Genomic DNA, 72,089 nt, shown 5'->3' with positions numbered 1-72,089 from the left:
CGGAATGCACACACGGCACGAATGATGGACGTTGGATCCTGACACGTCCGCGATAGAAAGATAGAAAGCAAGAAGAAATGAAACAGAGAGAGAAAGAGAGAAACGGATCCAAATATTCACTGATGAGAAGCAGGTGTTGCATGGAGTCCCCGTCTGATGTGTGCCGTGTTTTCCTCGATGTTTGTGCGCATCTTATATAGTCCACGCAGCACAGTGTGATGGACAGTGGCGCCAGGGTGTCTGAAGTTGGCGTGTGATGGACAGTGGCGCCAGGGTGTCTGAAGTTGGCATGTTGTAACATGCCCTGACAACTAACGAGTTGGGAGCCACTATGTCTGACAAGGGTGCCTGTTTACTACTTTTAAAGGTCAAAATAATTAAGACCTGGCACCGCAATTCTGAACAGCCGCCCCCAACTTTGTGGAACAAAGTTGTGTCCATGATGTCAGGCAGAGGTGTCCTGAGGGAGTGACGGGAGTCTCACCAGGCATGAGACTGGGCGTGTGTAGGTCCGGTCCTTGACCTGCACCTGTGCAGTACGTACCCTGCCATCTGCTCCAGGGATGACAGCAGTGACCTTGCCCACAGGCCACAGGGCACGTGGGAGTTGAGGGTCGACAATCATCACGATGCTGTCAACGATGAGGTCCTCCCGGTCTCGTTGCCACTTGGAGCCGGTTTGAAGAGAGGGCAGGTAGTTCCTGATGAACTTAGCCCAGAATTGGTCCGCAAGGGCCTGGCACTGTCTCCACCTGCGCCTGCTCAGGATGTCGGAGTCGGTGTAGACCACTTGTGGTATGGAGGGGTCGTGCCGCCCCATCAGCAGCATGTTTGGAGTGATGGGATCTGGATCTGCGATGTCTGACGAGGTGTAACCCAAGGGCTTGGAGTTGATGATGCCTTCCACCTCGATCAGCACTGTCCTCAACACCTCCTCAGTGACTGTCTGTGCATCGAGTGTAGTGTGTAGGGCAGCTTTGATGGAACGGATCTCCCGTTCCCAGGAACCACCGAAGTGCGGAGCATGTGGAGGATTGAACTTGAAGTCAATCTGTTGACTGGCTAAGTGGGACTGTAGCTCTGGGCTGAGGGCTTTGAATGTCTCCTGCAGTTCAGACTGACCCCCTCTGAAATTGGTGCCTTGGTCGGAGAGCAGCTCATGTGGCTTCCCTCGGCGTGCGATGAAGCGCCGCAGGGCCATCAAGAAAGCATCAGTGTCCATGCTGGTGAGGAGGTCTAGATGCACTGCATGGATTGTCAGGCACTTGAAAACGATGCCCCACCGTTTCTCAGTGCGTCGGCCGATCTTGATGAGGTACGGCCCGAAACAATCCATTCCAGTGGAATAGAAGGCTGGCTTGTGCAAGCGCAGACTTGATGGTGGCAAGTCAGCCATTCTGGGGATCACTGGTGTGCCTCGCCACTTCTGACACTCTGGACAGCTGTGCTGATGTTTCTTGACAGCCGCTCTCCCACGCACGATCCAGTACCGCCGGCGCAGCTCAGCAAACACTCGCTCTGGTCCTGGGTGCGCCAGGTGGCTGTCGAAGTCTCGGATGATGAGCTGTGTGATGGGGTGCTGAGGGTCAAGCAGGATGGGGTGCAGAGTCTCCTCCTCAACCGTGTCACACCTGCGCAGACGACCTCCGACCCGGATCAGCTGTGTCTCAGCGTCGTACTCCGGGGACAATGTGAGGATCCTGCTGTCAGTGGAGACTGGCTTCCCCGCTGAGAGCAGGGTGAGGTCTTCGGGGAAGGAGTCACTCTGTGCCTTCCTGAGGAGTGCCAGTTCCGCTTGCCTGTAGTCCTCAGCTGTGATGGCGGATGTGGCCGCCCCGTGACGCTTTCTGACTGTGGCCTCCAGCAGCTCTGGATATTGACTGAAGTTCCCTGCATCAGGCAATGCAGGGTCAGAGGTCACGGTGATGTGGCCACAGAACTGGGACTTCCGCAGCTCGGTGGCGTCAGCAGCGATAGTGGGTGAGGGGCCTGGACCAGTCGGCCATGCTGTCTCATCCTGCCACAGGAAGGGAGGTCCGCGACTCCAGCGATGCTCCTGGATGAGCTGTGACAGAGTCAGCCCCCTGGTGATATCATCAGCTGGGTTGTCTGATGAGTGGACGTATCGCCAAGTGCTGTCCTCCGTCAGCTCCTGGATGTCCGCGATCCTGGTCCCGACGAACACCTTGTAGCGGCAGGACTGGGACTGAAGCCAATCTAGGACTGTGGATGAATCAGTCCAGTAGATGATGCTGGTGATGGGCAGGGACAGTTCCCTTTGCAGGACAGAGCCCAACTGGGCACCTGTATGAGCGGCGCAGAGTTCCAGTCGGGGGATGGACTGCTGTCTGACAGGGGCCACCCGGGATCTGGCTGCCAAGAAGGCCACTTGGATGTCGCCAGACTCGTCCACTGTTCGCAGGTAGGCTACAGATCCATACGTGCTCTCTGATGCGTCTGAGAACACGTGAATGGTCTGTGTTGTGGGCCGTGTCCCTGGTCTGGTGTAGCATCGTGGCAGGGTGATGAAGGGGAGGTGCTGGAGTTCACTCTCCCAGGCACGCCAGGACCGTAGAACGTCCTCTGGAAGCTGTGGATCATCCCAGTCCCTCTTCTTGTCCCACAGGCGCTGGACAAGAATCTTGGCCCGAGTGGTGTATGGGATGAGCAATCCTAGAGGGTCATACTGACGTGCAAGGACCCGGTAGATGCTCCGCATGGTGGGCTCAGCATGGTCTGTGGAGCGAAGACGGTAGCTGAGACTGTCTGACATGCAGTGCCACAACAGGCCAAGAGCCCGTTCCTGGGGGTCAGCTGTGTCATGGGAGAGCCAGAGTTCACAGCTCTCGGACCGCATGTCAGGTGGCATGTGCCGAATGAGTGGTGGCATGTTGGTGGCCCACTGGCGTAGCTCGAACCCGCCAGAGGGGAGAAGATGCTGCAAGTTACTGATCAGCTGCCTGGCTTCTAATGTGGAGGGGAAACTTTGCAGCAGATTGTCCACATAGAAGCAGTGCTCGATGGAGTATCGGGTGTCTTCTGTGCTGCTGTGATCCAGGACGTGTTTCTGGAGGGCGAACGTGGCGCAGCAGGGACTGCACGTTGTGCCGAACGGCAGCACTTGCCATTCGTAGACAGTCGGGGCACTGCTACGGTCCAGGTCTCTCCAGATGAAGCGGAGGAAGGGCTTGTCCTCAGGTAGGAGACGGACTTGGTGGAACATCCCCTTTATGTCACTTGACACTGCTACCGGGTGTTGCCTGAAGCGGAGTAGCACACCCAGCAGAGAGGATCCGAGTGTGGGCCCAGGATGGAGCTGCTCATTCAGGTTGCCACCCTGGTATGTGTAAGAGCAGTTGAACACGATGCGGTCCTTCTCGTTGTGCGTGACCATGTGGTGAGGGATGTACCACGCACTGTCTCCCGCCTGGACCACCTCAGGAGTGATTCTGCTCACATAGCCGGCGTCCACCAGCTTCTTCACCTCACGGCTGTACGACTTGGCCTTGAGGGGGTCTTGTGACAGCCGCTTCTCTGTGCCGCGTAGATGGCCCAGTACAGCCTCAAGCGGTGCGTTGAGCTGTGGGCTCCCTGCTTTCCACAGCAGAGGAGTGGCATATCGCTGAACGCCGTCGACTGTCACTCTGACGGTCTTCTCCTCCAGCAACTTGACAGCTGCAGCATCCTGCTTGGACCGGGTGATGATCTTCTCGTTTCGGTACGGCACCACATCCATCTGCCACAGCCTGGTGACGTTCTGCAGCAACTCCACTGATGGTGACGGTGCACTGATGAACAGGCACGCTGAGGTGGAAGACCGATGCTTGACAGCCTTGGCGGGGCCTTGAAGTGTCCACCCAAGGCGTGTCTTCAGGGCAATGGGTCCACCTGGTGGGCCTATGTGCACAGGCTCGATGGGGATGAGGAGGTCTGGGTAGTCAGATCCAATGAGGAGCAGCGGACGGGCCTGAGTAACGGAGTGAAGAGGCAGCCCTCTGAGGTGGCGGTAGGTCCTTTGGAGGGCCTCAACTGGGTGTGAATGAGGGGACAGTCCCAGTTCGGGTGATGTGAAAGCCCGCTGTATCTTGTACCGCTGCTGCGGTTGACTGAGGGATGACACAGAGAAGGACACTGACCTCCCCGGCACCGTTCTGATGTCATGACGGATGGTGCGGAGGGCCAGATTCTCACTCTGTCCTTTGAGGCCAAGCTGCTGCGCTGCTTGGGGGAGGAGCATGGTGCGCTCTGACCCGTCATCGAGGATGGCGTAGGTCTCCATCTTCTTGCCCCCGTGATGAAGGAGCACCTTCACCATCTTCAGCAGCACACAACTACCTCTCCGTGCTGGGTCGAGGTAGTAGGTGGATGGCTGGCTGGGTGAAGACAGTGTCGCAGTCTCCGGCCTGCTTTGTGCATTCACCTCATGCAGTACCTCGAGGTGCAGGCGATTGCACTTCGGGCACCGTGCCTTGAGGTAGCACTGAGCTGCTTGATGGTCGCGTCCACACCTCCAGCACTTCTTCCCGGTCTTGATCCACTGGAGCCTTGGTTCCAGTGACATACTCTTGAACGCAGTGCACTGGTTGAAGTAGTGCTCCGTGCTGTTGCAGAAGGGGCAGTACTTCTTTGGAGGCTCCACCTTGGCGGGTGTACGTGGAGCTGACTTTGATGGCTGCTGAGCTGACTTGGCTGGGGGGTCTACCAGCAGGACCGTGGTGGAGCGTGTGGCTGCCGGCTGCTTGCCTCTGGTGCTCCGCTGCCGCTCTGCTTGGCTCGCTGTTGCCTTTGGCGGGTCGTTGGTCTCGTCCAGCTGCACACCAACCTCGTGCTGTAACCATGCGGCGAAGTCCAGGAGTGTGGGGACAGGCACACGGTCTGGGTCGATGTACCGCCTGAAGGCAGTACGCAGCTCGTGAGGCAGCTTGGGCAGCAACCGAGACACATGTGAACCACACCGTAGCTCAAGCTGTTCCTGGGTCCCCATCTTATCCAGCATCCCCACCAAGGACTGCACCTTCAGGGCGAAGTTCCTGAAGCCTCTCTGGTCACCGCTCCTGACAGGGGGCTCAGCCAGGACCTGGTTGATCTGCCTGAGTGCCAGTTTGCGGGGCTGCCCAAAGAGCTTCGTGAGGGCTGCCATCGTATCACTGTAGGGATAGCTGCTGTGGCAGTAAGCATCCGCTACCAGGACAGCATCCTCTAGCTTCAGGTGGTCCAGCAGGATCTGATATTTGAAGCGCTCTGTCGCGTCGGGTGGTAGGACGTTGTCGAGCGCCAGCTGCATTCTGTTGAACTGCCGTGGGTCGTCCTCGGTGAACGCTGGGATTCGCATCTTGGGCCCGCGGTAGGTCAGCTCCTGAGGGGGAAGAGATGTCAGTCGCTGTGGGACAGGTGACAGCCTGTGATGATCTGGTGCCACTGCCCTCTGACCGGCCGACACCGGTGATGACGTCCGCTGTCTCTGAGCAGACGAAGGGCGCCGTGGGCTGAATGGCGCTGAGTACTGTGGGGTGGCAGGAAAGGGTGAGGATGACGTGAATGAGTGACCCTGTGGCAGATTCATGCTCCTCAGGTGCTCTGTCAGCTCTGCCGTCAGTAGTGTTGGCAGATGGGGAGCTCCTCCGTGTGGCGGTGTGGACGTCGCTGCCTCAGCTCCTGCGATGTGTGGCCGAGGTAGAGGTGACGACTGCTCTGCCACCGGGGCGCGGCGATGTCCACTGGTTGAGTCAGCAGGGCTGTATGTTCTGTCATGCTGCAGTGGTGATGATAAGACTGCTGGGGGGGTTCCAGGCGTGACGGCTGGAACCTGGATGTCCCTCGCTGGAGTGCGTGGAGGTGATGCATAGTGTTGTTGCAACAGGTACTGCACATCCCGCTGCAGCTGCCGATTGTCCTCCCGTATCTGCTGAAGGGCGAGGAGGATAGCTGTTGATGTGTCCAGGGGAGTCTGCCCAGCAGGGGGAGTGTGTGATGGCTCCCGGGGCCTGCTGTCTCCCACGTGGGAAGAATCATCCTGGGTGTGTGCGCCGTCCTGTGGCAGCCGTCGCTGAGCCTGGGTCACCACGTAGTCATCCAGGTGCCTGGGGTGGTGGTGCTCACGGCGAGGACGGGCACTGCCATCATGAGTGGACATCCTGACTGTGTAGAATGCTGTATCCGGCTCGAAGGACCATATAAAAATGGGTGTCCGGTGATGGACAGGGTAAAGGACTGTATAAGAGGGACACTGGATCAGGTATACAGCGAGCTACCCAGGCTGTCCGGTTAGAACAGGAATTAATGGATGTCCACTCACGAGAAACCGTGTAAACCGTGGTTTTACTAGAAAACAGAATAAAATACAAATACAACAAGACATGAGCAATAATATACACACAAGCAATAATGTAAATAATGACAATGATATAAATACAAATACACATCGCATTAAATATATATTAACGCAAATGAATAATAACTATATACAATGTAATACAAATGTAAAACACACAAATGAATACTATATAAGTAAAACAATGTAAAGCCCAATGAATGCTATTTACACCCCATAATAAATAACACAACACACTAGATACTGACTATATACACGATATGTACACAATATGTACAATGTGTACAACGTACACGGAGGATGAGGATAGCTGCCTACAGCAGCTATCATTACCAAGGTGCGTGGTGCAACTGCTTACAGCGAGTCACACCCGCATGAAGACACAGAGTGTGTCGGCTGAATGAAGGGGAGCATGGCTCCTTTAAGCGCTGCTCCGCGCTGTATTGCGCATAGAAGGTTAGAATATGTGGCGCGGTTATGAACTGTACATACCACCACTACACTCCCAACACGGCAATGGCTAATAATGAAATGTGCTCCCGTAACAAACCGTGGTCAAGAAAACAAGCGCTATCATTACATGGCTACTGAACAGAACAGAACAAACACGTAAGAAAATAGACAGACACAGGATGAGAGAATAAGAGAAGAAATACTCGCTAGCCTTACCGCCACATGTAACAGTTACAGATAACGAGTACACACATAACACAGTAGCTACGCAACAATAAACAACTTACATTCAAGGACGCACGGAATGCACACACGGCACGAATGATGGACGTTGGATCCTGACACGTCCGCGATAGAAAGATAGAAAGCAAGAAGAAATGAAACAGAGAGAGAAAGAGAGAAACGGATCCAAATATTCACTGATGAGAAGCAGGTGTTGCATGGAGTCCCCGTCTGATGTGTGCCGTGTTTTCCTCGATGTTTGTGCGCATCTTATATAGTCCACGCAGCACAGTGTGATGGACAGTGGCGCCAGGGTGTCTGAAGTTGGCGTGTGATGGACAGTGGCGCCAGGGTGTCTGAAGTTGGCATGTTGTAACATGCCCTGACAACTAACGAGTTGGGAGCCACTATGTCTGACAAGGGTGCCTGTTTACTACTTTTAAAGGTCAAAATAATTAAGACCTGGCACCGCAATTCTGAACAGGTTAACTGGTGACTCTAAATTGACTGTAGGTGTGAATGTGAGTGTGAATGGTTGTCTGTGTCTATGTGTCAGCCCTGTGATGACCTGGCGACTTGTCCAGGGTGTACCCCGCCTTTCGCCCGTAGTCAACTGGGATAGGCTCCAGCTTGCCTGCGACCCTGTAGAACAGGATAAAGTGGCTACAGATAATGAGATTAGATGAGATGAGATGAGATGAGAAACTGGAAGTTGATCAACTGAGTAAACATTGTCTCATCAAAGTACAAAGTACGCAATATAGCCACAAGCGGCGATGAAGGGCCCGAGCACCTCCACTATACCAAATCTGGCTTGAATCCAACAAATTGCAGAGGATGAGAATGTCAAAACATCATACATGTCAAAATACACAAAACCAAAAATAACTCGCTTCCTGTTGAGTATGGCTAATACAACATACATTATAATTTTGCTCGTCTTGGTGCTCCTCACATACCTACCAAATTTGACATGGATAGGTGAAACTATGTACCAGGCAAAAGTCTCAATGACATGTGGGGTCACTATGGAGTCCCCCAGACACACCTGGAGTCAAGCTTCTATCCCTGAGTCGCGGTGGCCAGGACTGATGTGCGTACCATGTTTTATGAGTTTTTGCCCATGGGAACCACCTCAAAAATGGCCAAGTCTTGAAGAAGAAGAATCCTTCAGTAAACAATCATGGCCTTGAACCTCAGTGCAGCGCCCTCTGGTGGCCACTGGGGGCCATGCCCCTCCAGTGCTCAAGCCCTAAAACTACAGATGACAAAACTGTAAATTTAGTGTTTGTTTGAGCAAAAAGATTACATTTTTCCATGTATTCTTTATTATTCAGATGACACACAGTTCAGATTCTAATCTCAAATGTTATAGATAAACTTGTAATTATATATTCATTATATATATTATTCACTGCCTCCCCAACTGGCTGCCAGTGATGACTTACATATTAATTACTTTATTTGTAACTATTTATTAGGTATACTAGTTTGTACTGTACCTGGCAACCCAAGTCCACCATATACTTGAGGTATTTGTTATATATTGTGATGCCATGTGGCTGTTTTTGTTTTGATTGTTTACGTGCGAATCAGTTTGCTATGGCAATGATCAGCCTGTTGTTTGTGAGCGCATATCTAAAACATACCAGAATAATTTGGATTGTTCACAGTGCATTGCTGGCTATGCCGAACTGTGTACAATATAATGCCGCTCGGGGCGGCACGGTGGTGTAGTGGTTAGCGCTGTCGCCTCACAGCAAGAAGGTCCTGGGTTCGAGCCCCGGGGCCGGCGAGGGCCTTTCTGTGTGGAGTTTGCATGTTCTCCCCGTGTCCGCGTGGGTTTCCTCCGGGTGCTCCGGTTTCCCCCACAGTCCAAAGACATGCAGGTTAGGTTAACTGGTGACTCTAAATTGAGCGTAGGTGTGAATGTGAGTGTGAATGGTTGTCTGTGTCTATGTGTCAGCCCTGTGATGACCTGGCGACTTGTCCAGGGTGTACCCCACCTTTCGCCCGTAGTCAGCTGGGATAGGCTCCAGCTTGCCTGCAACCCTGTAGAAGGATAAAGCGGCTAGAGATAATGAGATGAGATGAGATAATGCCGCTCTTTTGAGTTCCATCTGGAAAGTTTGGCGGATTATACAAACACAGTGAAGTGCAGAAAAGAAGAGGACTGAGTTGACATCTGTGGAGGTTCACACCTTTGTGTTTCGATGTTGAGAGGAGCAGCTGGGATGTCATCTTGCTTGTAGTTCTGTGCTGGTGTGTTTGAAAATTCAGAACTCATCCTGATAGCCACATCTTTTTTTGTTACATCCGGGGACTTGAAACCTGGTGTCAATGAGTTGCTTAAGGGATTATCACAGGAAGGCTTTCGGACAGATGAACCACTCAGACTTGGCCTTTGGCAATGAATCAGGGATCATTTTTCGGATTCTTCGCTTCAGGATATTCCATGGACTCTGAACACAGGCCAGTATATTTTTTGTAACACTGTTGTAATGTTGCCCTTTGTGTGATATTCTTGTTTATTATTATTGTTTTTTTTTTCATGGAAACTTTATTTTTATTTCATAAATCCACAAGCTGTATTCCAGTCTTTTCTGTTGTGTGTATACGAGCCAAAATACGTAACAGAATTTGTGACTTTTTTTTTTTAACCATATTCTAAGTAGGGCGGCACGGTGGTGTAGTGGTTAGCGCTGTCACCTCACAGCAAGAAGGTCCGGGTTCAAGCCCCATGGCCAGCGAGGGCCTTTCTGTGCGGAGTTTGCATGTTCTCCCCGTGTCCGCGTGGGTTTCCTCCGGGTGCTCCGGTTTCCCCCACAGTCCAAAGACATGCAGGTTAGGTTAACTGGTGACTCTAAATTGACTGTAGGTGTGAATGTGAGTGTGAATGGTTGTCTGTGTCTATGTGTCAGCCCTGTGATGACCTGGCAACTTGTCCAGGGTGTACCCCGCCTTTCACCCGTAGTCAGCTGTGATAGGCTCCAGCTTGCCTGCGACCCTGTAGAACAGGATAAAGCGGCTAGAGATAATGAGATGAGATGAGATATTCTGAGCACAGATTGATCTGAGAGTTGAGATTTCAGATCTGGCAGGTAGAGAAATTCTTGCCACCTAGTGGTTAAAACTGGTGTATCATTGGAGCATGAGTTATTTGTATCAGAAATTTGTGAGTTTAAATCCCAGCACTGCCCCCTGTTGGGCCCTGAAGTGTGACCCTTTATTATTTACTTGACCAGTAGATCATGTAGTTGACTATATATTCAAAGGACATCAAGTATATATATATATAAGGTATCAAAGGATCAATTGGGTATAGATTAGAACCAAAAGATCTTTTTTAGCCTAATATGTGATTAGCAATTGGCTGATATTTATATGAATGCTAATACGGTGACCTGAGCAATGTCATGATTGGTGACACCAAAGTGAAGGAGTTCATCGTGGTTATAACCATAAAATTAGCTGATAATGTGGGAATCTGTCTCTTAATACATCACATGGAGCCATGATATGAGCTTCACAGTTGGGAATACTTTTCAGATGTTGCTCTTTCTGAGCTTGATCAAACACTTTACAGTATCTCGAGTCCTGAGATCAGTCCCATGTTCCATGTTCAGTGTAACAGCTCAGTGGCTCAATCTGATGTTCCTGATTCATAAAAAGTGCTGAAACAGTTTCATAGCCATGTGTTTATGGCACTTTGTTCTACAGGGCTACATTAAAAATCACTCATAATGATAACATTGACAGATATTAATGTTTTATGTCTAATTACTTTCATGATTTGGGGAATATTTCCATGCTATATTTTATTACAAATAAGTGTGAAACTATATATTAAAAATATTTAATCCACATATGATGTTATTGCCTGAGAAGAGATGCGTTGTGGGATCCATGCCCCACCCCAGATTGGATTCAGCATCACTTTATCAAGCTTAAGACAAATCATCAATTGGTATCAGCTTCAGAAATCATCACTTGCTCCATCTCTCAGATACAAACAGTTTATTACCAAAACTTTACCCACGAATAATAAATAAACAGGCAACTCACTGTATGGCACGGCAGCTCAACATTTCCAAATCATTTTCTATACAGCTTTAAAAACATGTTCAGAATAATGTATGGCGATTACTCCAAAATAAGAAAGACTGATAAAGATAGAAAAGAAATTGTTCATGATTCAGAATGATATTATACTGAAATTAATATCCAGAATACTTTCAACACTTTTTGCACAATAAAAATTGTGCATTGAATGCAGTTATTTATGAAAAGTAGACTGCCTTTTAGATTTTTCAAGTTTAGGTCATAATGAAGAATTTTCCCAACACCTGATTATTTTTGTTCAGTGGACTGAAAGCGACTGAATTCGAATCACAGAATTCCAATTTTATTAGTTTAAAAAAAAAGAACAATTAATTAATTTATCTCCATGTGGCCCTAAATTCTCCGCTATTTTTTCCTGCTTCACCATGACCCAATTCATGATATTACATTATGCATCACGTGGTGGGCTTTCCCTGTTCATGCAAGGCATTGTGGGATGCAAATTTGAAACAGGAGAGAAAAATGGAGGACGTGAGTGTGCGATTGAAACAAGAAAGACCGACTACAGTAACGGAAAGAAAGTGAGAAGAAAAGATGTTATGTTATATACGAAGGAAAGGAAACGCAGGACCAAACTAATAAATATTGGTGGTCAGCGAGCACCTCGGTGTGATCAGCTGTTCGTTTAGCGACAGAATGATGGAACTGTCAGTGCACGCTCAAAGGGAAACCTGCGCATGCACACACACACACAGACTTCCTCTGTCTGCTTGACTGCGCGAAGCGAGCGATTTCATGCACATTATTTGCTTTAATCCCCTCAAATTGAATAACTTCCCAGCCACAGAATGGCCTGATATTTTTGAGATATTACAGAAATAAACATATATCACAATGACCAAACTTCAGATGGAACTAAATTTGACCGATTTTATGAAATTGAAAGGCTGTCTAGCTTTAAACTTTGTTTTTTGTTTTTTCTTTCACCCCAAAATACAAAATATTGAGCAAAATATCTAAATATACATTTGGTGTCTGTTTTATGTTATTAAAATACAGTACACTAGACTCTCAGAAAATAAAGTACATTATTGTACCTTTAGGGCTACAGTGGCTTGTTACTGGGGCAGGACCCTCTAAGGTACTTACTTGTACCCTTTATATACTGATTGGGAACTTATATGTACCTTTTTGGCCCTAAAAAGGGACACATAGTTACCTTGAGGTCCAATAATGAGCCCAAGGGGGTACATTAGTGTAGATTGTATCTTGAGGGACTGATATGGACTCCTACTGTAGCCCTATTTCTGACAGTGTATTATTTATACATTTTATTAAATAAATTATTGAATGTTGATGAAAATATGAAGGGTTGCTCCAAACTTCTAGGTAAATAAAATGAATAAATATCATTTATTTAAATAACATTTTTTGAAATTATAACTTTACTTTAAAACAGAAAATACATTTTATATATAAATTTTCAATCTTAAATTAAAATGAAATTTCTTTTGAAATAAAAATCTGAAATTGTTCAACTTTGTTCGCTGCAAAACATTGTTGTAACACGTTTATTGTTCTGTAAAATCAATAAAAAAAAAAATACCACAGTCCGCTGAGATGAACGTTTCAGTATTTCTTGTCTTGTAAATACAACGTGATATCCATTGCACATCAAAACGCTTTCAGAAACAGACAAGTGCGTCACTCCCAGCCGAAACTCGCCACGTCAGAGTGCACAGTGTCTTCTCTCTTGCTCTCGGTCGTCTTCTTTTCTGTTTCTTCATTACGGATAGAGATATTCACCGCTGCGTACTGTACGTCATCTTCAGCCTCAGTCTGGAAATAAACAGACCCATTTAATTTATTAATTTATTTATTTATCTATTTATTTATTTGTGGTTTTGTGGATTTATTTATTATTAATTTATTTAACAGCGAATGAAACTTATTGTTCTGAATTGTCTTTTTCAAAATTGTCTTTCACTGAATATTTTGCGATACATGATAAATCATCAACGTTTTGCCTCCGTTATAAATGAACCATTTATCCATATAATTCTTATAAAATTCATACAAGTGAAGGAATATAGAAATACGCCATATGTTTTTGGAGCTGGCACTATTGATTACAACATTATGGATCACAGGAGCTGCATAACATCCCGAATCTTTAATAAAATCGATTAAAATTGACTCGAGCGTCGGCTACAATTATCGACAGTCCATAATTATTGACACCTTTTTAGATTTACCAATAAAAAGCAACTTTATAAAAGGTGAGTTTCAGTTAGGCGGCACGGTGGTGTAGTGGTTAGCGCTGTCGCCTCACAGCAAGAAGGTCCTGGGTTCGAGCCCTGGGGCCGGCGAGGGCCTTTCTGTGCGGAGTTTGCATGTTCTCCCCGTGTCCGCGTGGGTTTCCTCCGGGTGCTCCGGTTTCCCCCACAGTCCAAAGACATGCAGGTTAGGTTAACTGGTGACTCTAAATTGACCGTAGGTGTGAATGGTTGTCTGTGTCTATGTGTCAGCCCTGTGATGACCTGGCGACTTGTCCAGGGTGTACCCCGCCTTTCGCCCGTAGTCAGCTGGGATAGGCTCCAGCTTGCCTGCGACCCTGTAGAAGGATAAAGCGGCTAGAGATAATGAGATGAGATGAGTTTCAGTTACAATAGTTATTATTGGTTAATTAATCAACTGGAAGACCCACCTCGCCCTTTGTTCTTGTTGTCTGATTACACAGCTCGCGACCAGAAATGGAATTTTTTTCAGCATGATCAGAAATTTGAGGAAAACCCAGACGTTATCATCACAGGTAAGCATGGTGGAAAGATCATGGACATGTTCTTACTCATCAAATTCACCAATATTTCATGATCTCCTCGTTGAAACCTATTTTGTTTCTTACACTTTCATTCGACAGGTGCGATTTTGTATCTAAACACGCATTTGAGAATCACGTGAGGTGTCGATAATAGTGAACACTTTCACTGGTATCCACCATTATCGACACCCTGTGGAATTAAGTGACATTTACCACTGTTATGGATCGATCTTTGTGTAACATTGTTGAAGTAGATGAAGTACTTTAAAAAAAATAAAAGTGCTGTGATTTATAATATATATATATATATATATATATATATATATATATATATATATATATATATATATATTTTTTTTTTTTTTTTTTCTGATTCATAACAGAATGCTTATAGAATATTTGGAATCCGATTGTAATAAATAGAATTTGACCAAAATTACATTCCTAGCATACATATATATATATATATATATATATATATATATATATATATATATATATATATATATATAACATCAATACATGCTTGAAATATTCAGATTTTTCAATTCCATTCAGAAAATATTTATAAATATTTTATGCAGTTTGTTGTAAATATTGACCACATATTACAATATCAGTAGATGTTTTATATTTTTGTTCAAGGAATGACATGTGACCTTTGACCTGGATTTTCATGTGGTTACAATGTCAATTTCCTGTTGACATTTATTGGTAAACTACAAAACTAGAAATGAATACAAATAACAACGAACGATTAACAAAATGTGATCTACGAAAATATTTAGAAAGTAGGTAGAAAGTGGAACAAAAAGATTTTCTGATGCAGGTTAAACGTTATCAGTTAATTTGTTTACAAACATGAAAATTACTTCCTCATTTATGTAAGCACCGACATCCATATATTTATCTCATCTCATCTCATCTCATCTCATCTCATTATCTCTAGCCGCTTTATCCTGTTCTACAGGGTCGCAGGCAAGCTGGAGCCTATCCCAGCTGACTACGGGTGAAAGGCGGGGTACACCCTGGACAAGTCGCCAGGTCATCACAGGGCTGACACATAGACACAGACAACCATTCACACTCACATTCACACCTACGGTCAATTTAGAGTCACCAGTTAACCTAACCTGCATGTCTTTGGACTGTGGGGGAAACCGGAGCACCTGGAGGAAACCCACGCGGACACGGGGAGAACATGCAAAGTCCACACAGAAAGGCCCTTGCCGGCCACGGGGCTCGAACCCGGACCCTCTTGCTGTGAGGCGACAGCGCTAACCACTACACCACCGTGCCGCCCCCATATATTTATATAAAATATATTTTGTACTGGCGGCACGGTGCTGTAGTGGTTAGCGCTGTCGCCTCACAGCAAGAAGGTCCGGGTTCGAGCCCCGGGGCTGGCGAGGGCCTTTCTGTGTGGAGTTTGCATGTTCTCAACCTGTCCGTGTGGGTTTCCTCCGGGTGCTCCGGTTTCCCCCACAGTCCAAAGACATGCAGGTTAGGTTAACTGGTGACTCTAAATTGACCGTAGGTGTGAATGTGAGTGTGAATGGTTGTCTGTGTCTATGTGTCAGCCCTGTGATGACCTGGCGACTTGTCCAGGGTGTACCCTGCCTTTCGCCCGTAGTCAGCTGGGATAGGCTCCAGCTTGCCTGCGACCCTGAAGAACAGGATAAAGCGGCTAGAGATAATGAGATGAGATGAGATATTTCTGAAAGGACTTCAGATAAGTTAATGTTACTCATGTTAGCATAACTGTTTTTACATGCTAACTAACAGTGTCCAAGTTAACTAGCTATGTGTAAATGTTAGCCGTGGACAAGGCGACAGCAACTTGGGGGAAAATCCATAGAAAGTCATTTGACTCACCAGACTGCATAGCTACGTTTGTAATGTTATCACTAGCTCTAAAACCACAGACAACTTTGTTGGAAGTTTTCTTTTGGAATAAAACATTTATATACCTCAATATCCTCCCGCAGGACAGACGGCGAGATTTTTTAGGCCGTGATGTGATTCGTTTTTGGCAAACAAAGCAAACATTTAAAACGAAATGAATCTTTAATCCTTTCAGAAAACTGAAACATGGGTTCACGGGCCATGGGGGCGTGCAATCTCCAGAAGAACCGCCTCCTTCCATTCTGCCATCAACTGATCGTGTTAAATAATGCTGCGGAGAAATAATTGATCTTGATTTTATTCAGTCTATGGATCTGACGTGACCCTAGTGATTACTGATCGGCTCTCAGTGTCACGTGCGAAAAAAACAATCATGTTTTAGAAAAGAAAAAAACATTCACTTTCAAAGCTGCTTCATAGTAATGAGTAATGAGGACCTTGATAGAAATGTAGTGGAGTGAAAAGTATGATATTTGCCTTTCAAATGTAAAGTCATAAGTTCCAAAAAAACATACTCAAGTAAAGTACAGATGCTCAAAAAGTGTACTTAAGTACAGTACTCAAGTAAATGTACTTTGTTACTGTCCATCTCTGTCAGGCTTTCCTGTATTGGAACCTGTATTGCTTTAACTCTACCTGTTCCAAAGCACCGACACTGAAGACTTCCGTAAACGTTAAATAAACGTCTCCTCACTGAAAACTTCACCGTATCAAGAGCTCGCTGTGTTTTTTAATCAGTATAGAGTCGCTCTATCGCCTGCTAGACAAGTTGCTGTGTAAACAGTTACTATAGAAGCAATAATGTATAAGAATGAGTGCTTTAATGTACTGTAACCTCGTGATTTACAGCTGCGCTGCTGTCAGAGTTCACCTCATCGATCCTGAATCACAATATTGTTCTTTTATGATCACAGAAACCAGAAAAGTGTTTTTATTTATCTGAGATAATTGCAGCAAACTGAGAGGATTTTACCTGCTCATGTGTTTGTTCATCCTGCTCTCTCTCTCTGGCGTGGTGTGTGTCACAACAAAACAATGACGTCACCAAATCTGGATTAAATATAGAAACAGAACAGAGGTGTAATGTTCAGTGAAATATCAGATCAGACACAAACAAACATCCAGATCGCTGTTGATAAATGAAGTGCATTAAAGCTGATTTATACCACAGTGGCTTTGAGTTTGGGTTTCAGTCATATTGATTCTGTTCAGGCAAAAGTGTTGTTTAATTTCCTCTAACAGCAGCTCTGACAAAAGCCTTAAGCCCCCTTTTTTTCTTTCATACAAACTTTATCAATTTCTATTTCATGACTTCTACATCATTATCGAGTCAAAATGTTACAAAGAGTTTGTTTTTCAGCACGAAACAAGATCAACTGTGAGCTACTGCTCACTTACATATCCCCCCGCTCTCACTTATATCAGAACGCAAGCGATCGAAGGAATAGGACACTTATTATGAATGTTGACGTCAACAATAATGAACCCTGAAACAAGTAAGTAAAGAGCAGTGTCTCTCCCCAGGGATTTCAAACAGCATCCTGGTAAACTGTCATTTTGAAATAGTATTTTGCTTCTTGAAATAGTGTCAAAATCCACCCTAAATGTTTCATAAATACATTCAGTTGGTAAACAGAAAGCCAATGTGTGACAGACCTGAAAACAGTACACATGGTATAGAACCCCAAGGTGAAGCTCAGTACCAAATATCAAGCAGCTGTGATTTTTAGTTGCTGAGAAAACTGTTATGAAATTTTGTAAATCCACCCTATATGTTTCATAAATACATTCAGTCGGTAAACAGGAAGTTGATTTACAACAGACCTGAAAACGGTATGTATGGTTTAGAACCCCAAGCTAAAGCTCAAAACTAAATATCAAGCTGTTGTGATTTGTAGTTGCTGAGAAAAGTGTTACGAAAATTTTGTAAATCCATGTTATATGTTTCATAAATACATTAAGCCGGTAAACAGGAAGTTGATGTGTGACAGACCTGAAAACAGAAAACACGGTATAGAACCCCAAGCTGAAGTTTGGTACCAAGTCCCAAGAAGCTATGATCTGTGGTTGCTGAGAAAAAGGGCGTTTCAGATGGACAGAGATACAGATGGACAGATAGACAAACAAAGGTAAGCCAGTCAACCCCCCCCCCCCCCCCCCCCCCCAGCGGTGGTATAATTAAATGTTACAGGAAATAAAAAAACGTTTGTATCTGAGCAGCATATTCCATAAGAGAGCACTTTTCAGATTAAAAAAGAAAACATAATGATGGCTGCTGGGTTTTGGTCCAAAATGAAGAAGCGAATGTGACAGTCAAAGTGTCAAGAAGAACTGTGGCTGGTTCTGGAAGATGCTCAGTAAAACCTACAGCTCATTTCCTTATCAAACTGCCCTCATTGGACCTCAGACTACTATTTTTATTTTTATTAAAGCAAAAGACATTTTGTCTGACACCAAATATTGACTTTGTTTCATGGGTAATATGGGGTCATTAATATTTGGTTGACTGGGTTTCATCCAGGCAACTGAGATAAAGCCGCAACTGAAGATGTGATTATTTGTGAAAGAGATCACCAAGTTAGATATCACTGTTTATAATACATAGGGCCAAATTACTCAACTCTGATTGGTCAATCAAGGAGGGCTTTTTTCCTTAACACGGAGCCGTATTTCTGAAATGCTAATGGCTAGTTCATTGCTTGGTTACGGTTACAAAAATTAGCAAATTTTCTCAACAAAATGTCTGACTCTGCTGACTCAGCAATGCCGTGTTTCACTAGATTTGACGAAGAAATGATAAACCAATTGAAAGCTGCAAGCGAAGATGAAAATACCAAAAAAGTATGAATTTTTGGCTTTCCGTGTTTAAGAAATGGGCTGCAGAACAACAAATAAATGACTCTCTAGTGGCGTATGAATGCTGTGAGTTAGACAAGGTGCTATCAGAGTTTTTTTGTGTCATGATGAAAGACGCTTTAGAAACTGATTCAAACGTGCATATAGACTTGTGCCCTGATTGGTTCAGAAAATGTGAATGACAAATGTTGTGAACTTGAATAGCTTCCGAAATATGAATTTGGTCCTACAGTGGTGCTTGAAAGTTTGTGAACCCTTTAGAATTGTCTATATTTCTGCATAAATATGACCCAAAACATCATCAGATTTTCACACAAGTCCTAAAAGTAGATAAAGAGAACCCAGTTAAACAAATTAGACAAAAATATGATACTTGGTCATTTATTTATTGAGGAAAATGATCCAATATTACATATCTGTGAGTGGCAAAAGTATGTGAACCTCTAGGATTAGCAGTTAATTTGAAGGTGAAATTAGAGTCAGGTGTTTTCAATCAATTGGATGACAAATCAGGTGTGAGTGGGCACCCTGTTTTATTTAAAGAACAGGGATCTATCAAAGTCTGATCTTCACAACACATGTTTGTGCAAGTGTATCATGGAATGAACAAAGGAGATTTCTGAGGACCTCAGAAAAAGCGTTGTTGATGCTCATCAGGCTGGAAAAGGTTACAAAACCATCTCTAAAGAGTTTGGACTCCACCAATCCACAGTCAGACAGATTGTGTACAAATGGAGGAAATTCAAGACCATTGTTACCCTCCTCAGGAGTGGTCGACCAACAAAGATCACTCCAAGAGCAAGGCGTGTAATAGTTGGTGAGGTCACAAAGGACCCCAGGGTAACTTCTAAGCAACTGAAGGCCTCTCTCACATTGGCTAATGTTCATGTTCATGAGTCCACCATCAGGAGAACACTGAACAACAATGGTGTGCATGGCAGGGTTCCAAGGAGAAAGCCACTGCTCTCCAAAAAAACTTGCTGCTTGTCTGCAGTTTGCTAAAGATCACATGGACAAGCCAGAAGGCTATTGGAAAAATATTTTGTGGACGGCTGAGGCCAAAATAGAACAATTTGGTTAAAATGAGAAGCATTAAGTTTGGAGAAAGGAAAACACTGCATTCCAGCATAACAACCTTATCCCATCTGTGAAACATGGTGGTGGTAGTATCGTGTTTTGGGCCTGTTTTGCTGCATCTGGGCCAGGATGGCTTGCCATCATTGATGGAGCAATGAATTCTGAATTATACCAGGGAATTCTAAAGGAAAATGTCAGGACATCTGTCCACAAACTGAATTTCAAGAGAAGGTGGGTCATGCAGCAAGACAACAACCCTAAGCACACAAGTCGTTCTACCAAAGAATGGTTAAAGAAGAATAAAGTTCATGTTTTGGAATGGCCAAGTCAAAGTCCTGACCTTAATCCAATCGAAATGTTATGGAAGGACCTGAAGCGAGCAGTTCATGTGAGGAAACCCACCAACATCCCAGAGTTGAAGCTGTTTTGTACGGAGGAACGGGCTAAAATTCCTCCAAGCGGGTGTGCAGGACTGATCAACAGATACCAGAAACATTTACTTGCAGTTATTGCTGCACAAGGGGGTCACACCAGATACTGAAAACAAAGGTTCACATACTTTTGCCACTCACAGATATGTAATATTGGATCATTTTCCTCAATAAATAAATGGCCAAGTATAATATTTTTGTCTCATTTGTTTAACTGGGTTCTCTTTATCTACTTTTAGGACTTGTGTGAAAATCTGATGATGTTTTGGGTCATATTTTTGCAGAAATATAGAACATTCTAAAGGGTTCACAAACTTTTAAGCACCACTGTATATATTATAAACAAGTAATCGTATGGTTCCTTGTAAAATTAAGGATCAATTTCACTCGTGATTTCAAAGTTTTGAAACTGCCCTCGTTGCTTTGCGACTTTTCAAAACTTCGAAATCACTCGTGAAATTAATCCTTAATTTTACAAGAACCATACGATTACCTATACGAATTGATTGTGTGCTTGAAATCATGAGCTGTCCATTCATGTGGATTAGACACTTGTTCATTTTTTCCACAAATCCTAAAATAAAATAATTTGCTTCTCAAATATTAATTGCTTGTTGATCCTCATGGCACTCTCAGACAATTAATGTTTCATATCTAAAAGCTACACTTAGCCATGTGGCCTTCATGTCCATTATAATTAAATTTATTATTATTATGGCGGCACGGTGGTGTAGTGGTTAGCACTGTCGCCTCACAGCAAGAAGGTCCTGGGTTTGAGCCCCGGGGCCGGCGAGGGCCTTTCTGTGCGGAGTTTGCATGTTCTCCCCGTGTCCGCGTGGGTTTCCTCCGGGTGCTCCGGTTTCCCCCACAGTCCAAAGACATGCAGGTTAGGTTAACTGGTGACTCTAAATTGAGCGTAGGTGTGAATGTGAGTGTGAATGGTTGTCTGTGTCTATGTGTCAGCCCTGTGATGACCTGGCGACTTGTCCAGGGTGTACCCCGCCTTTCGCCCGTAGTCAGCTGGGATAGGCTCCAGCTTGCCTGTGACCCTGTAGAAGGATAAAGCGGCTAGAGATAATGAGATTATTATTATTATTATTATTATTATTATTATTATTATTATGGACATAACATTAAATGTAATTTGTTGGCAATTGCTTTAGTTTAAGATGAAAAAAAAACAGTTTAACTGAATATAATATAATCTCATCTCATTATCTCTAGCCGCTTTATCCTGTTCTACAGGGTCGCAGGCAAGCTGGAGCCTATCCCAGCTGACTACGGGTGAAAGGCGGGGTACACCCTGGACAAGTCGTCAGGTCATCACAGGGCTGACACATAGACACAGACAACCATTCACACTCACATTCACACCTACGGTCAATTTAGAGTCACCAGTTAACCTAACCTGCATGTCTTTGGACTGTGGGGGAAACCGGAGCACCCGGAGGAAACCCACGCGGACACGGGGAGAACATGCAAACTCCGCACAGAAAGGCCCTCGCCGGCCACGGGGCTCGAACCCAGGACCTTCTTGCTGTGAGGCGACAGCGCTAACCACTACACCACCGTGCCGCCCCATATAATATAATATAAAATCTTTAAATTAAATTTAAATTTCACAAAATATTACAATAATAACTTCATCAACTTTCTGATTTACAAAATATATTATTAAATATTTTCTAAACCAAGGGGTGGCACGGTGGTGTAGTGGTTAGCGTTGTCACCTCACAGCAAGAAGGTCTGGGTTCGAGCCCCGGGGCCGGCGAGGGCCTTTCTGTGTGGAGTTTGCATGTTCTCCCCGTGTCCGCATGGGTTTCCTCCGGGTGCTCCGGTTTCCCCCACAGTCCAAAGACATGCAGGTTAGGTTAACTGGTGACTCTAAATTGACCGTAGGTGTGAATGTGAGTGTGAATGGTTGTCTGTGTCTATGTGTCAGCCTTGTGATGACCTGGCGACTTGTCCAGGGTGTACCCCGCCTTTCGCCCGTAGTCAGCTGGGATAGGCTCCAGCTTGCCTGCGACGCTGTAGAAGGATAAAGCGGCTAGAGATAATGAGATGAGATGAGCTTTTCTAAACCATATTTCCATTGACCAAACAGCAAAATTAATGGAAAATACTTACCGTAAAAACGCTGACCGACCTTTCTGTGCGTCTTCATACAAATGATGTAGACATTAAATATTATGGACATTAATAAAGCTTGAGAAAGAATGGTGATGATGGGAATGTAGATATTCGAGCGACACCTTGTTTCGTTCATTCCTTCGGATACAGTGCTGTGCTGTCTGGTCGAAGTGACTTAATTAAAAAAAAAAAAACAATGAGGATGTTATTCATTTGAATTTTAGATATAATGTGAAATTCATCCATTATCTTTTAAACAAGCTTGAGAGGTTCTCCAAAGTAATCATATCCATGCCGAAATATTTTCTGTTACTTTATATCCCACGCCTTTTCACAAATTCTTCATTTATCTTTTACTTAAAAAAAAATCTCTTATTTGCACACAGAGCTACAGAAGTTCATTTCACTCTATTTATCATCACTGTCTTTATCTGTGCTAATAGAATTAATCATTAATTACATTTTAATTAAAAAAAATATGTTGTACAGAGTTCTGCAAGGACCCGCAAACACATCAGAGACGCAAATCATCACTGATCATCTGTAACATCTGTAATTACAGTCATTACACATCGTCTGTAAACAGTAAATCATTGTAGTAGTAGGAGTAATAATAATAATAATAATAATAATAATAATAATAATGTGATATAACACCTGGATGTGTGAGGAAATGATACTCACAGTTGTAGCTGACTGGTGGAGGAGAACTATTGAAGTGGAGGATGGTGCTGTGCTGTGCTGTGTGTCTGGGGCATAAAGCATGAACCACAGTGTTACCACACCTATTTATATTCACACACTCTGTACAAAGGGTCAGTGCGAACAAGACAACTTTTTTTTAAAAAGTACATGTTTTACTCAATACATTTTATTCAATTCTATCTATCTATCTATCTATCTATCTATCTATCTATCTATCTATCTATCTATCTATCTATCTATCTATCTACATACATACATATATAGACACACATTATTATTATTATTATTATTATTATTATTATTATTATTATTATCAGTCGTATTAAGGAATGTATTTTCACATGTATTAATAAATAATGAGGACATTTATCTTGATGGATTTATCTTGATATAAAACCATTGACTCTTCTCCTTCTTCTTCTTCTTCTTCTTCTTCTTCTTCTCTCTCATCTATTCACCTTTAAATGTATTCATATATTTATAAATCATATGTACAGAAGAATACAAGTTCATTGTCCAAAATATCTGCAGTCGATCTCAATAATATTGTCGAATATATCCCATGTATAAATGTATTGTTGCCTTTGCATCTGTATTTATCTCACTTTCTTTCTATGTTGTACATTTAAACATATCACTCGCTCTGTATATTTACAGTCCACCTCAGTCTCAATCAAAGAACAGAAAATCCAGAGCTCAACTCTGAGTATACTGTTACTCTGGGAACTGAAACACCGACCAGTCAGTAGTGTGAGAACCACTTCATCTACTGAGACTTAAACACTCAGGCTCACTTTGATGTGTATTATTACTTCCTGTTTGCTGGAGCTGCTCTATTTGGCTGAAGCACCTTTTGGCACTTCGTTACGCTTATACAGGAAGACTAACAATAGCTCAGAAGTAAAGTCTGACCACAATGGACATCTAACCGCAGCGTTAGCTCACCCATGTATAAACATGCAAGGGGCTGTGCAAAGGGTCAGTGTGAGCAAGAGAGGTTTATAAAGTAATGTACACATTTTACTCCATGCATTTTATTCAGTTAAATGCAAATATATTCAATAGAATTTATAATTATTCCACGGAATCGAGTTGTACATGAGCTGATCGCGGCTATAAGCCGTGTATGATGAGATTGAATCGAATAACTGTTTTATTCTATCCACATTCATTGGATTTTGAGAAATGGAGCATTTTATTATTATTTTTCAATCAATAAAAACTTTACACAAAACGTCCAGCAAAATCATTTCGGCTAAGAAAGTCAACAAACGGGCAAAATGACAGGAGCGATATGTGAAAAATGCAATATTAATAATTCTTGAAAAAAAGTTCTTATCATCAAATACTTTCATTCCATATTTTGTTGCTTTTTTTGTATTTTTTGGTTTCGAGTAGAGTTTGTATTTCATCCTCAGTTGGCTCAGCAATGCCCTCTGCCTTTTTGTTTTTCTCTACTCATGGTATATGAGCTGATAGCCTGGTAGTAGAGTAGCCAATCTGAGGGTGCGATTGCTCATATCCAGTGAATGTTGATTCACTCATTATTTGGGGTCAAGGAGAGAAAGCGCAAGGCACCGATTGTAGTTATTAGAATTTTTTACTATTATTGGGGACAAAGCTATAAAGCTGCACAGGCACTTTTGTTGTTCATCATCATCATCATCATAATCTTCTTCTTCTTCTTCACATGATTTCTCACTCATTCAGTCTGTCAATAAAAAATACAAAAATTAATAAATAAAAATACATAAATAACTACAAGCAAAATGAATAAATGTCAAGTAAAAAATAAAATTATTACCTCGCCTGGGACAGGGTCCACCAGGGGGCGAGGAATTGTTCTTAGTGTTTTTTTTTTTTTGTTAATGATATTACGGGAAGGTGGCACGGCGGTGTAGTGGTTAGCGCTGTCGCCTCACAGCAAGAAGGTCCTGGGTTCGAGCCCCATGGCCGGCGAGGGCCTTTCTGTGTGGAGTTTGCATGTTCTCCCTGTGTCCGCGTGGGTTTCCTCCGGGTGCTCCGGTTTCCCCCACAGTCCAAAGACATGCAGGTTAGGTTAACTGGTGACTCTAAATTGACCGTAGGTGTGAATGTGAGTGTGAATGGTTGTCTGTGTCTATGTGTCAGCCCTGTGATGACCTGGCAACTTGTCCAGGGTGTACCCCGCCTTTTGCCCATAGTCAGCTGGGATAGGCTCCAGCTTGCCTGCGACCCTGTAGAAGGATAAAGCGGCTAGAGATAATGAGATGGGATGAGATATTATGGGAAATCTTCATGAAACTTTCAGGATAGATGGGCATTGGTTGCAAATCGAGCCTCCAACATTTTGGGGGTCATCCAGTCAAGGTTTTTGTGGCTACTGCTTCATATAGAGTAAATGGGGTCATTGGGGTGGGGGGTGCAGAGTAGGTCAGGAGTCTGAGGTATGGTCCTGGCAGGGGGCGGAGTAAGTGGGGGTCACTAGTTATTTTTATGAGGCCAATAGCGGTAGGAAAGAAACTGTTTCTGTGGCATGAGGTTTTAGTGATGTCTGTGCTGCTCGCTATGGACTACAGTGAGCTCGTTGCTCTTTTAACATCAGGGTTATCCAGCACTCTGTGTAGCAGTGCTTCTGTGTTTGGCATGGTGTTCTGAGTGATGTTGCCCGGTGGCATTATAGTGGCTGTGCAGGTGGTGTTGGACATACCAGCGCTCTGTGTGGAGTGCTTCTGTGCTCGCTTTGTGGATCCATGGCATGGTGTTCCGAGTGATGTTGCCCAGCGGTATTGCAGTGGCTGTGCAGGTGGTGTGGGACATACCCTCATGCACCTTTTGATGAGACTGTGGTAGCTATGCCACTGGAATTACATCCTGATCCTCTTTTGGTGGACTTTTGTTTCTCCCCTTAATTATAAAGCGACCTTGTGCATGAGAAAGGCGCAATATAAATTGAACTGATTATTATTTATCATTATTACACAAATGGTACACTATTTACTATGCGGTTTGGGACACAGTCTTTCATCTTCATACATTTTGTCGCTGTCCATGGTGTTGAAACTTGAGTGAAGTCACAAACTGAGTTAATTGTCATAATTGCAGGATATAAAAATACACCATGGAAAAGAAATTCAGAAAAAACTCAGTCTTTCAGCCTGCAATACAAATATTTTCTGTGTTCATGTTGATCATCTCAGACATGTCAAGCAAATGAAAATAAACATCAGTGATGGAAATGGTCGAATAAATGATGAACTCGGTTTGTAATCGTGTTTAAAGCTCAGGACTCATCACATCCTTTCGTGTCCCGATTCATGACAATTATTCTTCGAATGTCTGACAGTCATTTTAACTTCAACCTTCATCTACAACAGACACCAAACATCTGTGAAAAACACCACCAACTGGATAAAGTTTTAACCACTAGATGGAAGCATCCAGCTCTGAGAGTGAAATCTAGTCATACACAGACTCTCGATCAATTATACAACTGAAGAACTTTTAACATTCTTACACACATTTCTTAAAAAAAAATCTAGTGTAAATTTAGTATACATTCAGTGACAATTATACAGTACTGCATATTTGATATTATTTATGATATATATTTGACATTTTCACACCTCACTTCCTGACATTAGAACAGAACATCAGTCTTCAGCCCCTTTAATCACTGATCTGTTTCAGGTCACGGAGCAGACCGCCACTGTCCTGCATATATCTTTGTTTATTCTATCCATATTCACTGGATATGAGCAGTCGCTTGCTCTGATTGGCTACTCTACTCTTAGGATATTAGCTCATATACCATGAGTAAAGAAGAAAAGAATGGTGGAATGCATCAAGTCAGTCAGATAGATCACTTTGTTATCAAGTATTTAAAAGAAACAGAAAAAGCTAAAAGAAGATAGTTTTTTTTTTTTTTGGTCCCCTGCACACCCATTATATCCTGTTCTACACTCCAGACCAGTGGGTGGCAGTAATGCACCTTTAAATTGGTTTGCCAACTGCTAGAAACAAAAAAAAAAAAACTAAAGAAGAAGAAGAAGAAAATGGAGGAACGTGTTGCTGAACCAACCGAGGACGAAATAAGAACTCTGCTTGAAAACAAGACCCCCAAATACTACAAAATAAAAGCAACAAAATATAGAATAAAAGTATTTGATGTTAAGAACATATCTTTATTTTTTTTCAATAATTATTAACATATTTTCCATTATAACTCAAAAACGGTTGCCGATAGAGAGATGTTTACTATTATGAGCCTATAGGAACTCCCTATAGCCTTTATAGCCTTTCATTTGGCACCATGATCTTTGACCTTGAGTGACCTTGAAAGGTCAAACTCAAGGTCATGGATTTTCAGAGGGTTGATGGTAGACAGATATTTGCCATTATCAACTTATAGGAAGTGCCATATGCACTTTCATTTGGCACCATGATCTTTGACCTTGAGTGACCCTGAAAGGTCAAACTCAAGGCCATGGGTTTTCAAAGGGCTATAACTTTACACCGATGACATACAAAAGTATTTGATGGAAAGAACATATCTTTTTTTTAATTTTTCAAGAATGATTATTATCACATTTTTCACAAATTGCTCCAGTCATTTCAGCAGATTGTTTACATTCTAAGCAGAAATGATTTTGTTGGACATTTTGTGTAAAGTTTTAATTTATCGAATTTGCAAAAAAATAAGAATAAAAATGCTCTGTTTCTCAAAATCCAGTGAATGTGGATAGAATAAAACAGTTATTCCACTCAATCTCATCATATATGGCTTATAGCCAACTCAGTGCTATGCACCTCATTGACTATCAGCTCATGTACGACTCAATTTCATGGAATAACCATTAAATATAACATAGTGAGAGGGTCATTGAGTTCAACTGCCCTGTTTATGGAGGATTTTTTCACTTTATTTCAAATTATATGTCCAGTGTAGTCCAAAAGTCTCAGATCATGAGTGAAAATGCTCTGATTTTGCATTATTTTTGAAATTAAAGCAAACTTTTTCATTATAAGTTAAAATACTGACAGCAATCAGCATGGTGGTGTAGTGCTTAGCACTGTGGCCTCACAGCAAGAAGGTCCGGGTTCAAGCCCAGTAGCTGGTGCGGGCCTTTCTGTGCGGAGTTTGCATGTTCTCCCCGTGTCCGCGTGGGTTTCCTCCGGGTGCTCCGGTTTCCCCCACAGTCCAAAGACATGCAGGTTAGGTTAACTGGTGACTCTAAATTGACCGTAGGTGTGAATGTGAGTGTGAATGGTTGTCTGTGTCTATGTGTCAGCCCTGTGATGACCTGGCGACTTGTCCAGGGTGTACCCCGCCTTTCGCCCGTAGTCAGCTGGGATAGGCTCCAGCTTGTCTGCGACCCTGTAGAACAGGATAAAGCGGCTAGAGATAATGAGATGAGATACTGACAGCAATCTGAGTGAAAAAAAAAAAGAAAAAAGAATCTCGGAAATATTTGCATGAATTTCAGAGTCTCTTCATATTTGTTTTATCTCTTTTTTGCTTTAATGACAGTGTGCACTCGAGCAGGCGTGGACTCCATACTGTACGTTTGTCCAAAACCTTATGATCTATTTTATATGAAATCCATTCGAGTGTCTTCTGAACATGTGCTTCAGGAGATGAGATCAGACATGAGGAAAATCTGACCTTTATACAAAATAGTTAACCTGGTCAATATCACACTTTTAGGTACATTTACATAGGAATCACGATCTAAAGCAGAATCGTGAATAATAAATATTCAAGATCTTGAATATTTATTTTTCTGTTTTAATATCTATTTTTTAATCTGAAACATTCTGTTTATGCCCAATTTTAAATCATAATAAAATAAATCCAGATCTCACACCCCTGGACACCTCAAAAATGTTTCTGTTTTCAGTAATAGGTCGTGCAGAGACCACTGGGATATAAACCATTTAAACAATGCTGATCCAACGACTCACACAAGATTTTCTTTAAAGCTGGTTATGATTCGTCCCTTAAAATAAACTTCAGTGAAGTTTCCATTCCACGTGTGAGTACACAGAAACCACTGGAGCTGAATGGGGTGAGATGTGGTTGGGTCAAAACACTGCGTGGCTTATTGTCTCTGCTTTTTTTCCCCCCTTTTTTTATCAGAACAAATCACATGGTGTATTTGGGGCGTGCTCAGTCCAGACCAGTGATAGTATAAATAAAATCCTTGCTTCATGCACATTCATAATCTGATTATGAATGAGATCGAAAGGAAATTTAAAATGGCTGGATTCTGGATTTCAGTTTTGGTCTTTAGCACCATGTGTGAGTATTTTTTTTTCTTCTCTTTCTGTTTATTGGTTCTTTAGGATGATTTTAAAGTACCAAACTATTTCTCAAAAAAAAAAAATCCTGGAGCTGATTAGTCTTCTCCAAATGATGTTAATTTTATTTGCTGCATTTTTCATGAAATTAATGCTTTTTTTTTTCCTCGATCCAGTCCAGTCTGGTAGACGCCGGGTTACTGCACAATCCTCAGAGCCAGATGTTTATCAGCCTGATAAGAAACTCATCGTTGATATCGGAGCCTCCGTGACTCTGCAGTGTTATATTTTTGGAGTTGAATTTGAAGAAATGATCTTTTTTAAGCAACAAAACAGAAAACAGCCTCGAATAATCGTCAGATTCTTTAATGCTAGTCGAGAAACGTTTTACAATGAATTCCAAAATCCTCTTTTCCAGATTAAAAAACATACAACCTGCTTCAATCTGACCATTTTAAACACCGCGCTGTCTGATGAAGCCGTGTACTACTGTGCACTGACGAGACCCGACCCTGTGTTTGGAGAAGGAACTGATTTAAAATTTAAAGGTAGGATTTCTACTGAAATGAATAATGTTTCATTCTTCATTACTGTTAGTGTGTGAAGGAGTGAAATGTTCACTGTGTTTGGTAACTTTAACAACACGGCATTCAGGGTTTATTTTTAGTCTGTGATTCATGATAAATGTTTACAGGTCAGAGTTTTACCACTGAATCAGAAACATCGAAACCAGCTCTGTGTGATCACAACACGAACATGAACACACAAGAGAAAACAGGTCAGATGTCTGATAATTTTATAATTCACAATAAACTGCGTTCATGGTTCATAACGTTCTCAGAAGTGACCAGATCTCTCCACTCCTCAGTGCTCGGTTTGGGAACGGCTTTGGGTTTGTGTGCACTTCTGATTTTCTGTCTCATTTATTTCATACTGAGGAGAAGAAAATGGGATAAAAGTAAGTGATTTTGTCACCAGCGAATCATTCCAGTTACTTTCAATATCTATTAAAACACTAATAATTGTGTTTGTGTGTGAATAGTGAACACTTCTACAGAAGCTTCTAAAGGAATGAATCAGGTACGTGTGTAAGAGATTATATTATCTCTTTATATTATTATAGTGTCTCAGTAATTCTGTTTTTCTCTCTCTCTCTTGATATCACTGTCCCTTATCCATGTTTGATTCTCACTTTTACTTTTCCTTCTTATGGATGTGAAATGTTGCTCATTATAGATTTAAGATACGGATTTTACAGTCACTTTGATGAAACTTTAACAACAATCCCAAGTTTTTGTTTTGTTAAAATTGTTCTGTGTCCTGAGTGTGTTTCATGGCTTTGACCCAGATTTCTTATTTCTTATTATTTGTCTGTATTATTATTATTATTATTATTATTAATTTTATTTTATTTTATTATTTTTTTATTTTATTTTTTCAGGAATCTGAAGCTGAAACACTGAATTATGCAGCTTTGAAATTCTCCAAGAGGAAACCCAAAGCTGGAAAAAAGAAAACTGACTCTTCGGATGAGTGTGTGTACGCCGATGTGAAGAAAACTGGGAGATGGAACAGAAATAATGTTTAACACACGCTGCGATTACACTGCCGAAACAGGAAAAACATATTTTAGTGAGTGTCTGGACTATTTGAGAATTTATTTCATCTTTTCGTCATGAGATCAGAATGTAACAGAGAAACGGTTAATAAATGAAAATTTGGGGGAATTTAAAACTTGACTGATTATTTATTAGCAAATATACATTCTAGAAGCAGAATTGTAAAAAAATGTCACATCAGGAAAGGTATTGTTTGTTTGTTTGTTTGTTTGTTTGTTTGTTTGTTTGTTTGTTTGTTTGTTTCAATTTCAATGTAGAGCTAAACCTCCAGACTACAGGTTTTACTTTGATACAGATGTTCACAATAACTGCTGATTGTCTTTGTTTGTTTGTTTGTTTGTTTGTTTGTTTGTTTGTTTGTTTGTTTGTTTGTTTGTTTGTTTGGTGAGTAGATTGTTTTTGTTAGTTAGTTAGTTAGTTAGTTTTTGGCAGGTTGATTGTTTGCTTGTTTATTTGTTTCATGGGTTGTTTGTTAGTTTGCTGGGTTGACGGATTTTTTTTGTTTGTTCATTGTTTGGTGGGTTGATTGTTGTTTGTTTGTTTGCTTGCTTGCTCTTTTTCAGTGTTTTAATGAAAAAATAAGAGGTTTTGTCATCTCATTTGTATAATTTTGCTTCTTTTTTAACAAGAAACAAACAATTTCATTAAAGATGTAACAAAAACATGCTCTGAAACATTATTCTGAAATTTCTGAGTAAAAGTAAAGTCTCAGTGTTGCGCATGTTCAAGACAGAAGTGTGTTGGACATAAAAGTCAACGACTGCAACCATGACATTAACTGGGGGCGGGGCTTGTTTTATCCACCCACCTCTGGGCTTGAAACTCATGCCCTGTGAATGCAGTACCCAGAACCAGGAAGTAGTTCAGTGTTGAAAAAAACTTCTTCAAACACATTTTACATGAAACAAAGTGAATCATTAAACCACAGCAGAGTCTTGTGATGATGATGATGATGATGATGATGATGATGATGATGCCTTTTAGTGCACTGTTTGTAAATGCACCATCGTGTCTCTCTGAGGGAAATCCTCCTCAGTGTCTAATCCAGCTGCGGTGGGAAGTTCACCCTCAGTAGAGGAAATGATTAAATCCAGCCATCAGGGCTACAGACGCCTTCAGAGATCAAACAATACAGTCGAAACACATTTAATACGTAAAATCATCCATCACTTATAATCTGAACACGACTGTCAAGGCCTTACGGAAAAAAAATCATCTGATAAAATGCCAAAATTGAAATGTATTGATGCTGTGTTTGTCCCAGATCATCATGAATCTGTCGGGAAGATTTTGTACAAACAAGTTGAATAAAGACAGCAATTAAAATAGCAACAATGAGGTGTTAGTGTCGGCGCACGTGAGGGTAAAAATAAACCACATTTTTCTTTTCAGTGCAAAACCGAAACACAGATATGGAAAATACAATATGGGGCAGATGTAACTACATCAGAATACCACGTGCTTGTTTATCATGACTTTTTTTTTTTTTTAAACAACCAATCACGTGTCATACTCTGGGACGTCCTTAGTGCAGAGTGTCTTTAGTATCAGCATAAATTCAAATCAGGCTTCGAGCACATTCACATTCTGTTCATAAATGAGACACAAACACTGTCGAATTTATAAGAAATAATTTAAAAAAAACCATGAAAACCTTCTGGATTTTGAGTTTGATCTGCAGCACCATGTGTAAGTAATATGAGTAATCTTAATTTATATTCATCTTCATTATTGCTGAATGATATCTAATTAGAATATTATTATTATTATTATTATTATTATTATTATTATTATTATTATTATTATTATTATGACCTGTTGTTTTAAAGCACTTTTTGTGAGCTGAATGTGGAAGTAACTTTCTTAAACTTTGTTCCAGGTTACAGTTAATAACTCTGAGTTTATTAATATCTGAAATACTGTACATTATTATGTGTTGTGTTCTTTTTTTCTCTACCTTTCAATGTTTTTTTTTCTTTTTTCTCTAGATCTAGTCCAACCTGGTAGACGCTGGGTTGCTGCACAATCCCTCACAGAGTCAGGAGTTTATCAGCCTGATAAAGAGCTCAGTGTGGATATCGGAGACTCGGCGACTCTGCAGTGTTGTATTTCTGAAAATGTATTTGGGGTAATCGCCTGGTTTAAGCAACCAAACAGAAAAAAACCTCAGATTATAGTCAGGGTGTATAAAACTGCTGGAGATACATTTTACAGTGAATTCCAAAAGTCACATTTCCAAATAGAAAGATCTTCAAACTGCTTCAATCTGATCATTTTAAACATCATTCAGTCTGATGAAGCCATGTACTACTGTGCACTGACGGACCTCATGCCCGTGTTTGCAGATGGAACTTATTTAAAAATTAAAGGTAGGATTTCCACTAAACTTTCTTAAACTCCTGGTTTAATGTCGTGATATTTTTCCTTATTATCATTAACATGTTCAACCTGGAAGACAAATAATCCTGAAGTAGTGAAATGTTCACTGTGTTTTCTTCTTCAACTACACTGAGTTACAGACTTTTAGTCAGTGAATGATGATAAATGTTTCCAGGTGAACATGTTACTATTGAATCAGAAACATCTAAACCAGCTCTGGGTGATAATTCAGTGGGCTGTGAACCAACACTGCATGGAAACAGCATTAACATGAACACACAAGAGAAAACAGGTCAGATGCCTGATAATTCACTATTAATTAATCATTCTTAATTCATAATATAGTGAAATAACATTCTCAGAAGTGACCAGATCTCTCCACTCCTCAGTGCTCGGTTTGGGAACAGCTTTGGGTTTGTGTGCACTTCTGATTTTCTGTCTCATTTATTTCATACTGAGGAGAAGAAAATGGGATAAAAGTAAGTGATTCTATCATTAAATTATAGTAATAATTACTTGATAATCACTAATTAATACTAATCTAATGAGTGACTTTTATTGTATTTTTTTTCTTATATTTGGTTCCTCTGTAGAAGTTTCTCCAGGAATAAGACAGGTACATGTGCAGGTAAATAAAGACTTTTTGCTTTGGGTTGTATTTAGCTGACAGGAATTACATTTTGATTGATGGAGTATTTCTTCACTTTCATTGCATATTTTTTTTTTTTTAGTTTTGTTGGGGATTTGTTTTCAAGTAGAATTTTTATTTCATCCTTGGTTGGTTCAGCACCACGCTCCTCCATTTTATTTTTCTCTACTCACAGTATATGAGCTGATATCCTAGTAGTAGAGTAGCCAAGTGAATTAAATCTTTCTTTTTTTCTCAGGAATCTGTTGGTGACAGTTTGACTTATGAAGCTTCACACATGTTGAAGAGGAAAGTTAAACCTGGAGGACGGGATGATTTGGTGTACTCTCATGTGATGTATGTGGAAATGTAATATTTATCATAAAAGACCCAGAACACTTTACTGTTGTTGTTGTTGTATAAATGAATATTTGTAAAATAAATGTCACACATCTGAGTGTATATTGTATCTCTCAATGTTCTCATTGCTCTGTGTTCTACACGACATCCATCTCCTACACTTGTTTATAAAAATAAATGTCGTACGTTTATTCTGAGCTTCATGAATGATTTTGATCACTGAATAGAAAATCCAGATCATCCAGATTGTTCAACATTAGATCTCGACTCTGAGTGAAGTGACACACTGGAGACTTCAGCGTCACCCAGACAGCAGTGTCAGAGACAGTTGAGCGATTGAATGTTCAGCACTCAGGTTCACTTTCATGTGCATTATGACATCCTGTTCATTGTGGTTACAGCATTTTGCACAAGTATCTGTTGGCACGTCACTGCGCTTAAACAGGAAGATTAACAATAGCTCACAACTGACCTCAACTGTCATCCAACAGCAGCTTTGACCAACGGTGAAGTGTGTTCAGCTCTTCCAGCTCTTTAATACTGACTTTCACACACTGGCTTTCTTTCAATAAGTTGTAAACTATTAATTTAAAATTTATTTGCAGTTCAATTTTTAGCCTCAGAGTTAAAGATCATTTCTAAAGTGGTTCCTTTGAATTATCAGGCTGATAAAATACATTAAACAGTGATAATGATGTCATTTACTTTTCATTTACTTTTCCGCTCAATTTAATCTATGAATTCATTTTCTCATTTCACTTTTCTATTAAGTTAAAACAGTTCTTGTCTTGTCTGTGTCTTGGTGATATTTTCCAACTGCTACATTTTTTCTAAACTGTTCATCTCCTGCTGTAGATGATCTTCATCACTACTTCAGTTCACCTCACTGCTCAACTCACTTTCACTGCCTTTGTCTCTTTTATTGCTCTGGTCTTCATCTCTTCCTCAAAATCTTCATCACTGCTCTCACTCTCACTACATGACGGACCTGATGGAAAGGTTTCTCCCAACACCCTTCATCCTCAGCACTTACTTTTGTGTTTTTTGTGTAGTTTTGTGTGTCGAACCAGAAGGGTGTTAAAAACAGATGGGGGACATTTCAAATTTGAATTTCTACACTAAAATTCTAACTACATCATTTTCCATGTTACATGACACAGTACATGATTATTAAACTGGAGACTAATTCTACAGAAAATAATTGTTTTAAATGTCCTGAATCAATTCAGCAGTTAACAGGCCCAGGAGATGTTACACTTCCATAGACTTTGCCAGAGATATGGAAGCAATTTCACAATCAGTCATCGTTCCTGAATAATCCATCACATATTGTATCCATCTTGTCCCAGGCTACAGCTCTCACACAGCTTTTCATCACTCGGCCTACGCTGCAAGGCTGATAAAGAATATCTGGATCACAAAATGGTGGTTTGCACTGTCGCATCACAGCAAGAAGGTTCTGGGTTTGAGCCTGGTGGCTGACAAGGGCCTTTCTGTGTGGAGTTTGCATGTTCTCCCCATGTCTGTGTGGGTTTCCTCCAGGGGCTCCGGTTTCTTCCACAGTCCAAAGACATGCAGGTTAGGTTAACTGGTGACTCTAAATTGCCTGTAGGTGTGAATGTGTGAGTGTGCAGAAAGGAACGAGCCACAAAACCAAACACAGTTTACCTTAAGCCTGGATCGGGGTCGGCAGTGACGACAATGGAACACAAAATACACTAAATATTTTAACAGATAATGCACTCTGCTGGCTTGATAAATGTTACTTACTATTCAGGATTGGATTGCTTAATAAATAAATAAATAAATAAATAAATAAATTCCAGACTGATGAAAGTAATTTATGATGATTTTAAGATTTTTTTCCTCCAGAGTTTGAGATCAGAGAGAAGTGCAGTGTGTCGCTGTCCATGGTGTTGAAACTCCTGTAACAAAACTAATGAAGTTCGCTGACCAGAGCAACATAAACAACACAACAATCAACAACATATACAAATTCCAATGAATAATTGAGTTGTACATATTAATGTAAAGACAAATGTGTCAAACAAAAGACAAACAAATAAATAAATAGTCCAGCACTGTCTTCCAATCAGAAGGCCGAGTCTTATATAAACATCATTTCTGAGTGGTGTTTCTCCTCTCCTGAGAAAAGGTGGGATTTGAAGGCAGCATGGCGTGTCTCCTTCTCAGACAAGACAATCCCATAATGCAGTCACCAGACCAGAGATCTGAAATTTGGATTCTGTTCAATTACATTTAAACTCACAGCTTTCTCCAGCAGCGACCAAACAACTGTTTCCACAAATGATTTAAAGCTACACGAATTTTAACCACTAGGGGGCAGTGTCCAGCTCTGATAGTCAAATCTAGGTGTAAAAAAATAGTTCAGTTATACAATTGAATTTTTATTATTAGGGCCCGAGCCCTATGGGCGAAGGCCCTATTGTTCTTGTAAGAGTTCACTATTATTATTCTTCCGTCTTCTTCTTCTTCTTCTTCTTCTTCTTCTTCCGTCTTCTTCTTCTTCCGTCTTCTTCTTCTTCTTTATTTTTCTCCGCTGTTGGGCCATTTTCGGGGCGCTTGCCATGGGCGAAAACGCACAAAATTTGGCACCAGTTCCGAGAATTGCCACCGCTACTCAGAACCAGAAGCCCAAACTTGGCCGGGGCTCAGGGCCTCCATAGCGCCCCCTAAGTCGTTGTGATTTTGGCCTCCCGCATTACGGTGCCTGGTTGCCATATAGTTTGTAGTAGTGGCATGCAATTTGGTAGGCATATGTATCGCACTAAGCCGGACAAAAATGTAATGCCAATGCATTAGCCACGCCCAACAGGAAGTGAGGTAATTTCACTTTTGTGCGAAATGCATGGCCACGAAGACGGCGCAACTCCTCCTAGACCGTTCATAGGAATGTCACCAAAATTGATACACATCATCTACAGACATGGCTGACAAAAGTTACTAAATACGTTTCACGTAGGATTAACCGTTCAGAAGTTATACGTCTATCAATTTTCGATGCAAAATTTTACATGCTTAAAAATTCATAACAAATCTTCTGATTGCTCAAAACTGCTCATACTTCACACACAAATCACTCATTGGGCTTCTGACATGTTACCCAATTTCTGTGATACTTCGCCACTGGGGGCGCTATTTTTGGGCAAAAATTCCAATCTTTCCTCAATTTTGGTCAAACTTCACGGCCACCCTCTTACTACCTCCCATGTCATGGATACCACGTTTTGGAAATTTTCGTCCATGGGGGGCGCTGTTTTTGGCCGACGCAATTGCTCCAAAACGGGTTTTTGGTAAATAATTCCATAATGCTTTTCCTTCACACCACTTCCTTGTGATAGTACGTTGCTGTTGTAGACACTTATTTTTCCAACTCATAATCCCTCATGTACAGCATAGCGCCACCTACTGACATGGGAAAAACCTAAAAATTTATTCTTCAAAAATCTATATCTCATCTTCTATTTACTCAATTGTCATCAAACTTCATACGCAAACTCTTCATAGCTCACCTGACTTCTACGCCAAATTTTGTGCACTTTCGCCCCTGGGGGTGCTGGTTATGGCAAAAATGATATTGCAGCTTCTGATTTGTCAAACTTGCCAAGCAAACTCTTTACAAGACCCTTATTGGGGCGCTTGCCATGGTCGACAACGCACGAAATTTGGCTCCTTTTTCTTAGACTGCCACCGCTACTGAGAACCAGAAGCCCAGATCCAGGCGGGCCTCAGGGCCTCTATAGTGCCCCCTAACTCGTTGTGATTTTGGCCTCCCGCATTAAGGTGCCTGGTTGCCATGTTGTTTGTAGTAGTGGCATGCCATTTGGTAGGCATATGTATCTCACTAAGCCGAACAAAAATGTCATGCCAATGCATTAGCCACGCCCAACAGGAAGTGAGGTAATTTCACTTTTGTGCGAAATGCATGGCCACAAAGATGGCGCAACTCCTCCTAGACCGTTCATAGGAATGTCACCAAAATTGATACACATCATCTACAGACATGGCTGACAAAAGTTCCTAAATAGGTCTCACGTACCATAAACCGTTCAGAAGTTATACGTCAATCAATTTTCAATGCAACATTTTACATGCTTAAAAATTCATAACAAATCTTCTGATTGCTCAAAACTGCTCATACTTCTCAGGCAAATCACTCATTGAGCTTCGGACATGTTACCCAATTTCTGTGATATTTCGCCACTGGGGGCGCTATTTTTGGGCGAAAATTCCAATCTTTCCTCAAATTTGGTCAAACTTCACGGCCACCCTCTTACTACCTCCCCTGTCATGTATACCACATTTTGGGAATTTTCGTCCATGGGGGGCGCTGTTTTTGGCCGTCGCAATTGCTCCAAAACGGGTTTTTGGTAAATAATTCCATAATGCTTTTCCTTCACACCACTACCTTGTGATAGTACGTTGTTGTTGTAGACACTTATTTTTCCAACTCATAATCGCTCATGTACAGCATAGCGCCACCTGCTGACATGGGAAAAACCAAAAAATTTATTCTTCAAAAATCTATATCTCTTCTTCTATTTACTCAATTGTCATCAAACTTCATACGCAAACTCTTCAGAGCTCACCTGACATATACGCCAAATTTTGTGCACTTTCGCCACTGGGGGCGCTATTTTTGGGCAAAAGATCCAATCTTTCCTCAAATTTGGTCAAACTTCACGGCCACCCTCGTACTACCTCCCATGCCATGTATACCACATTTTGGGAATTTTCGTCCATGGGGGGCGCTGTTTTTGGCCGACGCAATTGCTCCAAAACGGGTTTTTGGTTAATAATTCCATAATGCTTTTCCTTCACACCACTACCTTGTGATAGTACGCTGCTGTTGTAGACACTTATTTTTCCAACTCATTACCGCTCATGCACAGCATAGCGCCACCTACTGACATGGGAAAAACCAATAAATTTATTCTTCAAAAATCTATACCTCATCTTCTATTTACTCAATTGTCATCAAACTTGATACGCAAACTCTTCATAGCTCACCTGACATATACGCCAAATTTTGTGCACTTTCGCCCCTGGGGGTGCTGGTTATGGCAAACCCTATTGTTGCCATGTGTCCAATTCTGTGCTTTGTCGCCATTGTGGGAGTAATGTCTCTTGCCGAAGAAGCTGTGGAAGGTATTTCGCGGGGACGCATGCCCCCGCCCCCCTTGGCCGCTGGCGCGAGGGCCCGTCGAGGCCGCTTGCGGCTTTAATTATTATTATTATTATTATTATTATTATTATTATTATTATTATTCAGTGTCTTGTTTATTTGATATTGTTTATGATATATTTTAACTGTTCAGTCTTCAGTCCCTTTAATAACTGATCTGTTTCAGGTCACAGAGCAGGACATGACTTTATTGTTTACTTCTGGGATTTATTAGATTTTATTTATCAAAAATGAAAGAGAATACCCAAGACTTTCGAGATTTTATTAAATATTAAAGGAAGGAGTCTCCAGTGTCAGTGCATTGTAACAGTCAGAAGTAATGACATTTTATCATGAAATTAATCAATATTATTTCAGATATAACATGATACAGATTTTCCAGCATGCATTAATAATAAACTCTTATTCCTTATATATCATTAATAATAAACTACACAGACAAAATGAGTTGCTCAGCAATTGCAGTGTTTAATGTACAATACAGAACATTACAGTGTCAATAGTTTGTGCACCCTGATGGATCATCATGATGGTCAAATTTTGAGGTGATATTTGATCTTCATGCAGAAACAGAACACCACACTGACACGCCCATGTTCCAGTTTGATCTGGTCTTAAACACTTTAAAGGAACAGTCCACCGTACTTCCATAATGAAATATGCTCTTATCTGAATTGAGACGAGCTGCTCCGTACCTCTCCGAGCTTTGCGCGACCTCCCAGTCAGTCAGACGCAGTCAGATGCGCTGACACTCCTGTTAGCAATGTAGCTAGGCTCAGTATGGCCAATGGTATTTTTTGGGGCTATAGTTAGATGCGACCAAACTCTTCCACATTTTTCCTGTTTACATAGGTTTATATGACCAGTGACATGAAACAAGTTCAGTTACACAAATTGAAACGTAGCGATTTTCTATGCTATGGACAGTCCGCACTATAATGACAGGCGTACTAACACCTTCTGCGCGCTTCGGCAGCGCATTGATATCTGAGCTCCATATCAATGCACTGCCGAAGCGCGCAGAAGGTGTTAGTACGCCTGTCATTATAGTGCGGACTGTCCATAGCATAGAAAATCGCTACGTTTCAATTTGTGTAACTGAACTTGTTTCATATCACTGGTCATATAAACCTATGTAAACAGGTGTGACGGCCACTAGGGTTTTTTTCTGTTTATTAGCTGTTTTTTCCTTTTACTCCCTAGACTAGGCGCGGGTGGAGTGTTTATGAGCAGCAATTGCGGTCACCTGTCCAGAGGCGGAGCTTGGGCCTTTATTAGGAGCTGCCTCCCAGACATCGGGACCCACTTTTCTTTCACATCCAGCAGGCATACACTACTGACTGTCGACTTATCTCCTATCTTCCTTTATTTTGGTTGCTTACAATTGAGAGACTTTTGAGACTTAAGAAAAATAAATTCGCTTTTGGCATTGCACGTATCTCGCTCGCCTCGCCTCCCTTCTTATTTATTTTATTGGCTCCCCTAGGCCTTTACAATATGGGGGCTCATCCTTTTTCCCTTGTTGGGTATTTTTTTTTCTCCTCTCGCTTCTCCGATTAGGCTTTGCCGCGTGAGTATCATCTTTTTGAGTTTGCACCTTGTCTTTTTGCGGCGTCTGTTTTGACCCGCTGCGCTTCTCTTTTTGTGGGGGGTGTGTGCTGTGCGTTTGTATGTGCATTTGCATTTTTGTAATTGACTTCGGTGCATATTTGACTTTTTGTAGAAGTTAAGTGTTAATTGCACTCAGAATTGTTTATTGGAGATTATTGTGCAGCCGTCGTTTCTCTATTGATATGTTTTCCCTGGTCCAAATTGTTTTTTGGTGTTCGTAAGTGGTTATTTAATTAGTCTCAATTGGTACCAGCTGCCGACCTTATGTAGCTTTGTCTGGTTCCTTCCCCGTTAGGTATAGGGTGTGTCCTCGTGCGCACCATTTTTTTATTTTAGTTTGTTATTTTTGGGCGTCGGCGGTGAAGGTGGGTAGAGTGGTTGTCTCGGGTGCACGTCCGGGGCTTTGGGATATCTTGGGCCCACTGGTTTAATGTGCTTAAAATCCCCCCATCAGTAACTGTCAGAAGACCTAGGGTCTACTTAGTTTAGTTTATCTAGTATAATAGATGGGTTGTGGACCAGCAAGCTTTGGTTTGGCTGTACCAATGTTTTGATCTCGCAATATTGAACTTTAGTTAATGAAGATTTGTTAATGAACACCTGTTGGACTTGTGGAGTGAAATTTGTTTTTTCATAATTGTAAGCCGCTGCGATAAATAGCCACACAATTGTAAAATGTCGGCTATTGATTCTTTTGTGGACGCTCCTTCGAGCGATGCATTAAATTCGTTGACCAAAGATCAGCTGCTTGTAATTGCTGAGCACTACGATGTCGCCCTAACTAGCACTGAAAAGCACTCGAAAGAGCTTATGCAATCAGTAATTAAGGATGCGCTGATTGATGCCCAGGTGCTGCCTGACAAGGGAGCCTCCGCGACCCCTCCTCCGGCAGCCGGCACCATGTCTTATGAGCAGCAGAAGGAGCTTCTGCTTCTCAAATTAGAAAATAGTAAAAGTGAGCAACAAAAACAGCGCCTGGAACTAGAATTAGGAAGGACAAAAATAGATGTTGAGCGCCAACGTTTAAAGCTTCTTAAAGAGGGCAAGCATTATACGGGTGAGTTTGATGTTGTGCATAATCTCAAACTTGTCCCAAAATTTGAGGAGGACAAGGTGGAGACGTTTTTTGCCTTATTTGAGCGAGTGGCAGATGCATATCGATGGCCTGATGCAGAGCGCACCTTGCTACTGCAATGTACATTGACTGGGCGCGCACAGCAGGCCTACTCTGCCCTTGGTTATGAGGATAGTAAAATTTACAAGTGCATTAAGGATGCAGTTCTGAAAGCACACGAATTGGTGCCGGAGGCGTATCGCCAAAAGTTTAGGGCTATGCGTAAACGCCAAAACCAGACCTACACTGACTTTGCGCATGACCTCGCAGTTCAGTTCAATCGCTGGTGTTCCGCATCGGGAGTTGAAAACCAGGAAGAATTGGCCAATTTAATACTGGTGGAACAACTAAAAAATACCCTCCCAGATGCAATGGCAATTTACCTTAGCGAACGCGACGCCATCTCTCTGACTGCTGCTGCCACTTTAGCAGATGATTATTCCTTAATCCATAAAAGCAGGTTTTCTGGTCCGCCATCCCGTAATATGCGTTGGTCTCGTAATATTCCAACACTCCGTAACCCACGTATGCAGGTGTCTTTAAACAAGAGTGATCCTCGCTCTCGTAGCCAATCAGGTTCTGACACTATCTGCAATTACTGTTTAGGGAAAGGCCACTGGAAATCGGAATGTCCTGTGCTGTGTGGTAAAGACAGCTTAAAGTCCGCTGTTAAGCACAATGCCTTGGCTGTGCCAACATCACATGTTGCCCGTGTAAATGATTATTTTTCACCTTTTGTTTTTGATGGCCTTGTTTCACTTAGTCCTGGTGGGAAAAAAGTCCCGGTTAAAATCCTTAGGGATACTGGCTCAGTCGAGTCTTTCATTTAACGATCTGCTTTACCCTTCTCTGCTTTCTCCGACACAGGTCGATTTTTTTATGTTCGCTGAATAAATTTAAATGTCTTGAATGTGCCCCTTCACCGGGTGTACTTGGATTCAGCTTTGGTAAAGGGGAAAGTTGCCCTTGCGGTACGCCCTGCGCTGCCGATACGTGGTGTTGCAGTAATTCTGGGCAATGCTTTGGTTGGGTCTCGAGTTTGGGTAAACGACGCCGTTTGTGGTGAGGATGTCAAAAATGATGAAATTGGACCGGTAGCTGTGACGACGCGTGCGTCGAGTAAAATGCTACCTGCGCCTACGCAAATTAATGTGCATTCTCTATCTGGTTTGCCTAACTCTGTCTCCCAACAACAGGTAATTGATGCCCAGCAGTCCAATGCTTCGTTGAAGGCGCTGTTTCTTAAGACACACAGTGGCAGTGATTACATGGTTCTGGGGTATGTAATTCATAATGGGGTTTTGATGCACAAGCGTCCTCCTAGTGGCCCTGCTGATGACCACCTGTGACAGGTAGTAGTACCGACATCCTTGCGCAATTTAGTAATGAACACTGCCCATGAAGATGCCGGTCACATGGGTGTCCGGAAGACCTATGATCGCGTTATCCGCCACTGCTATTGGCCGCGCCTTAAACGAGACATTGCGACCCATGTCAGGACCTGTCAAATTTGTCAGCGGACAGGCAAGCCCAATCAAATGCCGAAGCCTGTGCCTCTGCGCCCAATCTCTCCCATGTCTAAACCATTTGAACATCTTGTTATTGACTGTGTTGGGCCACTGCCTCGTTCAAAGAGTGGATGCAGTTATCTACTCACAGTAATGTGCCAGACTACCCATTACCCTGCGGCGTACCCACTCCGTTCCATCACTGCCAGGCCCGTTGTAAAAGCGTTAACTGAATTTATCTCCACATTTGGCATCCCGAAAACCATACAATCTGATCGTGGTACAAACTTTACATCTAAGACCTTTGCTCAGGTGTTACATCTTCTGAACATTCAGCATAGTAAAGCGTCAGCGTATCACCCCCAGAGTCAAGGAGTATTAGAAAGGTTTCATCAAACGCTAAAGTCAATGTTGAGGGCATACTGTGTGGAGTTGGGTAGTAGCTGGAACGAGGGCCTTCCCTGGTTGCTGTTGGCGGCCAGGGAAGTAACCCAAGAAAGCACTGGGTTCAGTCCAAACGCGCTTGCTTTTGGCCATTCTGTACGTGGCCCAGTGGCAACTCTTGTGGGTAACTGTGATCTGCTGTGCGAGCCCCCACAGTCCTTAACGGACTATGTAAATGGGTTTCGCCGTCGGCTGTATTTAGCAGGGAAATTGGCCAGAGAAAAACTTCAGACTGCACAGGTTAAAATGAAAAAAAACATATGATAAGAAAACTGTCCGTCATGTGTTCAATGTGGGGGATGAGGTAATGATGCTTTTGCCTGTCATCCACTCTCCTTTCCAGGCAAAATTTGCTGGTCCGTATAAAGTCATTCGTGTAGCGCACAATGACAACTATGTTATTGCAACGCCCGACAAGAAGAAATCGACCCAGTTGTGTCACGCAAACCTGCTTAAACCGTACTTTGATAAGGCAAAGGTTATTGGTCCGGCTGCTGCTGTTAGTTTACATCTTAGCTCGTCAGTGGCAGGGACGAGTGGGGATAGCGCTGTAACTCATTCGTCTACTTTGCCAGCGGTGGCAGCGCTGGAGGATGTAGAAGTCTGCGCACCTGACGATGCAGTTTTATTGGGTCGTCTAAAGAATTCAGAGTCGTTGGCTAATCTATCAGTGCTGTTTAAACATCTCACCTCACAGCAGGCGTTTGAGTTGCAGGCACCTATTAAAGAGTTCCCTTCGCTTTTCTCTGACACACCAACCCAGACAACACTCATCAGTCATGACATTGACGTTGGACAGTCTGCCCCGATCAGACAACGTTTTTATAGGGTCTCGGGGGAAAGACAAAAAATCCTGGAAGGTGAAGTAAAATATTTGTTGCAACATGGTCTAGCCGAGCAGTCATTTTCCAGTTGGGCGTCCCCCTGCATCTTAGTTACAGTGGTGCTTGAAAGTTTGTGAACCCTTCAGAATTTTCTATATTTCTGCATAAATATGACCTAAAACATCATCAGATTTTCACACAAGTCATAAAAGTAGATAAAGAGAACCCAGTTAAACAAATGAGACAAAAATATTATACTTGGTCACTTATTTATTGAGGAAAATGATCCAATATTACATATTTGTGAGTGGCAAAAGTATGTGAACCTGTGCTTTCAGTATCTGGTGTGACCCCCTTGTGCAGCAGTAACTGCAACTAAACGTTTCCGGTAACTGTTGATCAGTCCTGCACACCGGCTTGGAGGAATTTTAGCCTATTCCTCTATACAGAACAGCTTAAACTCTGGGATGTTGGTGGGTTTCCTCACATGAACTGTTACTTCAGGTCCTTCCACAGCATTTCGATTGGATTAAGCTCAGGACTTTGACTTGGTCATTCCAAAACATTAACTTTATTCTTCTTTAACCATTCTTTGGTAGAACGACTTGTGTGCTTAGGGTCGTTGTCTTGCTGCATGACCCATCTTCTCTTGAGATTCAGTTCATGGACAGATGTCCTGACATTTTCCTTTAGAATTCGCTGGTATAATTCAGAATTCATTGTTCCATCAATGATGGCAAGCCGTCCTGGCTCAGATGCAGCAAAACAGGCCAAAACCATGATACTACCACCACCATGTTTCACAGATGGGATCAGGTTCTTATGCTGGAATGCAGTGGTTTCCTTTCTCCAAACATAACACTTCTCATTTAAATCAAAAAGTTCTATTCTGGTCTCAACCGTCCACAAAACATTTTTCCCATAGCCTTCTGGCTTGTCCACATGATCTTTAGCAAACTGCAGACAAGCAGCAATGTTCTTTTGGAGAGCAGTGGCTTTCTCCTTGCAACCCTGCCATGAACACCATTGTTGTTCAGTGTTCTCCTGATGGTGGACTCATGAACATTAACATTAGCCAATGTGAGAGAGGCCTTCAGTTGCTTAGAAGTTACCCTGGGGTCCTTTGTGACCTCGCCGACTACTACACGCCTTGCTCTTGGAGTGATCTTTGTTGGTCGACCACTCCTGGGGAGGGTAACAATGGTCTTGAATTTCTTCCATTTGTACACAATCTGTCTGCCTGTGGATTGGTGGAGTCCAAACTCTTTAGAGATGGTTTTGTAACTTTTTCCAGCCTGATGAGCATCAACAACGCTTTTTCTGAGGTCCTCAGAAATCTCCTTTGTTCATGCCATGATACACTTCCACAAACATGTGTTGTGAAGATCAGACTTTGATAGATCCCTGTTCTTTAAATAAAACAGTGTGCCCACTCACACCTGATTGTCATCCTATTGATTGAAAACACCTGACTCTAATTTCACCTTCAAATTAACTGCTAATCCTAGAAGTTCACATACTTTTGCCACTCACAGATATGTAATATTGGCTCATTTTCCTCAGTAAATAAGTCAGCAAGTATAATATTTTTGTTTCATTTGTTTAACTGTCTTCTCTTTATCTACTTTTAGGACTTGTGTGAAAATCTGATGATGTTTTAGGTCATATTTATGCAGAAATATAGAAAATTATAAATGGTTCACAAACTTTCAAGCACCACTGTAACAAGCCAGATGGCACATACCGATTTTGTACGGATTACCATAAATTGAATAGCGTGACCAAACCCGACTCCTTTCCTTTACCGCATGTTGAGGACTGTGTTGATCAAGTGGGTTCTGCCAAGTTCGTCAGCAAGTTTGACTTGCTGAAGGGATATTGGCAGATCCCCTTGACAGATCGAGCGCGCGAGGTGTCTGCCTTTATTACACCAAGCGGTCTGTATGCGTACAACGTAATGAGTTTTGGGTTGCATAACGCGCCCGCAACCTTTCAAAGGTTAATGAACCAGGTTGTGGCACACTTAGATGGTGTTGCCGTCTTTTTGGATGACGTTGTTTTGTACAGTGATACTTGGGTATCACATCTCCAAGGCATCCGTCAGTTATTCATACGTTTGGCCCAGGCAAACCTTACCATCAACCTCGCTAAATGCGAGTTTGCGAAGGCGACAGTGACCTATCTTGGAAAAGTCGTGGGACAGGGTTTTGTGCGACCCATCCATGCCAAAGTCGCTGCCATTGATTCGTTTCCCGAACCAGTCAACAAAAAAGAATTAATGCGGTTTCTTGGAATGATTGGGTACTATAGGGGGTTTTGCAAAAATTTCTCCTCGACGGTAGTACCGCTCACAGACCTGCTCAAGAAGAGGAAGCAATTTGATTGGACCCCCACTTGTCAAACAGCTTTTCAATCTGTTAAGCACCTCCTTACCTCTGCTCCTCTCCTTGCTGTGCCCCAGATGAACAAGCCATTCAAATTGCAAGTAGATGCCAGCAAAGTGGGAGCAGGGGCTGTCCTGTTACAGGACGATAGCAATGGGTTTGAACGTCCAGTATGTTATTTTTCTCATAAGTTCAACACTTATCAGTTGAACTATTCAACTATTGAAAAAGAGGCCCTTGCACTCATTTGGGCATTGCAATACTTTGAGGTGTATGTTGGGGGCAGTGTTTGCCCAATAATGGTCTACTGTGACCATAATCCGTTGACCTTCCTTCACTCCCTGCAGAACCCCAACCAAAGGCTAATGCGTTGGTGTATCTTTTTACAACCGTACCACCTTGATATTAAGCACATTAGGGGAAAGGACAATGTGGTGGCGGACGCGCTTTCACGCGCTCCTACCCCTTAGGCTTAATTCTCATCTTGTCTTCCAATTTCAGGTACCGGGATGCGGAGGACAAATTTGGTTGTTCCAGTGGGTTGGCTTCTGCGTATGGTGGGGTCTGGTTGTATGTTTGAGGAAAGGGGATTGGTCTAGGTTATAGTGTTTTGAATATAACTTCTTATTTATGACTGACTTAGTGTTTGGAATGTTGTTATTTGTATATTATATGGAGACCTTTTTGTATTTGTTTTATTGGAGATGCATGCATAGATTGACTATGCTTTTGTGTATATTGTGTATATTGTGTATATTGTGTAGGCCTACATATTTTTGGATTGTATGCATAGTAATGAGTATCAGTGATGTCACGTGTGTTGGGTGTTTGTAAATGGGGATATTGATTCACTTTGTAATGTTTAATGTGCTCCCTAAAACCTGGAGGTTTTATTTTAAGGGGGGAGGTGTGACGGCCACTAGGGTTTTTTCTGTTTATTAGCTGTTTTTTCCTTTTACTCCCTAGACTAGGCGCGGGTGGAGTGTTTATGAGCAGCAATTGCGGTCACCTGTCCAGAGGCGGAGCTTGGCCCTTTATTAGGAGCTGCCTCCCAGACATCGGGACCCACTTTTCTTTCACATCCAGCAGGCATACACTACTGACTGTCGACTTATCTCCTATCTTCCTTTATTTTGGTTGCTTACAATTGAGAGACTTTTGAGAGTTAAGAAAAATAAATTCGCTTTTGGCATTGCACGTATCTTGCTCGCCTCGCCTCCCTTCTTATTTATTGTATTGGCTCCCCTAGGCCTTTACACAGGAAAAACGCGGAAGAGTTTGGTCACATCTAACTACAGCCCCAAAAAATACCATTGGCCATACTGAGCCTAGCTACATTGCTAACAGGAGTGACAGCGCGTCTGACTGACTGGGAGGTCGCGCAAAGCTCGGAGAGGTACGGAGCAGCTCGTCTCAATTCAGAAAAGAGCATGTTTCATTATGAAAGTATGGTGGACTGTTCCTTTAATGCTTTGGCAGCAGTTCATGTACCCTCATCAAATTTGGTGTCATTTGGCCACTAGGGGCGCCACAATGAGCAAAAACGTGTTTTGGGTAATATCTCTTTACGGATTTAGAATTACATCTACATTTTCATGTTAGTGGTGCTCTGGGATGTCCCTGTAAAGAACCTTGCCAGCCTGTCTCTCCGTATGAGAATTCGCCTTGTGTCTTGGCCAAACTTTCGCGTGTTGACACAAAACTTGTCGTGTGGGCGTGCAGTCGCCTCTCTTGCCGGGTCACCATGGCGGCGCACCTGAGCAAGCACACTTTCACATTTTCTCCAGATATGCATTCTATTTATTATTATTACCTCCGCCAAGGAGGTTATGTTTTCAGTAGCGTTGGTTTGTTTGTTTGTTTGTCTGTTAGCAAGATTACGGAAAAAGTAATGAACGGATTGCTCTGCAATTTTTTCCAGAGGTGTGACTGGGCACAAGTAACAATCCAATAAATTTTGGTGGTGATCCAGATCACCTTCTGGATCCCAGATTTTTTTAAAGGATTCATGGCAGAGGTCCGCGCTGCCCGAGTGCTTTTCTAGTTCTTTACGAAAAGATACATTTGATACAATGTTTACAGGTCAGAGTTTTACCACTGAATCAGAAACATCGAAACCAGCTCTGTGTGATCACAACACGAACATGAACACACAAGAGAAAACAGGTCAGATGCCTGATAATTCACTATTAATTAATCATACTTAATTCATAATATAGTGAAATAACGTTCTCAGAAGTGACCAGATCTCTCCACTCCTCAGTGCTCGGTTTGGGAACGGCTTTGGGTTTGTGTGCACTTCTGATTTTCTGTCTCATTTATTTCATCCTGAGGAGAAGAAAATGGGATAAAAGTAAGTGATTTTTCACCAACGAATCATTCCAGTTACTTTTATTTTTATTAAAACACTAATAATTGTGTTTGTGTATTAATAGTGAACACTTCTATAGAAGATTCTAAAGGAATGAATCAGGTACGTGTGTAAGAAATTATATTATCTCTTTATATTATTATAGTGTCTCAGTAATTCTGTTTTTTTCTGTCTCTTGATATCACTGTCCCTTATTTATGTTTGATTCTCACTTTTACTTTTCCTTCTTATGGATGTGAAATGTTGCTCATTATATATTTAAGATACGGATTTTACAATCACTTTGATGAAATTTGCACAACAATCCCAAGTTTTTGTTTTGTTAAAATTGTTCTGTGTCCTGAGTGTGTTTCATGGCTTTGACCCAGATTTCTTCATTCATTATCTGTAGCCTCTTTATCCTGTTCTACAGGGTCGCAGGCAAGCTGGAGCCTATCCCAGCTGAGTACGGGCGAAAGGCGGGGTACACCCTGGACAAGTCGCCAGGTCATCACAGGGCTGACACATAGACACAGACAACCATTCACACTCACATTCACACCTACGCTCAATTTAGAGTCACCAGTTAACCTAACCTGCATGTCTTTGGACTGTGGGGGAAACCAGAGCACCCGGAGGAAACCCACACGGACACGGGGAGAACATGTAAACTCCCCACAGAAAGGCCCTCGCCGGCCACGGGGATCGAACCCAGGACCTTCTTGCTGTGAGGTGACAGCGTTAGCGCCACCCAGATTTCTTATTGCTTATTATTTTTCTGTATTATTTATTTATTTATTTATTTATTTTATTTATTCATTTATTTATTTAACTTTTTTATTTTATATTTTTCAGGAATCTGAAGCTGAATCACTGAATTATGCAGCTTTGAAATTCTCCAAGAGGAAACCCAAAGCTGGAAAAAAGAAAACTGACTCTTCGGATGAGTGTGTGTACGCCGATGTGAAGAAAACTGGGAGATCGAACAGAAATAATGTTTAACACACGCTGCGATTACACTGCGGAAACAGGAAAAACATATTTTAGTGAGTGTCTGGACTATTTGAGAATTTATTTCATCTTTTCATCATGAGATCAGAATGTAGAGAAACGGTTAATAAATGAAAATTTGGGGGAATTTAAAACTTGACTGATTATTTATTAGCAAATATACATTCTACACTCAAAAAAATAAAATATTGGATTTACTTAACCGAGTTATGGCAACCGGTCCCACGAAACTGTGTTAATTTAGATGTATTGAATACAGTTATGTTGAGTTATTCAATACATAACTGTTTTCAAGACATCTAAATTAACACAGTTTCGTGGGACCGGTTGCCATAACTTGGTTAAGTAAATCCAATGTTTTTTTTGTTTGAGTGTAGAAGCAGAATTGTAAAAAAAAAAAAAAGTCATATCATGAAAGGTATTGTTTGGTTGGTTGTTTGTTTCTTTCTTTTTTTTCAGTTTCAATGTAGAGCTAAACCTCCATACTACAGGTTTTACTTTGGTACAGATGTTCACAATAACTGCTTATTGTCTTTTGTTTGTTTGTTTGTTTGTTTGTTTGTTTGTTTGTTTGTTTGTTTGTTTGTTTGTTTGTTGGGTTGATTGTTTTAGTTCGTTAGTTAGTTAGTTAGTTAGTTTTGGGCAGGTTGATTGTTTGCTTGTTTATTTGTTTCATGGGTTGTTTGTTAGTTTGTTGGGTTGACGGATTTTTTTTTGTTTGTTCATTTGTTTGGTGGGTTGATTGTTGTTTGTTTGCTTGCTTGCTTGCTTGCTCTTTTTATTTTTAATGAAAAAATAAGAGGTTTTGTTGTATCATTTGTATAATTTCGCTTCTTTTTTTACAAGAAACAAAAAATTTAATTAAAGATGTAACAAAATCATGCTCTGAAACATTATTCTGAAATTTCTGAGTAAAAGTAAAGTCTCAGTGTTGCGTATGTTCAAGATAGAAGTGTGTTGGACATAAAAGTCAACGACTGCAACCATGACATTAACTGGGGGCGGGGCTTGTTTTATCCACCCACCTCTGGGCTTGAAACTCATGCCCTGTGAATGCAGTACCCAGAACCAGGAAGTAGTTCAGTGTTGAATAAAACTTCTTCAAACACATTTTACATGAAACAAAGTGAATCATTAAACCACAGCAGAGTCTTGTGATGATGATGATGATGATGATGATGATGCCTTTTAGTGCACTGTTTGTAAATGCACCATCGTGTCTCTCTGAGGGAAATCCTCCTCAGTGTCTAATCCAGCTGCGGTGGGAAGTTCACCCTCAGTAGAGGAAATGATTAAATCCAGCCATCAGGGCTACAGACGCCTTCAGAGATCAAACAATACAGTAGAAACACATTTAATACGTAAAATCATCCATCACTTATAATCTGAACACGACTGTCAAGGCCTTACGGAAAAAAAAAACATCTGATAAAATGCCAAAATTGAAATGTATTGACGCTGTGTTTGTCCCAGATCATCATGAATCTGTCGGGACGATTTTGTACAAACAAGTTGAATAAAGACAGCAATTAAAATAGCAACAATGAGGTGTTAGTGTCGGCGCACGTGAGGGTAAAAATAAACCACATTTTTCTTTTCAGTGCAAAACCAAAACAGAGATATGGAAAATACAATATGGGGCAGATGTAACTACATCAGAATACCACGTGCTTGTTTATCATGACTTTTTTTTTTAAACAACCAATCACGTGTCATACTCTGGGACGTCCTTAGTGCAGAGTGTCTTTAGTATCAGGATAAATTCAAATCAGGCTTCGAGCACATTCACATTCTGTTCATAAATGAGACACAAACACTGTCGAATTTATAAGAAATAATTTAAAAAAACATGAAAACCTTCTGGATTTTGAGTTTGATCTGCAGCACCATGTGTAAGTAATATGAGTAATCTTAATTTATATTCATCTTCATTATTGCTGAATAATTTCTATTTAGAACATTATTATTATTATTATTATTATTATTATTATTATTATTATGACCTGTTGTTTTAAAGCACTTTTGTGAGCTGAATGTGGAAGTAACTTTCGTAAACTTTGTTTAAGGTTTTAGTTAATAACCCTGTGTTTATTAATATCTGAAATACTGTACATTATTATGTGTTGTGTTCTGCTTTTTTCTCTACCTTTCAATGTTTTTTCTTTTTTCTCTAGATCCAGTCCAACCCGGGAGACGCTGGGTTGCTGCACAATCCCTCACAGAGTCAGGAGTTTATCAGCCTGATAAAGAGCTCAGTGTGGATATCGGAGACTCGGCGACTCTGCAGTGTTGTATTTCTGAAAAAGTAGTTGGGGTAATCGCCTGGTTTAAGCAACCAAACAGAAAAAAGCCTCAGATTATAGTCACGGTGTATAAAAGTGCTGGAGAAATATTTTACAGTGAATCCCAAAAGTCACGTTTCCAAATAGAAAGATCTTCAAACTGCTTCAATCTGATCATTTTAAACACCTTTCAGTCTGATGAAGCCATGTACTACTGTGCACTGACGGACTCCAGCCTTGTGTTTGCAGATGGAACTTATTTAAAAATTAAAGGTAGGATTTCCACTAAACTTTCTTAAACTCCTGGTTTAATGTTGTGATATTTTTACTTATTATCATTAACATGTTCAACCTGGAAGACAAATAATCCTGAAGTAGTGAAATGTTCACTGTGTTTTCTTCTTCAACTACACTGAGTTACAGACTTTTAGTCAGTGAATGATGATAAATGTTTCCAGGTGAACATGTTACTATTGAATCAGAAACATCTAAACCAGCTCTGGGTGATAATTCAGTGGGCTGTGAACCAACACTGCATGGAAACAGCACTAACATGAACACACAAAAGAAAACAGGTAAGATGCCTGATAATTCACTATTAATTAATCATCCTTAATTCATAATATAGTGAAATAACATTCTCAGAAGTGACCAGATCTCTCCACTCCTCAGTGCTCGGTTTGGGAACGGCTTTGGGTTTGTGTGCACTTCTGATTTTCTGTCTCATTTATTTCATACTGAGGAGAAGAAAATGGGATAAAAGTAAGTGATTCTATCATTAAATAATAGTAATAATTACTTTATAATCACTAATTAATAATAATCTAATGAGTGACTTTTATTTTATTTTATTTTATTTTTTTATATTTGGTTCCTCTGTAGAAGTTTCTCCAGGAACAAGACAGGTACATGTGCAGGTAAGTAAAGACTTTTTGCTTTGGGTTGTATTTAGTTGACAGGAATTACATTTTGATTGATGGAGTATTTCTCCACTCAGAAAAAAAAAATCTGCTCAGTGCTCGTCCTGTTGTAACCCGATATACACGTACATTGTATAATCAATTACACCATCACCTTCCAAGTAGCACAAACATCAGTGAAGATGAACGATCACAAATCAGAGCATTTCACAAATCAGAAGTTTTACTTGCTCCGAGTCGACTATAAGCCATGTACGACGAGATTGAGTGGAATAACTGTTTTATTCACTCCACATTCACTGGATTTTGAGAAACAGAGCATTTTTATTTTTATTTTTTACAAATTTGATAAATTTGATAAAAAAAAAACCTTTACACATAACGTCCGACAAAATCATTTCCGCTGAGTCGGACTTCTTAAAAACCTATCGCTGGCTGCACGAAATGACTTTAGTGTTGTTTTTGTGTAGAAAGTGCCGTCTTGCTGCCGTGCCGAGGTATAGAACAGCTTCATACATTTATTTAATTCTTCCTTGGACATTTCAGTTGTTTAATTTTCAAACTTCTTTGAGTTTTTGAACCAGTCTAAAAAAAAAATCAACAAGTTTTATTGTGTAAAGATGACGAATGTAAAGAAACCAGTGAAATGACAGGAGCAATTTTTGAAAACTGCGATAATAATTCTTGAAAAAAAGATATATTTTTACCATGAAATACTTTCACTCCATATATTTTTTTATATTTTTTTGGGGATTTGTTTTCGAGTAGAGTTTTTATTTCATCCTCGGTTGGTTCAGCAACACGCTCCTCCATTTTGTTTTTCTCTACTCACGGTATATGAGCTGATATCCTAGTAGTAGAGTAGCCAAGTTAATTAAATCTTTCTTTTTTTTCTCAGGAATCTGTTGGAGACAGTTTGACTTATGAAGCTTCACACATGTTGAAGAGGAAAGTTAAACCTGGAGGACGGGATGATTTGGTGTACTCTCATGTGATGTATGTAAAACTGTAATATTTATCATAAAAGACCCAGAACACTTTACTGCTGTTGTTGTTGTATAATTGAATATTTGTAAAATAAATGTCACACATCTGAGTGTATATTGTATCTCTCAATGTTCTCATTGCTCTGTGTTCTACACGACATCCATCTCCAACACTTGTTTATAAAAATAAATGTCGTACTTTTACTCTGAGCTTCATGAATGATTTTGATCACTGAATAGAAAATCCAGATCATCCAGATTGTTCAACATTAGATCTCGACTCTGAGTGAAGTGACACACTGGAGACTTCAGCGTCACCCAGACAGCAGTGTCAGAGACAGTTGAGCGATTGAATGTTCAGCACTCAGGTTCACTTTCATGTGCATTATTGCATCCTGTTCATTGTGGTTACAGCATTTTGCACAAGTATCTGTTGGCACGTCACTGCGCTTAAACAGGAAGATTAACAATAGCTCACAACTGACCTCAACTGTCATCCAACAGCAGCTTTGACCAACGGTGAAGTGTGTTCAGCTCTTCCAGCTCTTTAATACTGACTTTCACACACTGGGTTTCTTTCAATAAGTTGTAAATTATTAATTTAATGTTTATTTGTGGTTTGACTTTTAGGTTCAGAGTTAAAGATAATAAAGTGGTTCCTTTGAGTGATCAGGTTGATAAAATACATTAAACTGTGATAACGATGTCATTTACTTTTCATTTACTTTTACGCTCAATTTAATCTATGAATTCATTTTCTAATTTCACTTGTCTATAAAGTTAAAACAGTTCTTGTCTGTGTCTTGGTGATATTTTTCAACTGCTACTTTTTATTTTTTCTAAACTGTTCATCTCCTGTTCTAGATGATCTTCATCACTACTTCAGTTCACCTCACTGCTCAACTCACTTTCACTGCCTTTGTCTCTTTTATTGCTCTGGTCTTCATCTCTTCCTCAAAATCTTCATCACTGCTTTCACTCTCACTACATGACGGACCTGATGGAAAGGTTTCTTCCATCACCCTTCATCCTCAGCACTTACTTTTGTGTTTTTTTGTGTAATTTTGTGTGTAGAACCAGATGGGTGTTAAAACAGATGGGAGACATTTCAATTTGAATTTCTACACTGAAATTCTAACTACATCATTTTCCATATTACATCACACAGTACATAATTATTAAACTGGAAACTAATTCGACAGAAAATATATTTTTTTAAATGTCCTGAATCAATTCAACAGTTAACAGGACCAGGAGATGTTACACTTCCATACATTTTGCCACAGATATGAAACCAATTTTACAATCAGTCATCATTCCTGAATAATCCGTCACATATTGTATCCATCTTGTCCCAGGCTACAGCTCTCACACAGCTTTTCATTAGTCGGCCTACGCTGCAAGGCTGATAAAGAATATCTGGATCACAAAATGGTGGTGTCGTGATTAGCACTGTCACCTCAAAGCAAGAAGGTTCTGGGTTCGAGCCTGGTGGCTAACGAGGGCCTTTCTGTGTGGAGTTTGCATGTTTTCCCCATGTCTGTGTGGGTTTCCACTGGGTGCTCCAGTTTCCTCCACAGTACAAAGACATGCAGGTTAGGTTAACTGGCTCCTCTAAATTGTTCGTATGTATGAGTGTGCAAAAAGGAACGGGCCACACAACCAAACACAGTTTACCTCAAGCTTGGATCGGGGTCGGAAGTGACATTAACGGAACACAAAATACATTAAATATTTTATAGTGGGCCTGTTAAGCATAACAATTGTGCACAAAATGAAAAAAGCATGAAACTTTCAGGGTTTGTTCTTGAAGGCATAAGCTTTAATTTGAGACGTGGAGGCATTCTCAGTTTGACCTCTGGGGTCAGTTAGAGGTCATTGACCTCCATGAAATCACATTTCTATGCATGAAATTAGAAAAGGCTGTATCTTAACATCTAAATGTGATGTAAATGTAAAATAAATGTGTTTTTCCATGTTACTGGGCATGAAAAAATCATATATAATACTGATATTCCTCTTAGGGGTAACTTCAGGGGTCAGGTAGAGGTTATTGACCTTTGAAATTTGAAGCTTCTATGCATGACATTCTAGACGGGTGTATCTTAGGATCTAAATGTGATAGAAATGTGAAATTAATGTGTATTTCCTTGTTTCTGACCATGAGAAACCCATTTTTGATACTGATATTACTAAAGAATACTGATATTATTAAAGAAAGGAAAGAAAACACACAAGGGTGCACTTGTACTACTGAGTCTACTGTTTATTTTCCCATGCTGCTGAACAGTGTTGGGAGAGAGTGAGAAAGAGAGAGCAGCACACAGGTTTTGAAGGTTCCAAGCGCGGGAAAACCACACCCCTTGCCCCACTCTGAACCACGGGAAAATAATGGGCTACGCACAAAACATGAACATGAAAATTCCGTTGAATCTCTACCTCTGCTAGACTGACATATAGTTATTCCTGTGAATTTAGAATTGCCCTATCAATGTCCAACATTAAAATGACTGAAAATTAAACTACAATATACTGTATTCTTCAACTCTAGTGCAAATGAGAGCAAATGCTCCAAAACATTACTCACTTTGAAATTATCAATGGAAATGGGGCAACTGTGTTCAGCTTCTGACATAGTTTGTGACCACTGGAGATGTTTTACTTATCAGAAATGAGTTGTGTCATGTCCAGAAACATGGAATCATATATTAACTTTACATTTACAGTATTTCACATTTTAATCCAAAGATAGATTGTTTCTAATTTCATGCTTAGAAATGCATTATCGTGGAGGTCAGTGACCTCTAGCTGACCTCAGAGGTGACTTATAAAAATGATATCGGTATTAGAAATTAGTTTATCATGGCCAGAAACATGGAAATACACATTTAGTTTACATTTCTATCACATTTAGAACCTAAGATACACCCATTTCTAATTTCATGCATAGATATGCATTATGCTGGAGGTCAGTGACCTCTAGCTGACCCCAGAGATGACCTGTAAGAGTAATACCAGTATTAAAAATGGGTTTCTCATGGTCAGAAACAAGGAAATACACATTAATTTCACATTTCTATCACATTTAGATCCTAAGATACACCCGTCTAGAATGTCATGCATAGAAACTTCAAATTTCAAAGGTCACTGACCTCTACCTGACCCCTGAAGTTACCCCTAAGAGGAATATCAGTATTATATATGATTTTTTCATGCCCAGTAACATGGAAAAACACATTTATTTTACATTTACATCACATTTAGATGTTAAGATACAGCCTTTTCTAATTTCATGCATAGAAATGTGCCATCATGGAGGTCAATGACCTCTAGCTGACCCCAGAGGTCAAACTGAGAATGCCTCCATGTCTCAAATTAAAGCTTATGCCTTCAAGAACAAACTCTGAAAGTTTCATGCTTTTTTCATTTTGTGCACAATTCTTCTGATAATAAGAGCTTAACAGCCCCACTATTAATATAATATAAACATGTAATGCACTCTGCTGGCTTGATAAATGTTGCTTAATATTCAGGATGGGATTGATAAATAAATAAATAAATACATTCCAGACTGATGAGAGTAATTAATGATGATTTAATTTTTTTTTTTTCCCCAGAGTTTGAGATCAGTGAGAAGTGCAGTGTGTCGCTGTCCATGGTGTTGAAACTCCTGTAACAAAACCAATGAAGTTCACTGACCAGAGCAACATAAACAACACAACAGTCAACAACAAATACAAATTCTGATGAATAATTGAGGAGCACATATTAATGTACAGACAAATGTGTCAAACAAAAACAAATGAATAAATAAATAGTCCAGCACTGTCTTCCAATCAGAAGGCCGAGTCTTATATAAACATCATTTCTGAGTTACTAAACTAGGTAAGAAGGGGGATTTCTCCTATTGTGAAAAAACAGAGGAATTACTCTCTGCTGTGTTGCATCCAAGCTATTCCAAATCATCATCATCATGAGATTGTCTGATGGAATCGAAACCACACTCCGTGAGAACCAATGCGGCTTCAGAAAAAAACGTTCCTGTACAGACCAACTCTTTTCCTTAAGAGTCATAATAGAGCGTGCTCTTGACTATAATCTACCACTCTACATTAACTTCATCGACTTCAAAGCTGCCTTTGACTCGGTAAATCGTGAATACATCTGGTCTGCCCTGGAGCACTACGGGTTCCCAAACAAGTATATCAACATCTTCAAAGCCTTTTACTGTAACACCGTGAGTGCAGTGCGTGTCGAAGACAATTTAACAGATTGGTTTGAGGTGAAATCCGGGACAGGGCAAGGCGATATCCAAGCCCCTTCAATCTTCAACATTGTCCTGAACTGGGTAATGGAACAAGCCATCAATGAGAAGTCCATATCGAGTGGCTTCTTACTCCAACGCCGCAGGAGCTCACGATACCCTGCTATCTTTGTTACTGACATGGACTACGCCGACGACATAGCTGCCCTGGATAGTTCCGTTGCTGGTTTACAAGAAACCACCACTAACATCGCGAATTTCGGCAAGGTAGCCGGCCTACAGATAGGGGTCAACAAGACCAAGATCATGCTCATCAGTAAGTTTCACTACCAGCGTCCCTACCACTGGTCTGAGATGCTAGATCTAGAGGTTGATGGTGCACACCTGGAACAAGTGAACCACTTTTGCTACCTTGGCTCTACGATCTCCAGTGATGGATCTATTGACAAAGAAATTAACATGAGGATTGGCGTAGCATCTAATGCCTTTAATGCCCTCAATAACATCTGAAGGAACAGAGGAATTTCTCTCTCCAAGATTAAATTCTACGAATGTGGGGTCATAACACCTCCCTTATATGGCTGTGCAACCTGGGCTCTTAAACTGCAGCAGTTGCATCGGCTGGATGCCTTCCATCATAACTGTCTGCGTCGTATCCTTAAAGTACGATTTTATGACCACATTTCTAATGTGGAAATCAGGAATCGCACTGGATGCTGTAGTCTGGGTATCACCATTAGCTACGCCTGCCTCCTATACTTCGGTCATGTTGCCCGTATGCCTGATGGCAGGCTTCCTAAGTTTTTACTAGACTGGATCCCCTCCCATGGTTCTCGCGCTGCTGGATGCCCAAGACATCATCTAATAAAAGCCATAAGCAGTGATCTAAAGATGTTCCTAGGAGAAGATTGCGATATTGAGTTGGGGAAGCGCATCGCCTCAGATCGTGCAAATTGGCGGCGTCTCCTAAAGTCCGCCAAATCTCATCTGAGTAATTGTGAGCAGGCAGACCCGTTGAAAGACGGATGAAGACCTGATCAAGGTACAAGGTAAGGTATTTCTGAGTGGTGTTTGTCCTCTCCTGAGAAAAGGTGGGATTTGAAGGCAGCATAGAGTGTCTCCTTCTCAGACAAGACAATCCCATAATGCACTTCACCAGACCAGAGATCTGAAATTTGGATTCAGTTCAATTACATTTAAACTCACAGCTTTCTCCAGCAGCGACCAAACAACTGTTTACACAAATGATTTAACTCTACACCAGTTTTAACCACTAGGAGGCAGTGTCCAGCTCTGATAGTCAAATCTAGGTGTAAAAAAAAGTTGTAATACAATTGACTTCTTCTTCTTCTTCTTCTTATTCAGTGTCTTGTTTATTTGATTTACTGTTCAGCCTTCAGTCCCTTTAATAACTGATCTGTTTCAGGTCACAGAGCAGGACATGACTTTGCTGTTTACTTCTGGGATTTATGAGATTTTATTTATCAAAAATTACAGATAAGACTCAAGACTTTCTAGATTTTATTTAATATTAAAGGAAGGAGTCTCCAGTGTCAGTGCATTGTAACAGTCAGAGATAATGACATTTTATAATGAAATTAATCAATATAAATTCAGATATAACATGATACAGATTTTCCAGCATGCATTCATAATAAAATGTTATTCCTTATATATCATTAATAATAAACTACACAGACAAAATGAGTTGCTCAGCAATTGCAGTGTTTAATGTACAATACAGAACATTACAGTGTCAATAGTTTGTGCACCCTGATGAATCACCATGATGGTCAAATTTTGAGGTGATGTTTGTTCTTCATGAGAAACAGAACACCACACTGACACGCCCATGTTCCAGGATGGTCACTCTCAGGTGTACTGAGGGTCAAATCCGTGCCTGTTATTACCTCAACCGCGATGGAGTAAGTGGGGCGAAGTATTGTAATCAGTGAGGTTTGTGTTTGTGTCTGACTGTTAACAATCTAGCGTCTAGACAGTTGCACCAGTTGACTTCAAATTTTCAGCGTAGGTGGGCAATGGGCCTTAGATTATCTGATTAAACTTTGGGTGTAATCGGGTCAAGGTGAAGGTCAAGGTCACCGGAAAGGTCAACCTTTTGGTCAAAATAACATATTTTCCATTATAACTCAAAAACGGTTGCCAATAGACAGATGTTTACTGTTATGAGCATATAGGAACTCCCATATGGCCTTTCATTTGGCACCATGATCTTTGACCTTGAGTGACCATGAAAGGTCAAACTCAAAGTCACAGATTTTCAGAGGGCTATTACTTGAAAACGGTTGATGGTAGACAGGTATTTACTATTTCAACTTATAGGAAGTGCCATATAGGCTTTCAGTTGGCATTATGACCTTTGACCTAGAGTGACCTTGAAAGGTCAAACTCAAGGTTATGGGTTTTCAAAGGGTTATAACTTCACGCCGATTGACTTCAAATTTTTAGGCTAAGTGAGCAGTGGTCCGTAGATTATCTGATTAAATTTTGTTGGTGATTGCCTCAAGGTCACTGGACAGGTCAAAGTCTTTTTTTGTGATAACTTTCTTCAAATGCATCATTTTTGACTTCAAACCAAAACACAAATGTACATCTTTCATTTCTGCTTCCAAACATATGCTGCATGGCGGGGTAGCTTGGACAATCTCCATAGCAGTTGGGGTTAAAGGTCGGGGAGTCAATGTCATTGGTCAAAATAACATATTTCCATTATAACTCAAAACCGTTGCCGATAGACATATGTTTACTCTCATGAGCATATAAGAACTCCCATATGGCCTTTCATTTGGCACCATGATCTTTGACTTTGAGTGACCTTGAAAGATCAAACTCAAGGTCACAGATTTTCAGAGGGCTGTAACATGAAAACAGTTGATGGCAGACAGATATTTACCATCATCAACTTATAGGAAGTGCAATATGGGCTTTTATTTGGCACCATGATCTTTGACCTTGATTGACCTTGGAAGGCCAAATTCAAAGTCATGGGTTTTCAAAGGGCTATAAATTTAAAATGGTTAATGATAGCCAGATGTTTACCATTATCAACATATAAGAAGTCCCATATGGGTTTTTCAGTTGCCACCATGACCTTTGACATAGAGTGACTCTGAAATGTCTAACTCAAGGTCATGAGTGATCTTTGTTGGTTGACCTCTCCTGGGGAGGGTAACGATGGTTTTGAATTTCCTCCATTTGTACACAATCTGTCTGACTGTGGATTGGTGGAGTCCAAACCCTTTAGAGATGGTTTTGTAACCTTTTCCAGCCTGATGAGCATCAACAACGCTTTTTCTGAGGTCCTCAGAAATCTCCTTTGTTCGTGCCATGATACACTTCCACAAAAATGTGTTGTGAAGATCAGACTTTGATAGAGCCCTGTTCTTTAAATAAAACAGGGTGCCCACTCACACCTGATTGTCATCCCATTGATTGAAAATGCCTGACTCTAATTTCACCTTCAAATTAACTGCCAAACCTAGAGGTTCACATACTTTTGCCACTGACAGATATGTCACATTGTATAATTTTCCTCCATAAATAAATGACCAAGTCTAATATATTTGTCTCATTTGTTTAACTGGGTTCTCTTTATCTACTTTTAGGACTTGTGTGAAAATCTGATCATGTTTTAGGTCATATTTATGCAGAAATATAGAAAATTCTAAAGGGTTCACAAACTTTCAAGCACCACTGTAGCTTGTACTTAGTGTATTTAGCTTGCAACATTTATTGCGCCCACTTTACATCATTCCTTCTGGACTAGACGGGGCTGGAGTGAGGTACGCCATCATAATTCTTATCAATTTTACAAATGTTTGCAAATTTTGAGCTTGAACTTGCCTCATGTTGCTGACAGATAGATTTCATGCCAAAGCAAAATTATATTCAAAGGAAAAAAAAAATATGGAAAAGCCTAGAAATAATCTGACATGGTATTTGTTTAAACTAAACTTATATTATAAAAAGATATATTAAATAATTTGCTGATATTCAAAAAATATATATATATTTTCACTCCTGGACACATGTTTAAAGTAACTCCTCGAGATATTTCCCCCCGTCCCCAAGTTTAACTAATAGTGTGTCATGTCAGCACCAGAGTCCATTCCGCACTCCGATTCCCAGAGCACGCAATGGCATCGAGACCTGACCACTGCAGACTCCAACTCTGAGAAACCATCACATCAACCATCACGAACTCTCTCCTGACTGTTGGTTCAGCTACATACTGATTGCACACAACTGGACTCACTCACACAATCACCAACAATGCATACACACACACACACACACACACACACACACACACACACACACACACACACACACACACACACACACACACCAAGAGACTTTGCAAAGTGTACTCTATGTGTTGGTTAAGCTTCAAGGTGTGACCAAGTCTGTTTATTTTCACAAGTGTTATTCTGGTTTTGACTCAAGTTCTGGTTTCCTGTTTTCTTGTTTGTTGATCACCTGATGGGAAGTAAAGACTTCATTCCTGCCCTTAACTCAAGTTCTCAGGTATCTCTACTTTGAGTATTTATTTTTCTGACAACTTTACTTTCATTTCAAACACTTTAACACAAATATCTGTCCTGTCTCCTCCTTACATTTTCAAATCAGACTTGTTACTTTAGCTTTAATGGAACTGTCAATTATAATTATTGACTATTTTTATCTATATAAAATGTCGCCTTATATCCAGAAGGTTCTGAGTTTGAACCTTATGGCCGATTTGGAGTCATTCTATGTTGAGTTGGCATGTTCTCCTCATGCTTGTGTGGGTTTCCTCCGGGTGCTCTGGTTTCCTCCCACAGTCCAATCACATATTTATGGATGAGGTCAACTCGGCTCCTCTAAATGGTCCATAGGTGTGAATGTGAGTGTGAAGATGTTCAAATGTTGATGGTGCGATAGATGAGTGACCTGCTCAGGATGAACCCCGCCTCTAACCGGAAGTCATCTGGGATTGGATCCAGCTTCCTCCACAACCCTGTGGATGGACTGAAGTTCCGTAGTTTGAATGCTATTTACAGGTCTTTTGTTTCATGAGAACTAAAAGGCAAGAAGCACCACTGATTTTTTGCAATCTGTTTAAAAAATCAGGTGCTATGTTTCACAGTGCAGTCAAGGGTTTAAACAGCTCAGATTGTAAAAGAGATAGATAGATAGATAGATAGATAGATAGATAGATAGATAGATAGATAGATAGATAGATAGATAGATAGATAGACATATATTCAAACTTTGTAAACCAGAATCGGTGCCATGTGTGCACCATGTGAGGTTTATGCCAACACTTGTTCTTACTGAATAAAGCCGTCCTGTTTCACAGAACAAAATGAAGCCACCTCTCGAGATGACGCCATTCACTCATTATGAATACATAATGATTTCATACAGTTTGACAAACTAAAGAAAATGAGGGTGGATGTCACACTCATTAATTCTTGAATTCATATAAATACTTTTTTTTTAAATATTTATATCTAAACTAATAAATTAACAAAATACTATAAATATTCATATACATATGGTATTGAATACACACACACAATCATACATATATATATATATATATATATATATATATATATATATATATATATATATACACAACAATGTAATATAAATATGAATATTAAAAAAATCTACTTTTCTCTCAGTTTATTACTGATAATATAATTTCTCATAAAAAAACTGCCCTATCTTCTCCTTTGATTTCTCCAGTTTTCCATGAATACTTTCTTGAGATGTTCTACAAGAAGAAATAAGAAAGGATTTTCAAGAAACTACAATGAAGCACACATGTGAGCGAGTGCGTGTCAAAGTAAACCACATTTCCATTTTGAGACCTTTGTCAAGGTGACAAAAATGGAACAAAAAAAAAAGTGAGCTGATGTTGAGAAAACCATGTGGCTGCTGATCCTGTCCAACCAATCATGTCATATCCTGGGGCGTGTTCAGTACAGAGTGCCGAGAGTATAAATATAAATTCAAAGCATGCTTCAAGTACATTCATATTCTATTCGTCAGTGAGATACGAACACTAGAATTTCAATGTAATGAAAAATGGCTGGTTTGTGGATTTTAGTTTTGATCTTCAGCACCATGTGTAAGTAAAATGTCTCAGCATTACGGCTGACTGATTTAAATATTGTCTGATGCTTATTTTCATCATTATTGATGGTTTCTTATTATCACAGAGTACTAAAAAAAACCTATAGAGACTAAAACTCTAAACTAGCTTAGTGTGATCTGTAAAAGTGATCAGTAAAAGTCTTTAGATTAATTTTGTAAAAATAAATAAATTAATAATAATAATAATAATAATAATAATAATAATAATAATAATAATTATTATTATTATTATTATTATTATTATTATTATTATTATTATTATTCCTGGATATTGTTATTTATTTATTTAAGTTTCCCAATTAACACATTTGCTTTTCTAGGCACAATGCAAACTGACAGACTCTGGATTGCTGCACAATCCCTCACCGACGCAGAAGTTTATCAGCCTGATGAAGAGCTCAGTGTGGATATCTGTGGCTCGGTGACTCTACGGTGTTGTATTTTCCAGAACAAAGGAGGAAAACTTTTCTTGGTTAAGCAACAAAATAAAAAAACGCCCGTGTTTATCGCTGGACCGTTCAACCCTGCTGAAGAAACGTTTCACAGTGAATTCCAAAATTCCCATTTTCAGATTAATAAAAGTGGAAACTGCTTCAGTCTGATCATTTCAAAGGCCACGCTGTCTGATGAAGCCATGTACTACTGTGGACTCACGTTTTCATCTGGGACTCAATTAAAAGTAAAAGGTAGGATTTGGACTGAAATGAACCGTGTGACTGGCTGAATGTAGTAACACTGTGCTCTATATTACTGTTTGTATGAGTTTTAGTGAGAGTGATATTCAGACTTTTAGATATTAATGATAAATATTGATATGTGCGAATGTTATTATTGCATCAGGAACATTGAAACCAGCTCTGTGTGATAATTCAGTGGCATCTGAAACAATGCTGCATGGAAACAGCACGAACATGAACACACAAGAGAAATCAGGTAACACTGCTGGTGTATAGTACTGTGCAAAAGTCTTGGCACCCTTTTCATACAAACTTTGTTATCGATTCCTATTTTATGACTTCTACATTACTGAGTCAGCACAAAAACATTTTAGAGTTCCAAATGTTTTTTGTTTGTTTGTTTTTTTTTTTTCCAGCACAAAATTAAATGCTACAGGAAAAAAAAATGTATCTGAGCAGCATATTCCATAAGAGTGCACTTTTCAGATAAAAAAAGAAAGCATAACGAAGGCTACTGAGTCAAAGTGTCCAGAAGAACTGTGTCTAGTTCTGTAAGATGCTCAGTAAAACCTACAGCTCATTTCCTTATAAAACTGTCCTCACTGTGCCTGAGACGACTATTTTTTTTTTAAAGCAAAGGAAATTTCATCTCACACCAAATACTGACTTTGTTTCATTTTTTATGGTTTACTGTTTTTAGTATTTTTATTTTTTATTTCATTTCATTATTTTTAAGCCATTTTTGGTCGACAGCATTTCTTTACATCTCTGTAAGACTTTTGCACAGGACTGTGCATGTAAGAAATATACATACATATATATTTCTGATCATCTCCCATAAACTGTTCATATCTTCCTAACATTCTCAGAAGTGACCAGATCTCTGCACTCCTCAGTGTTCGGTTTGGGAACGGCTTTGGGTTTTTGTGCACTTCTGATTTTCTGCCTCATTTATATCATACTGAGGAGAAGAAAATGTGAAAACTGTAGATGTAAGTGTTTTTGTCCACCAATATACTTTACCTCACAGCAGTATACATATTTAACTATTGTTGACCATCAGAAAGACTGATAAGTGTGTTTCTGTATTAATAGTGAAGGCTTCTCAAGGAACAATGGAGGTACGTGTGCAGATACATAAACACTTTCTGCTATAACTTTTATACAGTGAGTGAAGTACCCATATTGTCTGTTTTTTACTTTGAGCTGAAATTCTTATTTTGTTTTTGCTTTAATATTATTATTTTTTCCAGGAACATGAAGCTGAAACAGTGAATTACGCAGCTCTGAAATTCTCCAAACAGGAAGCCAAAGCTGAAAAGAGAAATGCTGGTTCATGTGATGAGTGTGTGTACTCTGGTGTGAAGAAAACCAAACATAACAGAACATGAAGTAACATAACACACAGTAACACTACAAATACATCATTATGATTCTTTATTTCTTTTTTTCATTTCACAATTATAATAGTTTATTTCTAAACATAAAATAAATATAGAAATATACCAAAAGGAAAAAAAAATCTTCGGTTGATTTCCAATATCTGATAAGAAATGTTCAATCAATTTTCCCGAAATTCAACATATTAGATAAACTACCATGCAACAACATTTATTCCATATCCATTTTTAAAATATCTCCTGATGCCCCCCCCCCAGAGTTTGATTCTTTTTCCCATTCTTTTTTAAAATTATTATTATTATTATTATTATTATTATTATTATTATTATTATTATTATTATTATTATTTAACTTGAACTTTGTGGAGATTTTGTGGTGTCAATCATCTACCTCTGAATTTTATTGAATATACAATAAATGTAAAAAATCAACTTAATTAAAAATGTTCCAAATGCATTCTCTTAATCATCATTCTGAATAATGAATAATATTCTGAGTTTCAACAAAAGTAACCTTTCAGTGGATTTTCAAAAAGGATGTGTGTTGGACTTAAATCTAAGTCGTATCGCTCACCGTTGTGCTTGTGTTCCGGCAAAAGTGAAAGAACAGAAAATCATGTATCATGTATCAATGTGGTGCCCAGAACCTGGAGATAATATTGTTCAGAATTAAGTGTTGAGTAAGGCTCGCCCCACACGAGAGGATAATTGGGCTGATTTTGGGTCCAGTTCACTCCATCTGATAATCCTGGTGGCGTTCCTGATTCAAGCCTGGTCGGAACTGAATAGCAACCCAAATAATCCTGTAATGTGAGGTCTACAGACACAATCTTATGGTCATCACCTGGATCCGAGTCTCACTGATTTCAAAGCCAGGGTGGGTTCCAGAAAGCGGGTTGAACAAACCCTGAGCTTGACCTTGAACACTAGACTTCATTTTCAGTTCTTGCTATGGGACATATATTTATTTCTAGAAGCAAAAATGCTGTAAATGACAGTAGAAAAAAACAGAGAAGCTGATAATCATATCTGTTTACAATAATCTGCGAAGGCATATTCAATAAATTTGCTTATATTCAATATTTTTTCCTGTGTTTATTTCAAGTGTGGATAATTAAGCATAACTAATGGAGAACATGTGAATAATACATTTTTGCAAAACATTATAACATTTTGTGGCCTCATTTGTGTGACTATCTTTAGCTGAAGAGCAATTTCATTAAAGATGGAACAAAAACATGATTAGAAATATTTCATAATGGTTGGGGGTTGGCCTTAAACATAAGTCAAGGACTGTGACAGCCACATTAATTGGGGAGGGGATTGTTTTATTCACTCTGTGACCGTGTTTCCAGCACGAGTCAAAGGACACCAGGGCTCAGATAGTAGTGGGAGGTTTACTACCAGTATTAGTGAGAAATCAGTGATTGTGCAGGGGATTATGACAACAACAGTAAGCAAAAAAAACAAAAAAAACAAACAAACACTGATGTATTTAAGGGAAGCCTTTAGAGAAACAGCTTTGGGACCAGAAGGTTGCTGGCTCGATTCCCTGGATCACAGGACTAGCTTAAAGCATATACGCAGAACCATGGCCTCACTTTTTGTTTATAAATGCCCTGAGACCTCAAGAATGGCACAGGAATAGTTTTAAGCATTAACAATAAATCTATTACAGTAATTTTTATGATTAAACTGATTTATATAGGTAGCGGTCTGAGTGAATGACCTTGACGTCCGTAACGTCACAGCAGGAAGTCTATCGGTCTCATTGCCACTTCCATTATACTAAAACACAGAGCTGACTGCAACTCCAATCCTCCATTTTGAGCTAATTTATCGCCATGCCATGTAGATGTGTTTTTGGCCGGTGCAGCAACACGACAGAAGGTGGATTTACGTTGCATTCATGGTCCAAGAATTTTCAAACTGCAAAGACTTGGACGCGTTTTGCAAGAATTCCTGGGCACATTGGGCGCCTATGAAGTGGTCTCTACTCTGCTCCGCAGATTTTACTGAAGATTTATACAAAATCTCTGATCTGTTGAGGAGCGTTGGCTATAAGCCCATATTGAGAGGGTGCAGTACCAACAATTAAAGAAAAAGAAAACTACAAGAAAAGGAAAGTATTTATTTATTTATTATTATTATTTTTTTTTTAAAGGAAAGTGAGTTTAGTTGCACCAGTCCTCCCAGAGTGAGCCTAGGGTTGTTGCTAAAACCTGGGATGTCACCAGATGGAACATATCGCTCAGACAGTGACCTCCCTGAAGTTGTTGCTAAAACCAGTGACATCCCGCTCCATCCCGGGTTTTCGTAATTTCCTGAGCCGAGTAGTAATGGCAGACTACACAGTATGCAGAAAAGTGAATGAGTGGAGCAGATAAACTGGATATTGCTGCCATCTTGCCCTTACATGGAAGAAGTGAATGAATGGAGAACTGAACGAACAAATGAAAGTCAGATTGTTTCAAAAACAATCAGCCTTCAAGAAGTGAGAACACAGATGGGTAAACTCTGACTCTCATTTGGATAAAAAAAAACAACAACACTGTTTACCTGCATTTAGATTAATACATGGGACTTGTATTGTGTGTTTAAGTTCCTGCTATAAGATTATTTAATTTGCTTCAGAAAGTGATTGTCTGAGTTCATCTGATTATTTACATAATTAGCCTTTTATGTTTTATCAGTGAAAATGCATGCATGTACTTATATGTTGCATAAGTTATAACACCTATCCTGTTTTAATGAGAGTCAGTTCACAATCAGTGAAGTCAAATCAATCTTAGTTGAGCAAGTCAGTAATGGTATTTCTTACTTTCACCATAATTTTTATTTATATGACTTTGGTTTATAGCTGTCAAAGGCCTTGGCCTTAAAACTGGTTACCGCAGTGAAGTCACGCTCTCAGGGCTGGCTGGCTCAGTGGGGCAGCCCGAATGCCAACTTTGCAGTCAATTTTAACTCTCAAAAATATATATATATATATATTTTTATTCCCATTTATGCAGCATACAAGAGTCAAGGATGGGGATACTATCCACTCAGAAATTTAATTAAAAATTAGGGCTCTGTGTCTCTCCTTTAAGTGCCGTTGAGCAAGGTGCCTAACCCCAAACTGCCCTGGCAAAAGTGGTGGCATACCTTGTGTCTGATTAGCGAATGAAAAACTGATCAGTTCAGGCATTGAACCTGATCAACTGAAATGATGGTGCAGACCTCATCACCTCATAACACTGGACCATCATATCAAAATAAAACATTTCAGAGAATATGAAGATGAGAGAGAGAGAGAGAGAGAGAGAGAGAGAGAGAGAAGGAGAGAGAGAAAATGAACACAGGCTGTGTTTGATGTGTAATAGTTAACAACTCTGCTGTTAAGTTTTGTAGAGGTTGCAAACACAGTGGATGTCCGAAAGGTCATTTCAGTCCCAGGAATTTAAACCTCTTTCAGTCTGAAGTTCTTGGAGCTGCTAAAGGCCACGAAGGTTACTCTTTAAATCAAAAAGGTATAGGGAAATAAAATGCTCATGAACTCAATTAAAAGTTAGATCGATTCATATTCTAGCATATAGACATTTTCACGACATTACATTACATGGCATTTAGCAGACAGACACTCTTATCTAGAATGATGTACAACAAGTGCAAAAGTCAGGTACAAAAAGTGCTGAACCTCTACATAAGAAAGTTCTCAGGCCAATTGAACAAGTGACAGAATCACACTTAGTGTGATTGTGGCAGCGGGGGCGTGGCCAAGCAGCAGTCTGTGAATGGAGGGCGGGGTCGGGGAAGGTAAGTGGCTAAGTCATTCCACCTGCTGTCAATTAGTGTGGGTGTGTTTGTTACAGGGATGGAGCATAAAAGGAGAGAGAGAGCAGAGAAAAGGAGCTCTCTCCCCAACCACAATGCATGTGTGAGTGAGTGAGTGAGTGAGTGAGTGAGTGAGTGAGTGAGTGAGTGAGTGAGTGAGTGAGTGAGTGAGTGAGTGAAAAAAGGGAAGCTGAAAAGATAAAATAAAGTGTTAATGCAACCATCAACTCTTGCCTGCCATGCTTCTGTGCTTCACCCACATCAGGAAGTGATACAGTGATATTCTGTTGCATAACAAGAATCAGGAAACAGCCAAGGAGAACAAGCCAACTGTAGAAATTAGCTTCCAAAGTACAACTAAATAGAGAAAAATAAAACTCCAATGCATAACCCAAGTCATCTTGACCAGGCTAGATAGTACACAGCCTGGGTTGGTCAAGACAGCTCTTGTCACATGATTACACAGTGGGTAGGGAAGCAGGGGAGAGTTACAGCCTGAAGAGATGGGTCTTCAGTCTCCGTTTAAAGGTGGTTAGGGATTCAGCATTTCTGACCTCAATGGGAAGGTCTTTCCATCAATGGGGAACCAGGACAGACAGCAGTCATGAGTGGGCTTGGCAGGAGAAGGAGGGACCAGGTGACCAGTATTTGCAGAGCATAGAGGTCTGGTTGATGTGTAGGGTTGTTTCAATCTCTGGAGATATGCTGGACCTGACCCCTTGATTGACTGGTAAGCTTGCACCAATGTCTTACATTTGATGTGAGCTGTGACAGGGAGCCAGTGAAGGGCAGTGTGCAGAGGAGTAATGTGAGAGGAAAAAGGGAGGTTGTAGACCAGGCAGGCTGTAGCATTCTGGATGAACTGT

The 72,089-nt window shown here is 40.7% G+C and overlaps 2 protein-coding genes across 2 annotated transcripts; both read left to right on the top strand.

Moving 5' to 3' along the window:
• The first annotated feature begins 30,028 nt into the window (after positions 1-30,028).
• LOC132890352 (uncharacterized) lies at positions 30,029-58,574 on the top strand. The gene is made up of 10 exons (XM_060927165.1): positions 30,029-30,050; positions 32,880-33,260; positions 33,446-33,562; positions 33,660-33,749; positions 49,785-49,828; positions 50,555-50,662; positions 52,885-52,965; positions 53,187-53,265; positions 53,451-53,567; positions 58,516-58,574. Exons 1-10 carry the CDS (start codon positions 30,029-30,031, stop codon positions 58,572-58,574), a joined length of 1,098 nt encoding a protein of 365 aa, XP_060783148.1.
• A 6,644-nt stretch (positions 58,575-65,218) lies between these two features.
• LOC132890010 (uncharacterized) lies at positions 65,219-67,629 on the top strand. Its single transcript, XM_060926811.1, has 6 exons — positions 65,219-65,304; positions 65,651-66,016; positions 66,171-66,263; positions 66,877-66,999; positions 67,103-67,128; positions 67,261-67,629. Exons 1-6 carry the CDS (start codon positions 65,262-65,264, stop codon positions 67,396-67,398), a joined length of 789 nt encoding a protein of 262 aa, XP_060782794.1. The 5' UTR covers positions 65,219-65,261; the 3' UTR covers positions 67,399-67,629.
• The last annotated feature ends 4,460 nt before the right edge of the window (positions 67,630-72,089 follow it).

The sequence above is a fragment of the Neoarius graeffei genome, chromosome 8 (assembly GCF_027579695.1).
Source record: "Neoarius graeffei isolate fNeoGra1 chromosome 8, fNeoGra1.pri, whole genome shotgun sequence".
Lineage (NCBI taxonomy): Eukaryota > Metazoa > Chordata > Actinopteri > Siluriformes > Ariidae > Neoarius > Neoarius graeffei.
Note: the sequence above shows the minus strand (reverse complement) of the source record. Positions and strands in the feature narration are given on the sequence as shown.

What these genes read in the sequence shown, in the direction of transcription:
- LOC132890352 (XM_060927165.1), top strand. Translation starts at nt 30,029, where the DNA reads ATGAACACACAAGAGAAAACAG. An exon ending in GAACACACAAGAGAAAACAG is followed by an intron (nt 30,051 to 32,879) that starts GTCAGATGTCTG and finishes TTTTTTCTCTAG; the next exon opens with ATCTAGTCCAACCTGGTAGA. An exon ending in GAGAAGAAAATGGGATAAAA is followed by an intron (nt 33,750 to 49,784) that starts GTAAGTGATTCT and finishes GTGTATTAATAG; the next exon opens with TGAACACTTCTATAGAAGAT.
- LOC132890010 (XM_060926811.1), top strand. Translation starts at nt 65,262, where the DNA reads ATGGCTGGTTTGTGGATTTTAGTTTTGATCTTCAGCACCATGT. An exon ending in GAACACACAAGAGAAATCAG is followed by an intron (nt 66,264 to 66,876) that starts GTAACACTGCTG and finishes TAACATTCTCAG; the next exon opens with AAGTGACCAGATCTCTGCAC. An exon ending in AAAATGTGAAAACTGTAGAT is followed by an intron (nt 67,000 to 67,102) that starts GTAAGTGTTTTT and finishes CTGTATTAATAG; the next exon opens with TGAAGGCTTCTCAAGGAACA.